Source organism: Gigantopelta aegis, chromosome 4 (genome assembly GCF_016097555.1).
Source record: "Gigantopelta aegis isolate Gae_Host chromosome 4, Gae_host_genome, whole genome shotgun sequence".
Classification (NCBI taxonomy): Eukaryota; Metazoa; Mollusca; class Gastropoda; order Neomphalida; family Peltospiridae; genus Gigantopelta; species Gigantopelta aegis.
In genome coordinates this window covers 24,906,779-24,978,867 of record NC_054702.1, presented here as the reverse complement: position 1 = coordinate 24,978,867, position 72,089 = coordinate 24,906,779, and the positions used below count along the sequence as shown (strand labels likewise).

At 38.6% G+C, this 72,089-nt stretch overlaps 1 protein-coding gene across 1 annotated transcript; it reads left to right on the top strand.

Moving 5' to 3' along the window:
• The first annotated feature begins 20,171 nt into the window (after window positions 1-20,171).
• Window positions 20,172-37,681, top strand: LOC121371980 (DNA-directed RNA polymerase II subunit RPB7). The gene is made up of 8 exons (XM_041498214.1): window positions 20,172-20,230; window positions 29,931-30,040; window positions 32,122-32,281; window positions 33,247-33,297; window positions 33,616-33,681; window positions 35,559-35,630; window positions 36,613-36,646; window positions 36,958-37,681. The coding sequence occupies exons 1-8, from the start codon at window positions 20,219-20,221 to the stop codon at window positions 36,969-36,971; spliced, it is 519 nt and encodes a 172-aa protein (XP_041354148.1). The 5' UTR covers window positions 20,172-20,218; the 3' UTR covers window positions 36,972-37,681.
• Window positions 37,682-72,089: the final 34,408 nt, after the last annotated feature.

Sequence of the window (72,089 nt, the reverse complement as noted above, 5' to 3'; positions counted from 1 at the left end):
GCACGAAAAATACATCGGCTATTGGGTGTCAAACTATGGTAATGCAAACAAATAAAGTGATGATCAACATCAATATAAGAATTCAAGATTTAAATAAAAACAGTGTAAAGAACTGTGCAAAAATACAAATATCACAGACAGATACTGACTTTTACTCATAATTTCAATTTGTTTTTGCTGTATTGGCCATTCTCATAGAGAATGTTACACCCCTGCACCACGGTGAGGTTACAGAGATTTGTAGGGTGGTTCGGCAACATTTTGAAATAAAGATGCTCATAGATGTTTTCAGGGCAATTTAGTTTTGTGTATTGTGGATGATGGATTTTTTTTCATCATTAAAAAGAGCACTTCAAACAGACGGAGGGGGTGGGGGTGGGGGGTGGTTGGGGGGGGGGGGTTGGTCATGGAACCCATGTGACTCCCCTCTGGACCGCCAGACGTTTTAGAAGAATAAAACCACCCCTCCACTAAAATTACATAATATTATTTTCACATATACCCTCCATTTAAAGGGACATTCCTGAGTTTGCTGCAATTTTTAAGATGTTATCGACTAACTAATGTTATCGACTTTTTAACGATTGCAATTGCATATCAAATATATTTTTCTGCGTTAAATATTAGTGGCTGCATATTATACGTATCCAGTTTGGTCTTTTTACAAATATTAAGACGATCAGAAACACATTAAATATACAGACACTGATGTATTTAAATATATTTAATATGTAAGTTTAATAGTATAAATATTTTATTAGTCGAAAACATCTTAAAATGCCGCAAACTCAGGACTGTCCCTTTAACTCTCACTATGATGTAATTTGATCAACTTTGTTTTTCTTTGGTAATGAATAAATATACTGACACACAATGAAAACGCAAAACAGATATTTTTCAATATTTTGTTGTGATTAATGAAAAATATATTTATTGGACTTAAAATAACAATTTATGAGAGAAAGCCATTGATTGGTACTTTTGTCTGGGTTTTAATCCCGGTTTTGTTCTCGTTACACATTGTGATGGTACATGCTCTTAATTTCTTTTCGCCTGTGGCGATATTAATTGTTTTAGAGGACCGTGTGCAGTTCCAAATGAACTTAGCCCAGATGGGCAACTTGTTACGTGATACCTTTGCGCGACGGTCGTCGAGCTTTTCTATTACACACCTAGCGCAGATGTGGAGGCCATGTGGCCAGTAGTTACGTAATAACTCCGCTAGTGCTGTTTATGACCAGGGGATTGCTCGCGGAATGGCGACAGCCAGTCTGACGATCAGAGAAAAATATGCCGGCATGGTGGCTGTGGAAAATCCACATGATACGTGAGGTACCGCCTTGTACCCCCAGGCGATATTCGGGATTTTGAATAAATAGCTAGGATTTAGAGATATCGGGGAGAAACATAGGAAGGCAAATATCATTTCTGCTCTGTTGTATAACCTTGATGTGATTGATGTGACTTTAAATATTTTAATACTGTATTATACCAATATTATTTAGACGGTGCTGCCGGTCATCTGACGTAGTAATCTGTAGGCTCACTGTCCTAAATAATTATAAAAAGCTTAACCAGTCATCCTAGAGGACCTAGGTAACCTGTAGGTTATTGTCTTTATTGTGATAGGTACCAGTATTAATTCTGTGTTACAAGGTTACTGAATGAGTAGTTAAGGGTTAATTAAAAATTAACCAGTTAGGAATAGAGTTGTATTCCTTTATTAATTAAGTTCCCCTGGAAGCGTTTCTCAATTATCACACGTGTGGGTGTTGTGTCACGGTGAAGTGATTAGCATATTGTGTAAACTAGACACCTAGAGATTAACTAATTAAGTGATCAGTTCTGGGTTGTTATTATTTGTTGTTGTTAATTAACTACTGCGGCAGTACATTTGTCAGCGTAGGTTAATACAGATTCCAAAGTGTATTGTGTTTTTGTTGTGTTTTCTAGTGAACTAAACGTGCTATAATAATATATACTTTATATAAGATCTTATCTCTGATCATACCTAGACGAGCCACATTAGGGTATAACCGCCCGTTACAGAGAAATCTAATAGATATACAGTTAAGAGAGATATTTGGACAATCGTGTTTCATTCAGTTACGGGTACTATAGAATCCCCGTGACAGGAGTAGAAAATTGGGGCGCTCGTCCCGGATCTGAAACGGGACATGCATATTTAAAAAAGTATTGTTTGTAAATGGGGGCTTTATAAATTATTTTTACAAATTAACTAGAAGTAGCAACGTTGTTCACTAGAAAATTAATTAATAATAAGTGCGTCATATCTAAACATGGATAAGAATTTGCTGGATAGGCCTACGCTCAGTGTAGTGGAGATTAAGCGAGCACGTAAGGCCGAGTTAGTTGAAATCGCGGGTGAGCGAGAAATTGATTTAACATCAGCTAAAACCTTAGGAGATATAAGGACAATTATTATCCAGGAAGTTTTTGGTGATAGTCCTGTTATGGAAGACAGTGAGATTGTTCCAGAGATAGAGATAAATGAGTTAAGTGTGGAACAACAATTAGCTTTTAAAAAGCTTGAGTACGAAAGAGAAGAACGTGCATTAGATAGAGAGAGAGAGAGAGAGAGAGAGAGAGAGAGAGAGAGAGAGAGAGAGAGAGAGAGAGAGAGAGAGAGAGAGAGAGAGAGAGAGAGAGAGAGAGAGAGAGAGAGAGAGAGAAGATAGAGAGAGAGAGAGAGAGAGAGAGAAAGAGAGAGAGAAGAGAGAGAGAGAGATAGAGAGAGAGAGAAAGAGAAGAAAGAGATAGAGAAGATAGAGAGAGAGAGAGAGAGAGAGAGAGAGAGAGAGAGAGAGAGAGAGAGAGAGAGAGAGAGAGAGAGAGAGAGAGAGAGAGAGAGAGAAGAGAGGGGTAGAGAGAAAGAAGAGAGGGATAGAGAATTCCAGTTAGAAAAATTAAAAGTGGAACATGAGTTAAAGTTGAATACTGAAGAAGTCAGACGAGAAGTAGAAAATGGGTTAACATGTCGGAGGCTTATAGATCAGTGCCTGTATTTGATGACCAGGAGGTAGATATGTTCTTCCAACTTTTTGAACGGGCCGCTAAGCAGCTAAATTGGCCGCAGTCTAAGTGGACATTGTTAGCCGTGTCTAAGTTTAAGGGGAAGGCTAGTGTAGCTTATAATTCAATGAGTGATGAGCGAGCAAGTCAGTACGACCTAGTTAAGGCGGCAGTGTTGAGGGCTTATGAATTACGACCTGAGGATTATCGTTTACGGTATAGCGAGTTGAGAAAAACGCAGGGTCAGTCTTATAGTGAGTTTGTGGCTAAGAAGGCAGGGATGTTTGATAAATGGGTGGTGTCTCATCAGGTAGAGTCATATACCGAGTTACGGGAGTTGTTGATCTTACAGGACATTAAAAATGGATTACCAGTTAGCTTACGTATTCATTTAGAGGATCGTGATGTCAAAAAGATAGAGGAGGCAGGCATAGTGGCAGATGATTACGTGTTAATACACAAATCTCAGGCAGTACAGGGTAGCTCTATACAACAGGGTGATAAGAAGAAATTTCAGCCAGGTTTTTCCCGGGAAAGTCACTATCGGGGAGAGTCATCTAGTTGGTCAGCTAGTCAGGCAAGGAATGCACCTGGTGGGCAAAGTAAGGATAAACCTGCATTATCAGCCAATGCACGAACTTTTCGTCCACATTGCAGTTACTGTAAAAAGGATAACCATCTTGTCGGGGACTGTGTTAAAAGGAAACGCGATAATGCGCAAGTGGTCGGTTTAGTGAGGTCAGCCCCGTTAACGAGAGAGTTAATGGTTAGTCCCATGGCAGAGAAAGTAAACCCGTATGTGTCCACTGGTATGGTTTGTGATGTGAAACAAGAATTGAGTCCTAAGGCAATATCAGTCTATAGAGATACCGGATGTAGTCTGTCGCTTATAACGTCAAAGTGTTTAGCTGGTATTGAAAATTCAGATACAGGACGCTTTAACCTCAGTTACTGGAGAAAAAATGGTTGTCCGGTTACATAACGTTTTCTTGTGTTCGAAGTTTGTGACGGGACCAGTCATTATGGGTGTTGTAAAGGACTTGCCTGTTGAAAACATAGGAGTTTTGTTGGGTAATGATTTGACTAGTCAGTGTTGTCACCCGAAATGTGACCAATTGTTAATTAAAGACAGCCCTTTACCAATAGAAGAGATTGAGGTTGATGAGATTAGATATCCTGCGTGTGTAATGACTAGGGCTATGGCCAGTAGGGTAACACGATACCCAGAGGATATTTGTGATTTGTCTGATACGTGTGTGAGCCATGAAATTGGAGTGGATGAGGTTATCAGTAAAATGGTAGATAAGTCAACTGAGGAATTAAATGTGGTGGAACCTGTTGATCTCCCGCAGAGGGGAATTGAATCAGTTGTGTTTGATAGAGGGGATTTACCTTGTAATAGACAAGAGTTAATTCTAGAGCAGGGGGCAGATCCAAAATTGTTGGCAGCTCGCACTACATTGTTAACAGAGGGTGAGATGGAGCATCAGATGTCAGGTTATGATATGGACAAGGGAGTATTAATGAATAAGAGAGTTAGAGATAGGAAGGCTAGGAAGCAACTGAGCCATGCTCAGAGCAAAATAAAATCAGTGTTTGATAGGAAGGCTAGGAAGCAACTGAGCCATGCTCAGAGCAAAATAAAATCAGTGTTTGATAGGAAGACTAGGAGTCGGGAATTTAAACCAGGGGATAAAGTGCTGCTGTACCTTCCCATTAAACGGGGTTCATTGCAGAACAGGTATTTCGGGCCCTATGTTGTGCACAAACGGGTTAATGAGACAGGGTATGTGATAAACACTCCTGATAGGGTTAGGAAAAGTAGGTATTGTCACATCAATTTGCTAAAAGGTTATTTTGACAGACTGCCGATAGTTCCAGTACTACCTGTCCAAATTGAGAGACACTCAATTTCCTGTGATGACGTCAAGACTGCAGAGATCAAATTAACCAACAGCCAGATTCTAGCAGACTTGAACCCCCAGCGAGAAAAGTTGACTACGCTGATACAAGACAATGCTTCCAGTTGTCAGGACCTTCCAACGGTTACCAATACCTTAAGCCAAGATGTGCGCTTGGAACCCAACGCTACACCGATTCGACAGCATGCCTATCGGAGAAAACCTAGAAAACGTGCGACACTGAAAAAGAAAGAAACGAAGTTCCAGTGGTCAGGTGAATGCGAGAAGTCATTCAACCGTCTCAAGCAGATGCGCTACTCGTCTCCCGTGATGGCAGCGCCAGACTACCGAATGCCTTTCAAGCTAGCTGTGGATGCCAGTGACGTGGGTGCTGGAGCTGTGCTATTCCAAGAAGACGAAGACGGACTGGACCATCCTAATGAAAGCCTCCAACCAAAGAGTTTTGAGATGGAGTCTTCTTCTGCAGGAATACCCAATTACCATTGAACATATCAAGGGCACTTCTAATGTAATCGCTGATGCCCTGTCCCGAAGTTGAACGTTATGATAATGTGTTGACATTCTTGATTTCTGTTTTGTTTTTATATATATTATATTGTATACCAGGGACTCAGAGACTCAGTGTGATTACTGGTAGTCACCTTATTATTACATGTGTTATAAATGCCCGGATGCGTCGGTTAACGCACCTTTTTGTTTTAATGCAGTATATTTCCCTATTCCTAGACTAGAGGAAATATCCTTTTTGAGGTGGGGGTGTGTGACGGTACATGCTCTTAATTTCTTTTCGCCTGTGGCGATATTAATTGTTTTAGAGGACCGTGTGCAGTTCCAAATGCACTTATCCCAGATGGGCAACTTGTTACGTGATACCTTTGCGCGACGGTCGTCGAGCTTTTCTAATACAGACCTAGTGCAGATGTGGAGGCCATGTGGCCAGTAGTTACGTAATAACTCCGCTAGTGCTGTTTATGACCAGGGGATTGCTCGCGGAATGGCGACAGCCAGTCTGACGATCAGAGAAAAATATGCCGGCATGGTGGCTGTGGAAAATCCACATGATACGTGAGGTACCGCCTTGTACCCCCAGGCGATATTCGGGGTTTTGAATAAATAGCTAGGATTTAGAAATATCGGGGAGAAACATAGGAAGGCTACCAGGGAACGTTAGTCCGTTAGGACTTGGTAAATATCATTTCTGCTCTGTTGTATAACCTTGATGTGAATGTGACTTTAAATATTTTAATACTGTATTATACCAATATTATTTAGACGGTGCTGCCGGTCATCTGACGTAGTAATCTGTAGGCTCACTGTCCTAAATAATTATAAAAAGCTTAACCAGTCATCCTAGAGGACCTAGGTAAACTGTAGGTTATTGTCTTTATTGTGATAGGTACCAGTATTAATTCTGTGTTACAAGGTTACTGAATGAGTAGTTAAGGGTTAATTAAAAAGTAACCAGTTAGGAATAGAGTTGTATTCCTTTATTAATTAAGTTCCCCTGGAAGCGTTTCTCAATTATCACACGTGTGGGTGTTGTGTCACGGTGAAGTGATTAGCATATTGTGTAAACTAGACACCTAGAGATTAACTAATTAAGTGATCAGTTCTGGGTTGTTATTATTATTTGTTGTTGTTAATTAACTACTGCGGCAGTACATTTGTCAGCGTAAGTTAATACAGATTCCAAAGTGTATTGTGTTTTTGTTGTGTTTTCTAGTGAACTAAACGTGCTATAATAATATATACTTTATATAAGATCTTATCTCTGATCATACCTAGACGAGCCACATTAGGGTATAACCGTCCGTTACAGAGAGATCTAATAGATATACAGTTAGGAGAGATATTTGGACAATCGTATTTTATTCAGTTACGGGTATTATAGAATCCCCGTGACACACATACAATAGCAGAAACACACAAAATGGTGTGAAATGCGTTCACTACATGCTCAATCATGCTGCATGCAATGCACGTGAAATGCCAGTATATGGACACATAAAAGTCACGTAACGGTGTCATATTACTCGTAACATTAAAAATGCCAAGACTCGGAGAAGAACAAAGGGAGCGAGCGTTGGGCATGGTTCAAGGGGGGACTTTGCAAAGCCAAGTTGCTAGGACCTTCAGAGTCCATCCATCAACTATTGGACGACTTGTTGAACGTCATCAACAGACCGGGAGTGTCCATGATCGACCTCGACCTGGCCAAGATCGGCAGATTCGACGACACCACCTCCGTGACCGGTTCAGAACTGCGATGATGACAGCAAGCAACATGATAGGACGTCATGGAAGGCCTATCCATCCAATGACGGTCATCCGTCGACTCAGAATGGCTGGACTCAGATGCAGACGCCCGTACAACGGTAACATCATGACACCGCGACATCGTGCTGCGAGACTACAATTTGCTCTCCAGAATGGTAATCATCAACCAGCCTTTTACCGGAGCATTGTTTTCTCAGATGAGTCCCGTTTCTCTGTCTCCTTTGCCGGTGGAAGAGCACGGGTGTACAGGAGACTCCATGGACGGATGTGTGAGGGAACGTGATCGGTTTGGCGGCGGTTGTCTGATGGTAGGGGGGGGGGGGGGGGGGGGGGGGGAATCAACTGTGATTTCAGGAGTGATCTCATCATTGTCCACGATGCCCTTACAGCCCAGCGTTATGTTGACGTTATTCTAAGATCAGTTCTCCAGCCACTTTTGCGCCGTCAACGAAGACCAGGAGGTTCCCTTCTGTTTCAACAAGACAATGTCCGTCCACATACTGCAAGAATTATCCAGGCATTCCTGCAACAAGCCGGTATCACCGTTATGAACTGGCCCGCCGTTTCGCCGGATTTGAACTCAATTGAACACATGTGGGATGAGTTAGGACGTCGTGTACGTCACCGCCAGCCACCACCGCGTAACGTCGCTGAGCTTACACAGGCGTTGCAGGAGGAGTGGAGGAGTGGAGGAACATGTTTGTGCCAATCCTTTCCCCGCCGTCTTCACGCATGCTCACGGACCAAAATGGTGGAAAAACCAGATACTGACCACTGTTCTGATGGCGCTCTGTCACGGATGGTTGACCTAATTAATGACCTAACAAAGTATTATCTTAAAATATATACATTTGATTTGTCGCTAAAATTACTTTATTTAACCATCTACATAAATACCATAACCCACTAATTACTGATATTTTGTCAAAATAATCGAATTATGTCAACGGTCCATAATTCAGGAAAAAATATAACGGCTATTTGGAGCGAAGAGGTGTGACGTATTATTTGTGTAGTCACGTGATGGGCAATCCCCGAATAACTGCAATGTCAAAACGATTTGCCAAGCTCGTGTAACCAGAACGCTTGACCGTCCTATGCGACGTAGGCTAAATCGAAAGAAAAACAATGAAAATAAGTTATGAATGATAATAACTTATGTAGGTATGACAAAGTTTGACGTCACTTTGCGCTGCATATCTGCCACCAGCTTAAATGACTCACTTTTCAACACACATATTACAGCTTCCTAATAAAATACAGTGATATTAAATAGATGTACATACACAGCGTTTTATCGTCTTTCCAACAGATATAATTATTTAATTTGTAATTCGGTTAAAACTACACCAATAACGATTTTCAAGAGAGCTCTGTCAATGACGTCGCGTAACAAGTATGACGTCGCGGCCATTTTTACAGCTGATAGGGTCACATAATAATTTTGTCTTAACGCGGCGTCTGACGTCAGTGGCTTCTTTTAGAAGTGTTTTGAGGCATTTAAGACGTGGCTCATTATAGAGAAAGGTCGATTTTGTCACTGATAACGAAATGTGATATTTTAAATGTATTTTGAAAAACACTGAACTTCAAATGGATTTTGAATATATTTCTATACTTCGGCACATCGAGTTCACATATTCAGTTGTTAAATTGAACCTATTTCTATGTTTTCTTTGAAGTTTCAAGTCATTTCACCCTAGCGCATTTGAGCGCAAGGCGTCCTAACTGGGGTTGTCTTAGCAGTCATGGCGGCAGCCATTTTATCAATCCCATAATGCATCGCTTCAAGGTGGCACTGCCTAGTGTGTTACATGTGTTTTAGTTTTTAAAAATAAATATTAGGGCCTACGTTGCTGAAATTGCGTTTTGTTATAACTGACCATGTGTCAAATATCGGAGGTGAATCTAGCCCAAATACATTATGGCTAGCGAGCTCTCACCCACAATTACATTGTTTTGGTTGTTTCTTGCATGGAAATTGTCTTCCTTTTTAAAAGCTGCAATCTCGCCTCACATTAATTAGCATAACTTCATAGAAACACACCTACAGTTTTTATAAAGAATTGTGTGTGACAGAAACACAATTTTAATAGTTAAATAATTTTTTTAAAGATATTTTAGGTAATATTCCGATCAGCACACAGTACCCTCCCCCACGTGCTATATTGCATGTTCTTTTTTAATGTATTTTCCAGGGAAACATGACCCCACCCCCACTCCCACCCCAAAACACACACAAAAACCTTTGCTAGCCACAGTCTTGACCTCTACACAATTTCTTGCACAGGTGCCTGTTTTACAAATTATTTCCTTTCAATGCTTCAAATTAATTTTATATGTACATTAAATTGTATTATAAACATGCTAAATTTCAAATTTTGCTGTAATAACAGCAAAAATAATTTATCCTAAAAACATCGACCTAGTAACTGTAACATTAGTATTTGTATAAACATGTTTATAATGTTGGTCTTGCATGTCGATTTTTCAAGATAGGTAGGGCCTAGATGTCCAACATGTTAGAATGAAGACATTGTTGTACACATGATTGTAAGCATAACTGGCAGGCAGATCAAAATAAATAACCATAAATAAAACAAAAACAAATAGCCCAATCCACCACCACCCCCAAACCACCCCAGTAACAACACCAATCCCACCCCAAAATAAAATACAAAATACCCCTCCCCATCGGCAAACACACACACACGACCTCCCCCACCAAACCACCACCCTCAAAAAAGAAGACACGTCACCCACCCCCTAACATTTTTTTTTCGAAATATTTTCACTATCATTAATCACATTTGTATTATTATCATTTAAAAATATATATTTTTTAGCCTTTTATATATTTTTTTCCAAATGTATTTTTTGTTACTGACCTTAAATCAAGAACTCCCCCACCAAAAAAACCCCACCACCACCACCCCCAAAAGACCCGTCACCCCCTCCCCCCACCACCAACTTTATTTTTCTTCAAAATATTTTCACTATCATTAAATAGACTATTTTACCCTATTGTATTACAATGGACTAGTCCCTGCCACTAGCTTTCGTCACGTGCTCATTCAATCGCCCATGTGCACTGCCTTTATTTTTTATGTAACATTGTTTCACTATTTATGCATAATAGAAGTTAATAATGAATGGGGTATCGTTGCATTGTCCTGATAGGTTAACTAAATATATTAAGTTGTGAAAACAACAACGTCGCTTTGTATTGCTTATTTTCCGATTTTACGTTTATAACGACGTTAGGGTTCATGGTTACATTGTAACATTATAATGGTATATGTTACCATTTTCCAGTGGCTTCAAGAACGCTATTACATATTCCAGAATAATATTTGGCGTGTTTCAGATCGATTTTAAAGTGAAATATACACATGGTGATTAGTAGTTGAGTTTAACCGGCAAGTTTAGAAAAACGATTCAAATTTGGCAGACATATTTCACAGCACGCCAAACTTCAAAGGGCTATAACTTTCTAATCACTAAATATTTTTCGGTCCGGTTTTCATTAATTTACATTTTTTGGTACATATTTTTGCTTGGAAAAAAAAAGTTTGATCACATATTTATTTTTTCATTTTTCGTTGTTGTTCCGCGATATGTGCTAAAAATAGCAATATTACCCACACCTCTGTGCGGCCGGCCATGGTGGAAGGCAAACAATAGCGTTTCATTGTTGTATACAAATACGAGCTTCGCAGTTTAAGATTTATAACTTAAGTCCTTTTAAATATTATTTTTTTTACTGTTGGTAGACACTGCATTATTTTGATAACATGCAGGATTATTTTGATACACTGGATAAGACGGCAAAAAGCAGATATGGAAAAAACTGGATATATTGGGAAGCAGGATTCGTACACCAGCACCACAAAATCGCCGGTGGAAAATGGCTTCAGGACCCCCATTTCTATCCATCATTTATGTATGCAGATCTGATAAATTACCTGATTTTTAGCCAAGCCCTTTTTATACGCTGAAGGACTTCCAGAATTATAAAAGTTTGGATGCATATGACCGTTTTGTGTGTGGTTGGGTGAGGAATGTTGGTGTTTACATCCATGATTCAGTCCATGTAATACGTGCAAGGGTGATGCATTCACAACGGCTTAATAACACATCGCTTTATTCGTGGATTATCAGATGAAGATCCAGCACTATATTGTATTTGCGATGATTCAATGATCGCATGCGATTCGGGAGACTGTCCCCACGAGCCATTTGAATGGTTTCATTTTTCTTGTATGAAATTAAAGAAAGCACCCACTGGAAAGTGGTATTATATTGGCTATAGGAAGGGAGTGGCAGTGAAGAAAGTGAAATGTTTTAATAAAACTAAAAGAAAAAAAACTTTTCAAATACAAACTACTGTACGCATTTACAGGTATTTAGTATCACTGGTGGTGGATTTATGAACATTGAATTTAATTATAAAACTATGTGAACTATACATGTACTTATTATAAATTATGACAAACTCACCAAAGAACTCACCAAAAAAACACGTCTGCAGTTTTCTTATCAATACTAATTGATATGAAACCCAAGCTGCACTGATGAGCCCTGGGAGGGCGAAACGTGTACAGAGTCACAAAATGGGGGAAAAAATTACAGGCCACAATATTGCAAGTTAAATTCAGTTATGATGATTATAATTTAACAACACTTTTTTAGTGATTAGTTATTTTGTCAGCACCTATATAGGTGTCATTACTTTGTTACATAGAGTCTGGGACGTAGTCCAGTTGTAAACTGCTTGTCTAGTGTGGGATCGATCCCTGTCTGGGCACATTGGGCTATTCCGTGTTCCAGCCAGTGCACCACGGCTGGTATATCAAAGGATGTGGTATGTGCTACCCTGTCTCTGGGATGGTGCATATAAAATATTCCTTGCCAGTGATAGAAATAAGCACAATGTTTCACTAGTCCACAGGACAAGTACATCTAGAACTATACTTGTCCACCAATATTGTCACCTGTCCAAATAACTGGTTTGTTTTATTCAAGTACATGGACATTGGTTGTGATTGTTCGAAATGAAGATGCATTGAATACACAGAGGTACATTTTATCCCCCGCCCCCGAGTTGATTTACACTTGTCAGGATAAACGAATAAGTGTTGATTTTGTACGTTTCTTGCTACATGTACTTGGAAACAAGTAGTGGGTTTCCTTTCTAAGACTATTTGTAAAAATTAACAAATGTTTGACATCCAATAGCCGGTGATTAATAAACAATATGCTCTAGAGGTGTATTTTGAATGGTGTTTATTAAATGACTATAATTAAATTTTTACTTTTTGGTGGAGGACATAGTCATTTTTTTTTTTTTTTTTAAACTGTTCCAAAACTGGGCAGCACATACCACTCATATGGTAATCAATTTGTTTTAATTTTGTTTGTGCACAAGTACTAGGTAGAACACAGGCGACCAATATTTCTTACACCATTACCTAGTTCATTAACATGTTTCGCCCCTCCCAGGGCTCACCAGTGCAGCTAGGGTTATTCACTAATCAATGCCTGAAAATTACCAATATTTTCAACAGTGACTAGTAATAAACTGCAAACATGTTTGGAGGATTATTTTTGTTAATGTTATAAGATAATCAATAGGACATGTCCTAGGTCCGATCGGTTTATAGCCGATTGGGCCAAAGCCTCCTTCGTCTTTCACTTTTTTCTTTAGTTTCTTCACCCTGGTGCGTGATAATGCTAGGACCCCCCCCCCCCCCCCCCCCCCCCCCCCCCCCCCCCCAAAAAAAAAAAAAAAAAATCCTTTATTGTTTCTCCCGTAGCGGGCATTACAACTGACAATGCCACAAGTAGTCGGCATTATATTGGTTCAGGACGAATGAAATCTAACAAAAAGATTCGACAAGTAGGCCTAGCTATTATTAGGTGTTGATGCCTTCCAACATGGCCGACCGCTATGGATCGTGGGTAATCTAGAATGACGCGTAACCCTCTATACATTAATTTATTTTAGCAACAGAAACATTTTAAACGGCGACGAACCGACTAGTTAGGCCTTTGCATGTACAGATAAATTTATCGTTCGCAGAAAAATCTAAACACCTAAACACCGCATTCATTTATCAGTTTGTCAATTTATTATTATATAAAATATGCCATAACCCCATGGGTAATTACAACTGGCTTGGGATAGGAATTACTACATTTTTAAAGAATACTGTGAACTAGACGGTGTTTATATTCGAAGTGGCTATATATACGACGGCCGTGTGTATGGCCTCCGCTAACGAGGGCTGCCTATAAACACAGCAAAAATGTATATAGGCGGTAAATAAGTATTTGATTGATCCATATTGCCGAACCACTTGGAACAAGAGGAATACATACTAAGTACAAACACGGGAATGGGGGGGGGGGGGGGGGGGGGGGTTGAATATGAATCTAGCGGGCCCTTTTGTGTACGTTTTCCATAGACACCTACCCAGTGTTTCTGCCAGAAATAATTTTTTGGGTATGGCGCTATGAAATTAAATATTTACAATGTGTGTGCTCAATGCAACAGCAGTCAATAGGGGGTAGGGGGGGGGGGGGGGGGCTCCCCCAGAAATAATATGGGTTAGGTGTAGGGTTAGGGTTATGAAACTCACACAGTAATAATAAAGAGTCATTCATTTTGTCAAAAGGTTAACTTAAATTTTTTTAAATCTGCAATAAAATTTGGGTATGGCGCCATACCCATTTCACCCTGCTACCGTATATGAATAGCGTAATATTGCCCCTGGAGTATAATAATAATAATAATAATAATAATAATAATAATAATAATAATAATAATAATAATAATAATAATAATTATTATTATTATTATTATTTTATTTTTTAATAATATATGAATGAATGAATACATACATATAAATAAATAAAATTATCTACTTTTGAGATTATCTGAAAAAGAAAATAAATGCACACCAACTACGGACAGTACACAAACTAACAGCGGGGGCTTGTAACTGGAAACAGTCGGATGGAAACGTGTTATCTGTTTTCGAACCGTCAATGTGTCATTATTGTTACAGACAAGCATAATTAATAACTATGATTCGGTAACAGTACTAACAGTTTAGCTAGTTTCGCAGATCGTTACGGTTAGTGACTTAAATATGGCGGCATTCTCATAAGTATTATTATTATTATTTTAAATTATATATTAGCCACGAAATGTATTACATATAGCTGGCCATTTAATCGTAAACAACTGGAAGCAAATTGCTAGTGCGTCACCTAACTACATTCGGAATGGTGACCAATCACTCTCCGTATAGTAACGGTATAGTTGAGAAACCTCTCTATAATATTTTCAAATACCTGCAGATAATATATATATATATACTAGCGGAAAAAAGTAACTGTGTATGGTTATCATGTTGATAAAAACATAATTTCAAGACATAAAACGATGAAACGATCAGATAGCATGGTTAATAGGCAAATCTGCAAAACTTCAATTCATTTAAAATGTCACAGCATCCGTCATTTCATTGGTATTGGGGATGAAAGACACGGGGGTAAAAAACCAGTTCACAAAGTTAATAGCGCGTATGGCCACGGTTTGCGTCGATGCAGGCCTGGTACCGTCGCCTCATAGAGCCTACCAAATTGTTGAAGAATGCCTGGGGAATGCCGTTCCAGATCTGGACTAACGTCTGACCCAGCGCTGCCAACGTCACCGGCTGGTTAGGCAGCGCACGTACACGACGTTGCATCTCATCCCAGACGTTCTCGATTGGTGCAAGATCGGGTGAGACTGCAGGCCACTGCAACACATCGGTATTCTGCTGAGCTAGAAATCCCTTACCACCCGGGCGACGTGAGGTCTAGCGTTGTCTTGCTGAAGCGTGATGTGGCGTTGCTGTCCTTGCACAAATGGGATGACGTGAGCCTGGATAATGTCGTCACGGTAGCCTACGGCGTTCAAATTGCCATCGGTGACCACAATAGGTGTTCGTCCAGTTGACGTGATACCACCCCAAACCATGACACTGCCTCCGCCAAAAGCACGTCGCTCCACAATACAGGCGTCACTAAAACGTTCTCCAACACGACGATAGACTCTTTGAAAGGCCGTCGCTGCCGTCTAAGTGAAACCTGGACTCGTCCGTAAACAGAATACCCGCCCAGTCTCGGTGATTAAAGCGCAAGTGTCTTCTACACCAAGCCAGACGCGCTACACGATGGCGTCTTAGCAAAACTGAACGGACAGCCGGACGTCGCGGACAAATACGCCGTTCACGTAATCGATTCCGTACAGTTCTGGGGCTGATGGCACGCAATCCAGGAATGGTCCGCGCTGTCAGACTTTCCGTTTGGAAGTGATTCCTGAGGTGCACGAGTCGGATATGATTGTCCTGCTGTCGTGACGTCACGCGTGGACGACCTGCACGTGGTCGGTCTCTGACATTACCAAATTGTTGAAAACGTCTCGACAAAGCCTGAATAGTGTTTATGTTGACACCAAATTGCGTAGCAACAGCGCAATGGAGCATTTCAGCCTGGATCATACCAATTGCGCGAAGGCGGTCATTTACATTTAGCCTGGGCATTGCTCTACGACCACTTTCAACCGAAAAAACCTGCTTTTCTGTTCCACCGTTTGCCAAACAATGACCCGACAGTAGCAATGTCGACAAAAGCTGGAGCAGTAAAATGTTGGGCGGAAAAAGCTTGAAAAACAGACCCATGTCCAAGAAGCGAAACGGCACGTGCCAATACGGAATTGACCCCGCGATTGTGTGGCGGTGCGTTCACTGGTCAACTGTGCAAAACATCAGGCTAAAATATTGAGCCGTGTTAATTTTATATGATGTTTCAAGTTACACTGTTACTTTTTTCCGCTAGTATATATATATATGTACTGGAGGGGACACAAGCCATATTTTTACGTTCGAAGTTTGATAACTGCAAATTAGATGTACATAATGAGGTCAGTGAGGTACATTTTATTGACACGACATTGTAATCAACGTACCAGTAAACAAATAGACAAGGCTTAATTTTCTAATAACGCAGGACATTATGTTGTGTATTAAGCAAAAATGATTGTGCCACAATGTTTTTTGTCTGTGCAGGCACATACCCATCTCTTTTACAAGCAATTTTGTTTCGTGATACATTTTTTGGGAGACATGAACCCCTTACCGTAAACTTCGCTCGCCTCCGTGTAGACCCCTCCCCATGCTAAAATCCCTGCACACGCGTCTGCAGTGGTACTGTGTACGGAGCTCCGTAAAAAAACAAAACAAAACAAAAACAAACAAACACAAACCAACAACAAACAAATTAAACAACAAAATAACCCTCGCTACCCCCTCATCCCCCAAAATAAATAAAATTAAAATAAATAATAATAATAATCGCTTGCTGAATCCCCTGCTGAAGCAAATTTTGTTTTCTGAGGGGTTTTTTTCCCGATAATTGCACGGCGGAGCGTGTCAACCCCTATAAACATTGCTCACCTCAGTCTAGACCCCCCTTACTAAAATTCCTGCACACGCGCCTGCAGTGGTTCTGTGTACGATAGCTCCGTAAAAAAGAAAGACCCCCCCAAAAAAACAAAAAAAAACAAAACAAAAACAAAACCCAACAACATAAAACCCCAATAATAAAAACAATAAATAATAAAAATAAACCCAAATAATAATAATAAAACAAATAATAATAATAAACAAAAATCGTGAGTTTATGTTCCAACTATTATATTATTTCAGCGTATTCGCGGTTTTTTTTGGGAGGGGGGTTTTATGGGGGGGGGGGGTGTCATGAAATAATATATTTTAAATTATTTTAAAGTCTCTACGGCGGCCGTACACTGTATATACAATTCAAAGGTACGTTACACGGCTGTCGTATATATAGCCTCACCAGTACTTGGTTGTGTCGTACGTTTCAGACTCCTAGTAAAAGAGTTACAATTTTTAAAAATGAAGCTGCTCACAGGTTGTCATGGGATTCCCTCAATCATGGTTCAATTAAAATGTTTTGGGTGATACAATAGCGAGGTTTCGTATTCCAAATTAATGTAATTGTCATTTATAATCCATATTTAGAGAAATAAGGCCCACTACATCTGTGATTGAGCGCCTTTAATAGTTTGTCGTTATTTGCAATGAAAACTTGTTTTTGCGTTTTCATTGTGTGTCGTAGAATAGAATGACAAGATAAAATAAAATAAATATACTTCATAATAAAACAAATACCTCTTCCCCATAAATTTATAACAAATTCTATGAAATCCACTCCCCCATTCTTAACCAAAGTTTAACCAATTTGTTTTGTTTAACGACACCACTAGAGCACATTGATTTATTAATCATCGGCTATTGAATGTCAAACATTTGGTAACTTTTACCTGTAATTTTTTAAAGAGGAAACTCGCTAAAAAAATGTCAATAGTAGCAAGCAATCTTTTATATGCATCATCCCACAGACAGGATAGCACATACCACGACCTTTGATATACCAGTTGTGGTGCACTGGCTGGAATGAGTGATAGCCCAATGGGCCCACCGACGGGGATCGATCCCAGACCGACTGCGCATCAAGCGAGCGCTTTACCACTGGGCTATGTCCCGCCACCCCCATCCTTAACCAAGTATGATATTCCGTGACGTCATCCCGATTCAGAGGGAGTGGACATGTAGATTAGAACACTTGGCTTGTGAAGATGCCCCTCCCTTAGAGCCGTACGTAATCACAGGACAACCTTCATGGTGAATCGAACCATGCCCAGTTGTTGCGGTAATCACCGTATCGAAATACATGTATTATCCGATATCAACCCATGTAGTACGCAATCTGGGATTTATAATATTTATGTGATGTGATGATGGAGAGACATTTCCCCCATCTCTGGAAATTATACATTGCCTGCCCTCACCTAAAGACGGGGGTGGGGGGGGGGGTGGGGTGGTGGTGGTGGAATTAGCTCAATCGTTTGAGTGCTCGCCCGGGGTGCTTGCGTCGCAGGATCGAACCACCTCAGTGGATCCGTTCAGCAGGTTTTTTTTTTTTTTTTTATCGTTCCAACCAGTGCACCACAACTGGTCAAAGACCGTGGTATCGGCTTTCCTGTCTGTTGGAAAGTGCACATTAAAGATCCATTGCTACTAATGGAAAAAATGTAACGGGTTTCCTTTGATAACTACCTGTCAGAATTAACAAATGTTTGACATCCAATAGCCGATGATTAATTAACCAATGACTCAGTGGGTAGGTGTAAGACCACTACACCCACTCCTCTCTCACTAACCACTAACAACTAACCCACTGTTCTGGACAGACAACCCGGATAGCTAAGGTTTGTGCCCAAGACAGCGTGCTTGAATCTTAATTGGATATAAACACGAACATAAGTTGAAATGAAATGAAAATTAATCAATATGCTCTAGTGATGTAGCTAAACAAAAACTTTCACCTCAAAGGAAAATTAATAACTGCGTCCCACCCATTTTCAACCGCCATATTTAAAGGCAGTGTACCTACAATCCTTTCCGACAGGGTAAGATTTCAATATATGATAAATAGCATGGTGATTAAAATAAATGTGTCTGTATGTCTATTATCTACATATATATAACATATCGACTAATGGTATAACCAGTGACCTATGGCAGGCATATCAAAAGCCGTCCTATGTATTGTTTTGTAGAGGGAAAGTCCAAGAGAAAAACCCCCCACAAAAACCAACCAACCAAACAAACAAACAAACAAAAACAAATGCATGTAGCAATAGTTTTTTGCTTTTTTTCAATGGACTAAGTTAAAGCTAAAGTTTGTTTCATTTAAAAACACCACTGAATCACATTCATTTATTAATCATCGCGATCGGCTATTGAACGTCACACATTTGTTGATTCTGGCATATAATGGAGGAGGAAAACCGCTACATTTGTTTTTCATTTACAACAAAGAAGCTTTTATGTGCACTTTACATAGACAGAACAGCACTTACCACAGTCTTTGATATATCAGTTGCGAGGAGCTAGTTGGGACACACACACACACACACACACACACACACACACACACACACAATCATGCATATATACATGTACCTCATTGTAGCTGAAAAACGAATAGATCTAATAAATTCAGCTATTTATGGGTAGGCGACATTAAATGTGAAATTTGCAAATCAAAATTGACTTTGCTCTGAAACCGTAATACGATTTGAGCTGCATACTTAATTTACAACAGCCTAAAGCGAGAGGGGTAGGCATCTGTGCAGGAAAATTTCCAAGAGGGGAGGGTGGCAAGACATGTCATATAGTAAAGTATATTTAGGATCAGGCAGAATATGTAGGTACATCGAAAGTAAATGAAAATTAGAGGGGTGGTTGACTGAATGAAATATTTGTACTGCTCTTAAGAAACATTTGAAAAGTAGATATCTTGAAATGCATTTTCTTGCATGCTACATACATGTTAAATTCATCATTATAAATGCTGATAAATGTAACACTGTTTAAATGCATGTGTCACCATTTATAACATGTGTATGCAAGTGTATACGCTAAATATATAGATATCATAGTTAATGTACCTGTCACAGTCCGAACGGACGTAGAACGTGTAACAAAAGTATTGACTTAATGTACACCTAGCACCTCTCTCTATTTCTGTCTCCCTCTCTCTCCCTCCGTCCCTCTCTCTCCCTCCCTCTCTCTCTCTCTCTCTCTCTCTCTCTCTCTCTCTCTCTCTCTCTCTCCTCCCTCCTCTCTCTCTCTCTCTCTCCCTCCCCTTCCCTCCCTCCCTCCCTCCCCTCCCTCTCTCTCTCTCTCTCTCTCTCTCTCTCTCTCTCTCTCTCTCTCTCTCTCTCTCTCTCTCTCTCTCTCTCTCTCTCTCTCTCTCTCAATTGTGGGTGCGCCAACAAAGAATGTGGAAATAAATCACAGAAGATACGACAACTTCCGGTAGCATGAGATTTGGAAAACAAGATGTTTTTTCACGTAAGGATCCACATTATCATAAATAGAGTTGGGGTTAGGGTTATTGACAGTGCCAATAGAAAGTCCTTCAAACTCATGCCACAGTGACAGTGTTTTATTCATCTAATTAAATCAGTTTAAAAATTTCCGATAAATTGGTTAAAATTCATCATAAAATATCGATTTGTCACATTTTCAGAATTGTCTACCCTTTTTAAAGGTTTCTTTTTGTCATGACACAATAAATATGTTGCATATTATTATTTCTTTAAACGGCGTCATGGTTAAGCCATCGAACATAAGGCCATATACACTTTAGATTTTTTTTTTTTCACTGCCCAATGGCAATCGGGCCACTCACAGCAACACTCGTGACTTTGACTCGCCCGTACAACTTTTGAATGGCCCGCGAACAAATTTCGTTAAAAAAAAGAACTTACTTAAATTGCACTGTAAAAACATGTTATCATATCATACACACTATCATACAATCTATATTCTCGGAACCGAACATACGGGTACTTCGACCCCTGGCCGCCATTGTTTATCACGTGACGCGGTGAAGCTTCTCCTTAGTTACGTATGGTTTGATAGTGAAATGAGGCAACTTTGGTTGATCATTTACAACATTTAACGGTCACGATGCCTAACACATCTTGTGCAGTTGGCTGCATAAACCATAACATGATGTTAAAAAAAAAATCGTTTTACAAATGTCCAAAAGAAGAGACTAGGCGGCTTGTGGGTAGGGTCATTAAAACGACAAACCTGATGGAATTCCATGGCTTCCCTCACAGAATGTGACTACGTTGACTTTAATGATGTTGCTTGTTGACACCAACAGAGATTAATTTAGCAAACAAAATGGTTAAAGCATGTGCAGTGATAAAAATCCCACATTATACTGTAAATAAAATACACAATTCCATCGTCTTCCATGAAAACCCCCCCAACAAAACGATGTATCCAGTTCTTGAATAAAGAGTATATTCCTTTATTATTAAATTTGTGTGGTCTTTATTTTTCATTTAATCTTAGTTGCTTGGATATTATCTATACTTGTACTTATTTTGCCATACCACAGCTACTAGTAGTACTACATCTTATTATTATTTTTTTTAATTTTAAAATAAAAGTTTATACTGCTAAATTACACACATATAATAATTGTAATATAGGCCTAAATTCTTGTTTAAACTTTTTTTTTGTTGCAAATGTGTGTGTAGCAGGCCTGCAGTAAGAAAATATAGGTCGTCCCCCCCCCACACCCCACCCCACCCCCTCTCTGTGTTTAGTATTTACTTTGGTGCTGAGGGTAAATAATGTGTGTGTGCCTTTGTTTCAGTATATATATATATATATATGCCAAATTTCTAGGTTACTCACCAATGTGTGTGTGTGTGTATATATATATATATATATATATGTGTATATGTATACATATACATACATACAATATATATATATACATATATACATACATACATATGTGTGTGTATATATATATATATCTATATATGTATATGTATACATATACATACATACAATATATATATACATATATACATACATACATATATATATTATATATATATATATACTCTTCAAAAAAAGAAACGCAAAAGGGTACAAATGGGTTATAACTCCGATTTTATGTTTCCTACCGGTTCATGCTTTGTGAATATAAGGTCATTGCATGTCCCAAACACATTCCCACGGTTACATTCGATAAAATGCAGCTACTGTACAATAAAGTTCCAAAATGTGAATATTCGCAAAAACGCAGCCACGTGCAAACCATGTCACCACTGCACGTGCGTTGTCTGCACGTGTAACATGAACACCGACAGTATAAAAGTGCAGGGTGTTCGCTTGCCTGGCCTCTGTATCTGGCCGACAGTTGACAATCTAGGACATGCCACGTCTCAGTGAACCGCAGAGAAACAATGCCATCGGTCGACTAGACGCAGGCGAATCCAGAACGGCCGTTGCCAGGGCATTCCATGTGTCCCCAAGCACCATCTCCAGACTGTGGGACCGTTACCAGCAACATGGATCAACACGTGACCTCCCTAGATCCGGTCAACCACGGGTCACTACCCCCGGGCAGGACCGCTACATCCGGGTACGCCACCTTCGGGAACGATTGACTACTGCCACCTCCACAGCCGCAGCAATACCAGGTTTGCGCAGGATATCCGACCAGACCGTACAGAACCGCCTACGTGAGGTAGGAATTCGTGCCAGACGTCCAGTTCGAGGTGTCATCTTAACACCACAACACCGTCGACTCCGACTGCAATGGTGCCAGATTCATCGACAATGGCCTCAACTGCGATGGAGACAGGTGTGGTTCAGTGACGAGTCCCGATTTCTGCTCCGACGTCATGATGGAAGATGTCGCGTGTATAGGCGTCGTGGTGAACGTTATGCGGCAAACTGCGTGCAGGAAGTGGACAGATTTGGCAGGGGTAGTGTCATGGTGTGGGCAGCCATCTCACACACTGGCAGAACTGACCTGGTCCACGTGCAGGGCAACCTGAATGCACAGGGCTACATTGACCAGATCCTCCGGCCACACATCGTTCCAGTTATGGCCAACGCCAACGCAGTGTTCCAACATGACAACGCCAGGCCTCACACAGCACGTCTCACAACGGCTTTCCTACAGAACAACAACATTAATGTCCTTCCTTGGCCATCGACATCACCGGATTTGAACCCAATTGAGCATCTATGGGACGAGTTGGACCGACAGCGACAACCACAGTCCCCAGACCCTGCCCGAGCTGGCAGCAGCCTTGCAGGCCGAGTGGGCCACCATCCCCCGGGACGTCATCCGTACTCTGGTTGCTTCAATGGGCAGGCGGTGCCAGGCAGTTGTCAACACACGCGGAGGCCACACCCGGTATTGACTCCAGATGACCTTGACCTTGGTGGTGTGTCCTATCACTTACTCACAATGGACTAGAGTGAATTGTGAACAATCCTGCAACATTTGGTAATTATCGGACTCACCATTCAATAATTAAATCAATTCTCCAAATGTTACGACAATGTGGTTTTGCGTTTCTTCTTTTGAAGAGTATATATACATACACACACACACACACACACACTTTAGTGATTTCCCTAGAAATTTGTCAAGGCATGGTAGACCAAACACTTTTGGGGCATTTTCACCATTTTTGGGGCACTTTTTTCATTAAAAATACACAAAAATTAATTAAAATAAACATTAATGTAATTTATGTGCTTGCTTTAATAAATGAATGGCAAAAGATGTAAAAGGTATATTTTATTAATTAATAATACTTTTTTGGGTGTTTTTTAAAGGCAATTTTAGAATTAATTAGTGAAAAAGGCTTATTTAATCTCAGGGCAGCATGGTGCTGATTAAGGCAAGATGGTGCTAGACTATTAAGGCCGGGTGCTGCACCGTGCTAAAACAAGCTAGGGAAAACACTACACATACATATACATAAATCTAAAAATACATAAAAATCTATTCTATTGTGGATCAGTGTAATTTGGTGGTGGTGGTACATTTGTAAATTTTACTTGTTCAAGTTAGAGGACTTACCTTTTTACATATATATGTAGTTTCATGGTATTCTACAGTTCAGTGTGTGTGTGTGTAATCTGCTTTAGAAATTACCTGCAATAAAATGAATGGTCAACTGCCATATCTGATATTTGTTTTCCATTTTGAAAACACTGTTTGACATGGAGAATATAGCATTTAACTATCTCATTCATATATTTTCTTGAATATGCTACATAAGTGCATCTACATGAGGTTAAAAGCAACTTAGGTTAAATATGTGTAGTCTAGTAGAAGGCATACCGATATAGATCGGTTTATTAACAACCATATTTGTCTCCTTTCTCCAGCTGTATACTATTAAAAATTAGTTTTGTAGATATTACTTAAATTGAACTGCAGTAACAATTACAATACAGCACAAGACCGAACAAGAAAATATCTGCAATATCCATTGTGACTAGATATAAAACAACACCAATATTATACATATATATATTAACCATTATTTACTCAAGTATGTTTTTGTGTTTTATTTCTAAATATACCAGGTTAAACCCTATTATTAAAACATTTGCATGTTTGTTCGATGAGGTAACACTTATGTTTTATTAGGTTGTAGACCTCGACATGAAAATAACTGAGGGAACTGATTATTTGCTCCCTAATGTAGTTTATGGGGGGCAATTTAAAATATTACCATATTGATACTGCCAAAGGAAACTATATATTATTCTCCTTGAAACTAATCTCAGGTGTGATGGGTAAGTAGAGAGAGATATTGCTCCCCCTAGATGTCAAGGTCTGAGGATGGCTATATTTTATTATTGCTATTTTTTGTTGCCTGCATTCAACCGGTAAGGAAGGGCAACATCATGTGGTAATTTTGCAATCTGTAAAAACAAAAGCATTTCATTATTTCAAGAAACTGTATTTTGTTTTAAGAATAAAAGAATGTATTCAGTGGAACATTATACTGTTGCCAATACATCTATATAATAAGATATGACAATAATACTATTGTAATTTTGAACTTGTAAAGTAACAACTTTGCCATTGTTTAATTATTACATATTATATGGAAATAAAATAATTATTAAATCATAAAAATAATCACCTTAATCATGCATACAAATTTTATTATAAATACAAATTATATATTTTGTAGCCCACATCATAATTATTATATTAATAATTATCTTATCATTTCAAAATTGTTAAAATTTATAATTAACATTACCTGAAAATTGCATCAACAAAAATTATATTCTGCCCAACCTGCCCTGTCCTCTCGACATTCAAAGTACACGGAAACACATCGGTACTAAATATAGATTATACTAATTCAGATTCCCGTTGTTCGTTTCTCTTATATGGCAACCCAAGCTGTTATAATACACATAAGACGTATTGCAACTATGTGTTAGCAACAGAAAATAAATGACAATATGTAGGGCATGTAAAAAGTTAATATGATAAGTTTATTCTATGTAAACCAGTAATCACTAAGGCTTTGCTTCACCCCCAAAGACCCGGATGATCGGTAACTAGGCCGTGTGACGTCACGCCGGTTCCGAGAATTGACATCGTTCACAGTGACAATTGGGTGTTTGGTATAGTAGACTTGGTATACCGTATAACCGGAAATTTTCGAGGATTTTTATTTTCGTGGGTTTTGAGGGTAAGTAGTCGGCATCGAAAATATAAATCCTTGAAAATATTACAAAAAATCATCAAATTCTAACTAAAATATTTATTGTGAAAACCATAACACACTGACAATTTACCGGAACATTTTATTTCCTGTCATGCGCAGTCCACCGGATACGACAAGAGAATAGTATAGTCAAAACAACAAGTAAGAATTTTTTTAAAGTTATTGCGTGAATCTCACTGTTTGTAGAATATAATGAAATATTTTTAAATTTAGTATATTGTTTTTGTCAATGTCCGCCCGCACTGCATCAGAGATTCTGGGGTGGATGAATGCAGATTTCAATATTTTCTGGCGTATTTTTAATTCTGCCATAACTTTCATAATCCACCTTGTATGAATTTGTTTTATCGCCGAAGTATGCATTTCAATCTTGATGTCCGTTACAACTTCGCCGTGTTTCATTGCCAGGGAAACCCGCTTTGAATACCATGTGGTAAAATTAGACTTCATGGCGTCCTTAAGTGCTTTGTTCGCACATACATCGTAATTGGCTTTACACAAAATCAAAGACTGATCAGTTGTCTGTCGAATAGCATACCGGGTATCACAGTGGCCAATTAGGCTACAGGTGACTGTTCTATTGTTTAACTTTACACGTTGGTAGTATCGAAGAACTGGCAGCCGAAGTGAAACTTTAATCAACAATAGCAAGTATTATTGCAACTAGACTTGCTAAAACTCGAAAATAAAATCACTTTCAATTTAGATTTTTTAAACAACGAAAATAAGAAACCTTGAAATGTTTTTATACCCCAAACCACGAAAAATTAAGACCACGAAAATTTCCGGTTATACAGTATTCCAAAAGAAACGAAAACGTTCCAACACTATATAGTATAGTAGACTTGGTATATTTCAAAAGAAACGAAAATGTTCCAACACTATATTATATAGTGTTGGAACGTTTTCGTTTCTTTTGGAATATACCAAGTCTACTATACCAAACACCCAATCGTCACTGCGAACGATGTCAATATAGATTGTATGATAGTTTGTATATAGTGTTGGAACGTTTTCATTTCTTTTGGAATATACCAAACACCCAATCGTCACTGCAAACGATGTCAATATAGATTGTATGATAGTTTGTATGATATGATAACATGTTTTTACAGTGCAATTTAAGTAAGTTCTTTTTTTTAATGAAATTCGGTCGCGGGCCATTCAAAAGTTGTACAGGCGAGTCAAAGTGTTGCTGTGAGTGGCCCGATTTGGCAGTAATAAAAAAAAATATATATAACTTTGGAAAACCTTGGTCTCGTAAACAAAATCTTTCTGTGATACATAGTGTAGTGGAATGTGAGTTGTTCCGATTGTAACGAAATGGAAAGTAAAGACGGACATGGCCAAGGTGTTCTGATTGGACCTACAAATACATTTACGTGGTCGAGGTTTTCCGAATAAATTTGCAGAATTTGCACCATCGTGCAGAATAGTTGTTTGTCCGCAGAAAATAAACTTTTCGTGCAGAATTCATAATTTTAGGCCGTAGAATTTGTCTTAAACACCGCAAAATGTTCGATGTTTCTGAATTGTAACATTAAACATGGAATTTTAATAGTGTTTACTTTCCATGCAGTAATAAATAGAAACATAAATCATTTGTTTCTTTTCTTTTAAGTTATTACAGGCTGGACTAGTAACCGCCTCACAGTTACTAGTCTGCGTAACCTGTGTTTGGAACCAGCCTTTAGTTTCTGTCATTGAATCGAAAATTCTCGCAAGATAGAGTGCAATGGATTGTGGCGAGATGTTCCGATCGTTGCTCGGTGCGTAGGTTATGGAAACTGACGAAGACGGGTTGTAATTACATTTTGACAGATTCCACAAATATGAAATAGGATTCAGCAATTCCATTCTATTTAATATAAAATAATTATATTAAGTATTGATTGTTGGAATCATGATGTTAAGCAACAATATTTAAGTATTAATTAATCACAAATCACATTTGACAAAGAATCCATAAGCGTAAAAACAGAAGGGTTTTTTTCCATTTCAAGTTTTAATGATTCAATCTTCTGGAAGCACCCGTCTGCTTAAAACATAAACCGTCTGCTTTTTTGCGATTTTTAAATAAATCTGTAACATTTTGAACATCTAGTTTTAATTTTAAGTGTTATTTTTCAGTTTTATATGTTGCAGAATTCATCAAATTTTACCGTCGAATTTTAAAATGTTTTCCGCGGAATTCAGGGGGGAGTGATATGTCTGATGCCATATAACCGTAAATAAAATGTGTTGAGTGTGTCGTTAAATAAATTATTTCCTTGTTACATACCCTTTACTAGGCTCATGCCAGCTGATCACCAATTCGCCATGGGCTAATAAAAGTATCATTTGGCGAACAAAATATTTCTCGTATCGCCAAACTGGCGAAAACAGAATCTGATGATAAAGATGCTCAAGTCAGTGTTTCTACAAACCCGACCGACTTTCGATTTAATTTTTCACGAACACGGTCATGTTTACAATTAGTTCTGGTCCAACTTCAGCCACACGTTCGCTATCTGGGCTGTCTGTTAGGGTTAGTTGGTTAGTGGTTACTGAGAGAGAAGAGAGAGTAGTGTGCTTACACTTCACTATTGAGCCCTTAAGAACTCACTCTGGGTTGGAGCTGGTACCAGACTGCGAACCCCGTACCTACCAGCCTGTAATCTAGTGGGTTAACCACTGCGCCACCATAGCCAGTCCTGGAAATTGAACTTCACTGTTTAAGAGGAGCAGTCACTCTGGTTCACCATTGCTCCCCCAATGGTACTTTTTAACTCCCCTTGGCATGTGAATTAAAAAAAAAAATACTACAAAGGAATACATGTCTGTGCTCAGTATGGTAACCAGGGCTCGCGCTGTCGGTAGCCAAATTAGCCATTGGCTAATTTTTACAAAAAATGGCTAATAAAATTTACAAGTGGCTAAAATTTTGGCCAAGCCATTTTTTGTCTTCTGATGTGAACAAACAGTTACATAATCTATCCGACACCTCAAACATAATTAATAATACTACCAAATATTAGTGATCTCGCGACCGGTAATGAGAATGTAGAATACAGCGTAGGCCTTATAATGTTTGCTTATTTTAATAATCACGGTTATTAATTTTAACGGCATGCATTCAACATGTATGACAGCAATGTCTGGAAGATCTGTTTGTTGTTGTTGTTTGTTTTTGGGGGGGGGGGGGGTGTGTGTGTTAATAAATGGAGTATACTGTGAAGTCGGAATTCTTAGCCCAGGTATTTAGTAAGCAGAAATCACAACAATCATTCAACATGACGCTGAAATCAACAGCAACAACGTGGCACAAATTATGAAATTGTTTGGGTGGGGAATTGATAGGTCACTTAAAAAAAACAGAAAAGAAAAAAAAGAATTCAGACTAACAAAGATTGCTATTTAAAGAAATAATGAGCTCTATATAAAAAAAAAGCTCTCAAATTTTTATTTGGGAAAAAAGGAAGAAAGAAAAAAACAACTATCCATAAACATCCACCCACCCTCATATTTCTGTATGTTTGTTAATTTAATGTCATATGCCTTAGAAGTGGGGGTGGGTGTATGGGGTACTGGCTTCAAACTCTGAAGATATTGCATAACCCCATCCCCGCTGAAAAATCGAAGTAATATATTAACTGCCCCTACCCCCATTGAGGTTTTGTTATTCCTATTTATTCCAGCTTGTACACAATTAGCTGAAAAAGAAACATTTTCATATTCATATATAAATACTCTATACAGTACTGTGTAAAACAAATTTGGCTAAAGCATTTTCAATATGGCTAATAAAAATTCCATTTGGCTAATATTTTGGCTACAGTTATTTTGCATCCAGGGTGAGCCCTGGGTAACATCTTACAAGGCTTCTCATAATCCTAATTTAGGGCAGCAATTAATCACTCCCCTCAATTTTATTTTCACGGTGAGATCTGAGGTGTAGTTAAAAAAATAAATTTCAGATTATTTCCTGTAAAATGCACAGAAGCATCTTCATCAAGCTACTGAACAACCAGTTCATTTGATGAATATGGGTGTAGTAGACTAATGAACAGAGACTGGGGATTTGAATCCCAGTCAGCATTGCAAAATGTGACAAAAATATGCTGTACACTAAAAACATTAGCACCATTAACATATAAATTTCACGTACTATTTGATATTTTGTTGAAAAATAACGGTGGATTTTGCATATTTAAATTAAGTTAATTTTGCGAATGGTTTTGCTTACCCAGAGCTAGCTCTGAACAGTCAACAGAAAGAAAATGGGTTAAGTCTAGGGTTACGGTTTTAAGAAAGTCATACATTAATGATAAGAGTGATTAATTTTGTCAGAAAGTTAACTTACAAAAATAAAAAATCTGCCAAAACATTTGGGTATGGCGCCATACCTGTTTTACCCTCTGGCAGAAAGCCTATATTATTAGGTAGTTTGTGGAAATAATAAAATCTGTTTGTTCTTTCAGGTATCTCTTGAGCATGATATATTGCTTCATCCAAGATACTTTGGGCCAAACCTGTTAAATATAGTGAAACAGAAGCTTTTCACTGAAGTTGAAGGAACATGTACAGGAAAGTATGTAATCTGTTTTTCTATTCAAATGTTGTATCTATTTACATGTTGTTATTTAAAAAAAGAGAAGTTTTTACTGTTTAAATTGAACTTCATTAAAAGTACACTTGTGTCTTTTAGGAATGGGTCGCAAATTACTGGTAATAGTGAAGCTCAGAAACCTTTGTTTTGGGGTTTTTCAAGCACTAGCCAGACTTGGAAAAAACACTAGCATCAGGTTAAAAGATTGTCAAACTTTGAGTCTGTATACAATTGTACATTAAGCATACATGTATGTATTTGCTGCATAAAAAATGTATTTTGCTACATGTTGAAATTTAATGTAAAAAACCCCTAATAAACCCAATAACATATTTGTATGTAACTTTGCAAATGTGGCAGTGTATACATGTATATGGACATGTATTTACAGCAATATACATGTATGTAAATATCAGATAATCTTTTGCCCATGTGGATATGAAATGTATGCATGTATATATCCAGGATTGTCATCGGAATCTCATGGAAAGAATAGCGCGATTAATTGTGATTAGGATTTGTTTTAGGCTGGCAATGGATCTTGGCAATGCACTATTAACAGGGGACAATATTTCAAAATCTGAGGTAACCGGAAGTCGGTTCACGTTGTTTTTACCTAGGTAACCAATTGTTCGGTTACGTGAATTATATTTGCGTAACCCGTGGGTTATCTGATTGGTTACGTTGAAATTATATTTTAAATACATAGTTTTTAGCTCAAATATAAAGTTAAAACAAATACAAAAGGAAACATTTTACCAAAAAAATATGTCTTTAATGCTTGCTAAAGTTAACAATATTATAAAAGAACTGAATATCAGCCCCAGTACTGAAACAAAATACAGGGGCGTAACCAGATTTTTTTTTAGCATTACGCACGCCAAAGGCATGCCCGAGCCGGGGGATTCGGGAGGCCTCCCCCTGTGAAAAATTTGAAACTCAGAACCGCTGTAGATGCATTCTGAACCTTTTCGAACGCATTTTTTTTCTATCTTTTTTCGAGTCAATTTTAAGAGGATATTTTATAGAACAATTACATACAGCCTTGACCTATTCCCGGATTATGTTTTTGCATTACGCACATGCGTACTGTGCGTAATGGGCACTACGCCTTTGAAATAGATACATAATTATTTGAAGGGATTCCTTTTTGTTGTTTTGCACTGGTTACGCTACTTTCACTTTATCGATAGTACTTCTATACTACAGTGACGTTCCAAATGTTTGTTTTTTAAAGCTCATTATGCGATGTTAGTATTTTAAAAAATTTGTGACACTTTTGGATTCCTGTTTATGTTAAAACTGTTTTTAACATGTGTAAAATTATAGGCAATCCAATATTATGTCTACATATATTCCTTTAGAGGTAAAATATTAGCAGATAAATTAGCCGTCCCCAGCGGTCTGAGCACATTTCTTTAAAACTTTTGGCTCGACTCTATACTGAACATTTACTTTAGACTGGTTGCAAATTACAACTGTTGAAATATAACGTTGTTTACTGATTTGCTGCTTATCAAGTATCTAAAATTCAGCCTAAAACATTTGTCGAAATACTAGTAGTATGTCTGCATGAATAAATGTCCTGTGATCGTGAAGTTTTTAAGTTTTAATTTCTGAACGTTTACAGGTCATGACGTAACCAGTTTGCGGTTCGTAACCGACACGTGAACAGAATGGTGGTTCATGTTAAATATTGTGCCCTGTATTAATTTAATTTATCAAAACAGACAATTACAAAATTATTTACTCATCAAATTAGGAATTTGTTGTGCCACTTGCTTTTGGGAAGAAGCCCATGTTTGGTATTTCAGATCGCCAGAATAAATCACTGTTATGTTCTTTTGATTTTTAATTTTTGATATTTACGAAATTAGTATTTAAAAGCCAAATATAAAAATATCAGATTATCACACTACTCCAACACACACTCATTTTAGTTGTTAAAAAAACCCTGTTACTATTATATTTTGTTTTAGTTTTTGCATTGTGTTTTTATTTTGTTAAAATTTTAATTTCACTTTAGGAATATTGACTTAAGTCTGTTGTTTAAAATTGTTTAGGTATGGTTTTGTCATAGCTGTGACCACCATTGACAACATAGGAGCTGGGATGATTCAGGCAGGGCGCGGATTTGTTATTTACCCCGTGAAATACAAGGCCATAGTGTTTCGTCCATTCAAGGGAGAAGTCCTGGATGCCGTGGTCACCCAAGTAAACAAGGTGATGAATTATGTGATCAACATTACATTGAAAATAAGCCACTGGCCAGCAGAATTCATCTGCTGTTGTATCCTGTGCACTGGCTACATTTTACAGATTAATTACCTTGTTTATAAAAGGTGTTTAACATACAAATATAATACAGTGAAACCCTCTAAAGCAGACACCCTTGGGACTAAGTAAACAGGTCCAGTTTTAAAAGATATCCAGTTTAGAGAGGTTGTTTTCTGCATTGATTTTTAAAAAAGAACCGTGAAAAATGTCCGGTTTTGGAGGAATTCCGGTTTACAGAAGGTCCGGGTTTGAGAGGTTTCACTGTAGTATCCTATTTTAAAACATAATGAAGATTCTGTTTATTAACGTAATTTTGACTACCCATCTGTCTTCAGCATTGTTTAATTCTTAAATCTATGTTAAAAGGTTAAATGTGTTATTTGGTTTTAGTACATTTTTGACTTGAGTACCATGTTAAATTCTGTTTACTCTCAATTTAAAATGATTTTTTTTGTTGGCTGTTTGTTATTTACTAAGTAAATATTTGTCATAATTTTCTAAGTACTTAGTACAGTGAAACCTCTCAAAACTGGACCCTCTGTAAACTGGAATTCCCTCAAAACTGGATGTTTTTCATGCCCCCTTTCTGAATATATGTATGGAAGAGAACCTCTCTAAACTGGATACCTCTTGAAACCATACTTTTTACTTGGTCCGGTTTAGAGGAGTTTCACTGTACATACATATTCATAGTTAACTATATCAGACTTGTCAGTTATTGTAACTTCTGGGCTGGCTACATTGTAAATTTAATATAGCTGCCTAATTTGAATAAACAATCATGTACCCTGAAATATAAGGAACAACCTGCTGTAGCGATGTACTTGTTAAATCTTTATTGTAAACAATCACAGTTGGAAGTTAAGAATGTAACTGATAGTAATCGTAATGGGATTGATTGTTAATTACAGGTTGGGCTCTTCACGGAGATTGGCCCTTTGTCCTGCTTCATCTCACGCCATGTAAGTTTACAGTAACCTTTTGTGTTTTGTCTTTATTGTTACTTTTATTATGTGCTCTAGTGGTGTCGTTAAACAAACCAAAACTTTTTTTTGGTGCTCTCGTGGTGTCGTTAACCAAAACAAACTTTGCTTACTCTGATTGTTTGGATGGTTAATTACGAGTCTTTTTGTGATATTTGTAGATCTATGTCCATTTTTGTGTATATTGTTGGTGGTGAATTTTCTGTTTATTAATATTTATTTGTTCCTTATTAAACTCTGTTCTATTTGATTACAAGTATTGTAATTGCTATATCCATATTTTTTCATTTTCTTCAGAGCATTCCTGCAGACATGGAATTTGATCCTAATTCAAACCCACCATGCTACAAGACGAAAGAAGAGGTGAGACAGCTAAAGTGATACACAGACCGAGTCGACTTTATTTTAATTGTGAATTTAATGAAGTTATCCCTTACCTTTGTAACAGATCAGGACTCCACCAAATCTATTTTTGGCTAATAAAATTTTCTTTAGATAAGCCACTTTTGAATATTATTCAAGGAAATACTCATTGTGAAAATTGGCTGTACCAAAATTCTTTCCAATGTGAGCCCTAACAAGTGCCACATTTCAAACTAAAAGTGTAGAATGGTGTGTCCTAGGTATGAAACAGAACTGGATGATCATTTGTAAATGCTTAGATAATAAAAATATTATAGAGGTCGCAGCTTTTATCTCTTTCCCTCCCATTCTTGACTGCAGTCGAAATGTGCAAAACTAACGTAAAAACCCATTCTTGACTGTAGTCTAGACACAACCGGTCTTTGTAAACACAGCTGTCAACATTCACAGGAGTTATCTATGTTGATTCTGTGAATGACAGTCGAACATGTTGAGTGTATTTTGTTGGCTGGTGTTCGTATTTAAGTTGTTATTACAATATTGAAAAGAAAACCAAAAAAACCAGTCTAAATTTGTGTAAATGTTATTGATGATGTAACGCACACATGGTTTCAATTTCTCGCTATTTGTATAATTATTTCTTTTAAAACATGTTCAGGCATCGAAATAAGCATTGTGTCTGGTAACCCATTTACAGGTTACCACAGGTTACCATAACTATATGAAAGTTAGAGTTTCATTCCTGTTACTACTACTTTTAACGTAGAGGTTCTGAAATTGTATCGGCGCGTGCGAACATTGGTATGAGAAACGAAATCCGGAAGTAAATGAAAATGTGGATTGCCGAAGTTGCTTTGCAATTGCACAAGTGTGCACGAACATCGGTGCAATTTTGTATGAGAAAACAAAACGTAAGAAGTAAATTCATCTAGTGGGTGCTGCTTAAACGCTGCTTGCAATTGCACAAGTGCGCGCGAATATTGATGGCATTCCATACTAGAAAATGAAACACTGAAATCTGGAATGCATTGCCTGGTTTACGTTCGGAAACGAAACTACATTTACGTTGAAATTTTTGTCAAGAACGAAACGCCGTTCTCGACTTTTCTTACATGTGGTAACCTCAGGGTAACCTGAACAACCGTTCTCGACTTATTTTGATGCCTGCATGTTGGACATTATTATTTAATGAAGACTAAAGATTTGTAAAGGATGTATTCACCGAAAATAACTGATGATACAGACTTTGAATTAGATGATGGATGGATTACTCATCATCGATTGAAAGTGAAAATAAACTGTCATAAACAATGATGTCATGGATCGTGATCGTAGGGTTTTGAAAAAAACTTATAATTTTTTTTTTAATAAGTTCTTCTGTAAATTTTATTTTGGTAATTAGACTCACTAATATGTCCTCTAAACTATGACACACATCAAAATAGTGTTAAATTAGCTTTTTACAATTTGAGGTTGAATAATGTAGGTTCACAATTACATATTTCAGTTTGGAAACTTGGGTCAGTTTTCAGGTTGTAAAGCTGGGTGGATAAGAGTTAAATATTAAAGGAGCGGAGTGACTGAGGTGTGGTGGGTAGCATGATCAATTGCTCTCAGTTAACTTGGCGTTTTCCTGCCCCAATCAATGCCCCATGACTGGTATATCAAAGGCTGTGGTATGTACTGTTTTGTCTAAGAAAAGGTGCATGTAAAAGATTTCTTTGCTGCTTTTCTGGAGGAGTAGGCTACAGATTTTCTCTTTTAATCAAGTGTTGAAATAGCCGTTTTTGACTTTCAAATTCGTGGGTTAGCTGTAGTTTAAAATGTCCTGATATTTGTTTCCTCTTGTTAAAAAAGTGTGGAATTTCTATTTTCAGGATATTGTTATTCAGCCAGACGATGAAATTAGGATCAAGATAGTTGGAACCCGTGTGGATGCCAAAGACATAGTATGTACTGTTAACATAGGGGTGGGATTTAGCTCAGTGCATCACAACTGGACAAAGGCCGTGGTATGTGCTTTCTTGTCTGTGGGAAAGTGCATATAAAAGATCCCTTTCCAGCATTAGAAAAATGAAGCGGGTTTCCCCTGATTACTATTAGTAAAAATAACCATATGTCCATAAGTTTGACATCCAATTTGATGATTAATTAATCAACATGCTCCAATGATGTCATTGAACAAAACTAACTTTTTAACTGTTAACACACTTCCTTGTCATGGGAGACAATTTTCACGGCTTGTAGCCAAGGCATTAAGATATTTGAGTCTGAATTTATGTGCCTTTAGTTACCTTTCAGGGCTAGCTCTGAGTGATCAGAACATTTCGCCAAATTATCTCAAAAATGCAAAACCTACAGTTTATTTTGCAACAAAATATCAATCGCTACACTAATGTTTTTCGCAGACTGTTCTTAAAATTCTCAATTGGCTCAATTGGCGAGTGGCAGAACTAGCCCTGCTTTTAACTCATTTCAGTATCTTAATATCTGTCTTACATATATATATTTTTTGTTGCATTCTTTTTGTTTGTAAGTTGTATTGAAAAACAAATGCAGAATAGATATTTTTCAGTCTTTTTTTTTTTTTTTTTCAATTCAAATTTTTTCCAGGGTAAATTGATTCTAGTGGGTCGTGAATATCCTAAAAGTCATGGGATTTCAAAAATAATTTTTTTGGCCACTAAAATCGTGGAATTTTGAGTTTGATCATAGAAAGTCATGGAAAATTAAAATAATCTGATTCCCATTTAGAGTAGCAATTTACATAATAACATAATATTATGTCTATTGATAATCATAGAAACATCCTTGAAACTCTTTTTAAATGTCATAGAAAAATGTCTTTAAAAAGTAATGAATTTTGGTTAATGACAATCTGTATGCCCATCATAATGACTTCTTTTAAGTATTGACCTTTTTTCCTTTCAGTTTGCAATTGGAACTCTCATGGATGATTATTTGGGTAAGTAGTTTACTTGTGAATTCATTAAATAAATCAAGTTATTTACAATTGTTACCTTTTATTACCTGTCAACGGTGTAATTTGTAAATACAGCTTTGAATTTGTCTTGGATTGAACATGCAATGGTTATATTTTCTGTTTGTCCTGAGTCTGTAATATGCAACAGTGTTTTATTGGTGGTACTGGTAACAACATATAACAAATTATTCTTGATATTAGATCGTTAAATGATCATTTACTCTTAACGTCAAGTGCTTGTGACATTAATTCCACCAACATATAAACCTCTAATAAGTTGTTTTTCTTTATAGGCTTGGTGAGCTGATGGATGCTGTCTTTATATATAAGATGGCCGACCACATGTTCAGACTTCTTTTGTGAGTGTCACTTGGAGATACCACAACATTTTTATGTTGTGAGGCATCAAAAACAACAGATCCTGAAAGAGTTACCAGACAATTGTATATTCCATCATGGAGATGTATTTTTGTGCAGATCATGACACAGACTTTGACCAATTAACTTGAAGTACTTGAGTTTGTGTTTCCCATCACTGGTTATTATGTTTGCTGTAGTGCAATTCTGACAGTTCCACAAGGACTGTTCTAGACATACAGGAAGGAAGGAAATTATGTGGGATGGAGGGGGGGGGGGGGGGGTTTAGACTGGAAAGTGAAATTTTTGACGGGGGTTTGAGTAGTGTTCTGGAAAATATATTTTTAAAAACAAAAACAAAAAACCTAATTGCTTTGAACAGGGGGGTTCTACCCCCCAAACAAAACCCCATCCCTTGTACACATGACTGCAGAATTGATCATGTGAGAGGGAGGGCTGCAGGGATAACATTTTATTTAAGCAAGAAAAAATGTAGCAGACCCACTGGGCATACAATAATAATTGCAGTGTTTTCTGCCAAATTTATGTTAACATTTTTTTATGGAACAGCATTAAATTAAAGATTTCTTTGTAAAAACTCAGAAGATTTTAATGTGCTGGATGACAACAGTTTTTTTAATAAAAATCTTGGAAGAATAATAAAGAATTGATATTTTATTACCAGTTTTTAAATGGAGCATCTATATATTGCTGGACCACTTTGCTGTGATTCAAACATGAATTACTATGGCAGATTGAAAAAAGACCAGCAATTAAAGTTAAAAATTTAGATTTTTATTAATCATCGTCTATTGGATGTCAAACATTTGTTAATTCTGACATATAGTCTGAGAGAAAACTCGCTACATTTTTCCATTAGTAGCAAGGGATCTTTTAAGCTGTATCCCAACTGGACGCGAGCGATTATTTTAAAAATCATTCATTTCAATTGCCGTATCCTAACTGTATGCGTGCAATGCGACAGATTTATTTATACCGCAATTGAAATCAATGATTTCTAAAATGATCGCTCGCATCTGGTTATGGTATATAGCTTTATATGCACCATCCCACAGACAGGATAGTACATACTGTGATATACCAGTCAATGTGCACTGGCTGGAACCAGAAATAGCTCAATGGGTGTACCGATCCTAGACCATGCATCAGGTAAGTACTTTACCACTGGGCTACATCCCAAACAAGAAGTTGTGACTTCTTTTTCCTGGGGCTGGGTGGAGGTCGTTACAAAAGAGGTGGTTAGATTGGACGTAGCATTGTAAACTACTCGGTGTTCTCCATAATTATATTAAAATGCAGTTTTATCCTATGTCAAGATTATTCTTGACATAGGATGGCAGGCCAGTATTTTGTATGCCCATTACTCCGAATTGATCGTAAGGAATTGAATAGAGGGACATCCCAAACCTTTTAGAGTAATGAGCATTTGGAATAAAGGAATGTTCCCAAACTAATTATATACAATCAAACATCGTTATCTTGATGTTGAAGTGATCAAACCAAAAACTCTTGACATGGTGATGATTGGAGATGAAGATAATACTAGTGCTGTTTTATAGGACCAGAGCTTCAATATATCTGGGTTGTCATGGTAACAATGTTTAACTGTACGGTTGAGTTCATTAAAAGTTTGTTTTTGTTTAACAACATCGCTAGAGCACATTCAGAGCTAGTTGCGGGTCAGCAGAAAATACTAAATTTTCTCTTAAACTTACAAATTTTATATATACCCAGTTATTTTGTAACAAAATATCAATTAATACATGAAATTATTTCACCAAATGAAAATAAAATTCGCCAGTTTTTAAAATTTGCAATTGGCGAATTTGGCAAGTGCCAGAGCTAGCCTTGAAATTGATTATTTAATCATCAGCTTTTGGATGTCAAACATATGGCAGTTCTGACGGTCTGAGGAAACTAGCTACATTTTCAACTGGCATCAAGCGATATTTTATATTCACTTCCCATAGACAGGACAGCACATACCACGGTCTTAGTAACAATCAACCTCTGTTATATTGTTAGTGCAGGACATCTCAAGGTCGAGACAATATGCCTCAGCATGATTTTCACCAAAAACGACCGATTATTTCGGTCCACCATTCACTTGATTTTAGTTAGCCCTTTTAAACATCAAGATAATTTAGTTTAACTATTCTGAAGGTACCAGAAATTTAAAAAAGTGGCTGTTCAAACGAAATATCCTCTGGCCAATTTCACGGCCCAAATGCCTGCCATGCATCTCATGTTGGTTTATTTTTTATTATTATGGTTTTTTTTTTAAAGCAAATTAATTATATAATAACTATCGAAACATTGATGAAAGTGAACGTCTAGGTAATAATAAAGACATATTTTCTTTACCCTCACCTATAAGAGCCATAAAAAATGGTAAAATTAAAAACAGTTAAAGCCTATATTTTTATAATAAAAGGATTGTTAAATATAGTTGAAGATGCTTTATGTACATTTTATTAAAACTAATAAAATGGGCAAAAAAATTAATTGCTGAGATTGTCTAGACTGACAGAATTAAAAGAAAAAGAAATGTTTTATTTAACGACGCACTCAACACATTTTATTTACGGTTATATGGCGTCAGACATATGGTTAAGGACCACACAGACTGACAGAATTGGATGAAAATCTAAATAGAAAATCGTAAATAGCCATTAGCTATGTAGGCCAAAGACTCATTTATTTCTTCAACTGTTGTGAGTCTGCGCCGACTACATTTTACAACAAAGTATAATTAATAAAATAAATTATTATTCACACGGTTACAGTGAACAGTTTCTTAGATAACCTATTATGTGAAGCTGTATAGCTATACAATATAGTTATGGCATTATTATGTAACTAATTTATAAAAAACGCCATCGTTGTTTATAAACAGGTCATTATTATATGATGTTATACATGTAGTATATCACCATTAAACAATATGATGAGCACTTCCATGTACCAACAGTGAATATTATATTAGACTTTAGTTTCATTCATGTCACACCCATGAATATCTTTAATTCTTAAACCGATAACCACAAAAAATATAATTTGTAACCTGTTCAGCCTTCAATCCATCAATAATGTAGCCTGTTCAAGAGTGCGGACGCTCACTTTTAATCGATCCATAATGTAGGGTGTTCAGGAGAACAGACGTTCAACTTCAATCCATCCATAATGTAGCGTGTTCAGGAGGGCGAATGCTCGCCACCAATTCATAAAGTGTATTCAGGAGGACGGACGCTCTCCATCAATTCATAAAGTAGTGTATTCAGGAGGGCGGACACTCGCCATCAGTTTATAAAGTAGTGTATTCAGGAGGGTGGACGCTCGCCATCAGTTTATAAAGTAGTGTATTCAGGAGGGCGGACGCTCCATCAATTCATAAAGTAGTGTATTCAGGAAGGCGGACACTCGCCATCAGTTTATAAAGTAGTGTATTCAGGAGGGCGGACGCTTGCCATCAATTCATAAAGTAGTGTATTCAGGAGGGTGGATGCTCTCCATCAATCCATAAAGTAGTGTATTCAGGAGGGCGGATGCTTGCCATCAATCCATAAAGTAGTGTATTCAGGAGGGCGGACACTCTCCATCATTTCATAAAGTAGTGTATTCAGGAGGATGGACACTGTCCATTAGTCCATAAAGTGTATTCAGGAGTGCGGACACTCATCAATTCATAAAGTAGTGTATTCAGGAGGACGGACGCTCGCCATCAGTCCATAAAGTAGTGTATTCAGGAGGGCGGACACTCTCCATCAATTCATAAAGTAGTGTATTCAGGAGGACGGACGCTCGCCATCAATTCATAAAGTAGTGTATTCAGGAGGGCGGACGCTCGCCATCAATTCATAAAGGAGGGTGGATGCTCTCCATCAATCCATAAAGTAGTGTATTCAGGAGGGCGGACGCTCTCCATCAATTCATAAAGTAGTGTATTCAGGAGGGTGGATGCTGTCCATCAATCCATAAAGTAGTGTATTCAGGAGGGCAGACGCTCTCCATCAGTCCTTAAAGTAGTGTATTCAGAAGGGTGGATGCTCGCCATCAGTCCATAAAGTAGTGTATTCAGGAGGGCGGACGCTCGCCATCAGTCCATAAAGTAGTGTATTCAGGAGGGCGGATGCTTGCCATCAATCCATAAAGTAGTGTATTCAGGAGGGCGGACGCTCTCCATCATTTCATAAAGTAGTGTATTCAGGAGGATGGACACTGTCCATTAGTCCATAAAGTGTATTCAGGAGTGCGGACACTCATCAATTCATAAAGTAGTGTATTCAGGAGGACGGACGCTCGCCATCAGTCCATAAAGTAGTGTATTCAGGAGGGCGGACACTCTCCATCAATTCATAAAGTAGTGTATTCAGGAGGACGGACGCTCGCCATCAATTCATAAAGTAGTGTATTCAGGAGGACGGACGCTCGCCATCAGTCCATAAAGTAGTGTATTCAGGAGGGCGGACACTCCATCAATTCATAAAGTAGTGTATTCAGGAGGGCAGACGCTCTCCATCAATTCATAAAGTGTATTCAGGAGGGCGGATGCTGTCCATCAATTGATAAAAATTGTGTATTCAGGAGAGCGGACACTTGCTATCAATTCATGAAGTTATAACATGTTCAGTAGGGCGGACGTTCGGGTATGAAAAGAAGAAATCGCCTGAGCGATTGATCTTATTGGGTGTGCGTATTTTAGGACAAGAGTACGAACATCGACTTGACTTACTGTATACACGTACACATAAGAATGATTATTTATCATTATTTATCCAGAAAGCGGATGTTTTTGAATGAAACGTCGATTTGGAAATCCTCCAGTCACCCCTTGACACGTGGAGATTGTCGTCTCGCCTCAACACCGCTAAATAGGAAGACGAGGTAATAATACCTGTCACTTTTCCGGCGACGTCAGTTTGTGACTAGCGATATATTGAATTCTCACAAATCCATCTCATCTCGCACCGTCATAACTACCTGTAATGTATGATATTTATATCCAAGGTCTTAGTTAGCTGTTGTCCATTTAGTAAAATACAAAAAAGTGCCCTTTTTAATTTAAAAGTGTTTTTTTACAGACCCCGCCTCGGTTATTTCAGGCTGAAAAGAAAAGATAGCACAAGTAAGATATGGTATTAACATTTAATTATCATCATCATCATCATCATCATCATTATATTGACCGTAACTGTAACATTCATGATTGTCTGAAAATTATAACACTAGCCTACGTAATGTAAATATAGAATACTAAACGAGATTGGCTGTCATACCATTTTTATGAAATGAGTGAAAAGGTTTGGTATCTGACGAGCGAAAGCGAATCAGATACCAACACTGTTCACGAGTTTCATAAACATGGTATGACAGGCAAGCTAGTTTAGTATTTTATTTATTACAAACCAAGTGCAAACAAGCCGCAACGCAGAAGTAAGCAAATGTCGAGACCTACTACACGTCATTTTTTTACGAATTGGGTCAGCAAGTGATCTACGTCACGCTCACGTCACGCCAATATTACACTAATTAGATATTGAGTGATTGTTATGACATGAGCAATATCTTACACTGGTGTGTAATAAAGTGTTGTAAGAATTAAATACGTCTGATACACAAATAGTGTCAAATAGGTCTATATGCAACGCAATATTAATCTAGATATACACAAAGAAACAAGTTAAGCACCCCCTGTATTTTTCACAATGACTTGTCTTGCGGGGTTTAACGTTGAAAACCTGATAACATAACCTCGGAAAAACAAATGTGTTTTGCAAGAATACATCTTTGACAGTAAGAAAACATAACAAGTGTATCCAGTTTTGAAATTTTAATCATAATTCTGAGAAGAATTCCAATATGCTGTATTTGAGCCAAAAACCGAGGCACAATAAGTATGGAGGTGCAGAGTCAGAAACACAAGTCAGCATCATGATTGATGATGAAAAATGTTATTTGAAGTCCACAGATGACATTCATGACACAAATCATCAATAGCGGGTAAACCCGCCACGTGCCCAGGTTACAGCTTTCACCCTTCGTCTCATCCCTCCAGTAAGTCGCCTGATCTGCTGCATGGGCAACTGCTGCCATTCTCGATGAAGAACTGCCTCTAATTGTGCCAGAGTCTGTACAAGTGGGGTCATTGCCCCAAGATGTCCCAAACATGCACTAGCAAGTTTAGATCAGCCCTCATGGCCGGCCAGGGCAGGGTCGTCACAGCTTCAGTTTGGAGTAAAGCTGTTACTGCTCGGGAACGATGTGGCCTAGCGTTGTCATCAATGTACAGAGGTCTGGTGGCGAGTGGATGGTGTCAAAATGGCACGGCAGCTGGTTGCAGGACGTTACGGATGTACCGATCACCATTGAGGTTGCCTTGAATGGTGACAAGACCCAGCTTACAATCATGTGACAGGCAAACCCAAACCATTACTGAACCTCCAATATACGGGGTCGTAGGACGTATGTTCCTGGGTGTGTAGGCAGCATCGTTATGCCTTCAAACTCTCAAATGGCCATCTGTGACATGGAGCAGGAACCGGCTTTCATCGGACCAATGGACTCTTCGCAAAGACCTCAGATTCCAACCTCTCCGAGCCAAACACCACGCTAAACGGCGTCTCATGATGATCAGCAAGAAAGGGACGCTTGATGACCCTTCTGGCCTTCAATCCCGCAAATTTCAGACGATTCCTCACTGTTCAGGCTGACATCCGTCTATTGGGTAACCATTGGCTCTTCAGAACAGGAGATGTAGCAAAGAGTTGACGACGTACGAGCTGACGGAGGGCCATGTCCTCGCGCTGTGACGTTATGCGCTATCTCCCTGACCGTGGAAGATCCTTTACAGCATTGGTATGCCCGTGTTTTTGTATCAGTCTCCTGATTACCGTGTAATGATACCCCAGTTGACGTCTTATACTTTTGAATGTCATGACGGTTGCATGCATACCAATAATATGCCATCTTTGGGCCTCTGATAAACGTCCACTTGCCATATTCAACGATTAAACTTCAACAATACAAGACAGTGATGTTAAATGTCAACAATTACAGTGTGTTGATACTGCATTTTGAGCAAAGCATGGGTGGCATGATGCACGTGCATGTCGTTCTGTTGTGGGACGTCACAGTTGTCATTGTACTCTCCTATTATTTCGAAGGAACACCATTCTTGACATATTCCTCACATAATTTGCAGTTTATACGAATGGGACTATTTTAGTACTAATTATATCTAGGGGTGCTTAACCTTTTTCTTTGTGTATATATACCAATATTACGTAGGATGGCCGTTGGATAACCATGTCTCTTTCAAAACGTATTTTATGAAATATGTTTACATTGTATTTCAATTAACTACATGTAACATTTAGTTCTTGTATTTTGATGTTAACATATTTACAAGTATTGAACAATAATGACAATATTTTAAACACAACGAAAAAAAATTGGCCTTGGGGAAAATAATCTAGCAGAATTATATTTTTGTTGAAAAGAGAATGAGAAATTGCTGAACTATGACTACTTTTGTATATTTTGGTCATATTTTAAAGCCATGGAATATACACTGAAGATACATCTTGTATACTTGTAATAGTTATATTATTATTATTTTACTTTTTTAAAGAAAGAAATATTGCTTCTTTAGAATGAAACCTAGGCTGAGTAGAAAAAAAACGTTCACTAGACCGGTTTATGCACTTCACGGTAAACCAAATGACCATGACCATAGTTCGCGAACGTTAGCGAAAAGTTTGCTGGCTGTACTTAGGGCAGGGCTAAGTACAGCGACCGTTTTATGCGCTCCACGGTAAACCAGATGACCACGTCGGGAACCAATCAAATAGTTCGCGAACGTTAGCGAAACGTTTGCTGGCTGTACTTGGGGCAGGGTTCAAGTCCAGCGACCGTTTTATGCGCTCCACGGTAAACCAAATGACTGCGTCGGTAACCAATCAAATAAAATAGTTCACGAACGTTAGCGAAACTTTTGCTGGCTGTACTTGGGGCAGGGCTAATCCAGCCAGACTAAGAAAAGCGTTTGCTAGACCGGTTTATGCGCTTAACGTTAAACCAAATGACCACACGAAAGACCAGTCAAACAGTTCGCGAACGTTAACGTCGCCCACTGTCGCTGAACACGGGGGAAGAAGGGCACGCCAAAATGTTGATGGAGAGCTTAACAAGGATATAAATAATGTTCTTCGAAATACTTTTTTTTTTTAAATCCATTAAAAGGGGCTTAATAATTTAGCTGTTGAATTCCAGAGGACGTGGAGAGCTATCGAGAAAGCGATAGGCTTGGATCGATTTCGAATTCGAGCACCCTCGTCTGGGTTTTGCCCGCGATTCTTTGTATTTGATTATTTTTCAAATCACTAGCATCTTGACAGGCGAGTGCAAACACTGACAACTTATATCGCCCCGAGTTTAACGGCCCACCGGGTTTCTTTTCACATATTGCGTGGTCTTAACACGCCGCATACTGTCCGACGGGTGTCCGCCACTGCGCCTTCTCTCCGCCATTATTAACTTCTTTGCGACACTCTCTAAAGTATTTACACGCTACAAAAGAAAACTTTTCAAAAGCAGAATTGATTTTCACTTTGCTACTGAAAGGAGTTTAATTAGCTAGCACACGCTGCGTCTTGATGTTAGTCGAACAGATTTACACCCAGGGAATTGGGGCCTACGTCTTTTACGACGTTATTATTTTTTTTTTTTAAGACTAAAGGCGGTAGTTTTCACACCGTCATTTGATTTGCTGTGAAATATCATTATTTTTCATCAAGACTATATTCTCGGCTCTGAAACGTGTGAAAGACTTTCTTGTGTCAAGGTCTTACGCAGTCAATAATTCATACTGCAATTGAACGGTGATAGGGGAACATAGGCCTACGTTTGTCTTGAACAAGTGTCCAGGGGCGGGACGTAGCCCAGTGGTACAGCGCTCGCTCGATCTGGGATCGATCCCCGTCGGTGGACCCATTGGGCTATTTCTCGTTCCAGCCAGTGCACCACGACTGGTATAACAAAGGCCGTGGTATGTACTACCCTGTCTGTAAAATGTTTGCCGCGGAATTCAGGGGGGAGTGATATGTCTGACGCCATATATCCGTAAATAAAATGTGTTGAGTGCGTCGTTAAATAAAACATTTCTTTCTTTGAATAAGTGTCCATGTCTTTTGAAATACGAGCGCTTTTATCTACTGGTAGATTGCTTGCGTCGGTTAGTATTGGTTTGCATGGGCATCTTTTTACAGGGTAAGCTGATTTTTGCCTTGTTAAACGAACATGCCCAAATTAGGATGACAATGTTTATTAATAAAATTTACATTACTATCAAACAGCTATAATAGGGTTCCAAACGAATCGCTACACGTTTCCGTAGATTACAACTAATAGGACGAGTAGAATGGTGAAAATATACATGGTGATCAGTTTTCACGCCAGCTCATTTTCCACTAAATGCAAAGATTTGCTCCAACACTGAAGGTGAGGGGAGGGATTGTTGACACCACCGATCCCCCATCTCATACGCTTATAAATCTAACACAGTCAATAATAAATATTAAAATTGTACGTAGATGAGCTAAAGTACGTTTGTGTTTAATAGAGCCCTTGTCGTTTGAAACACGAAAGCTCTTAATGGTAGTACTAAACCAAATAACTTCCGGCAGGGTCAAAGTTCGAGGTGCAGCGAAGTTTTGATAGAGCAATTAACACCACAAGTCCTGTGACTGGTGATAAATGTGTGTTGGTTGTAAAAATATTTTAGTTTCATCTGTGCAAAAAAATGTATGCAATTTTATTTCATCAAGTACCACTGTGTCAAGTAGCCTTGTGCTTGAAACATGTATGGGGCACATGTAAAAAAAAAAGGAAAAGAAAAAAGTATTCAAATTTTGTTCCGAACTAGAATAGTCATAAACGCTACCGCAGTGGTGGATCCACAAAATCCATTAAGGGGCCCCGATGACATCAGGCGGAATGCCAAGGGAACGTTGGGGGAGTTTTGGAGGGGTGAAAATTCGGGCCCCCCTAGATCCGCCTCTGTACCCGATATCTCTGAAATGAGCAACTTGACCCCCATTTTTTTCTGATTCACTTTGAGGTCAGGGGTAGTAGTATTTGTATCCGTGGTGTTTATGTCGATTGATACGCTGTACAGGTAGGAGTTTTAGCTACATATGTTACTATTGTCGTCTATGGGATTTGATTTGGTAGACTTCTACTACTAGTATACACCCTTAGTGGTAAACTGTTTTTCTGAGGTGGTCGTGGTATTTGTTTATCCTGTTTGTAGACGATGTGCACATACAAATTTCATACTAGGCCCTACTAATCGGTAATATATTGGTATATGAGATATAAAAGTTATATTCCTACTTTTAACTGCTATATGCAGTATTGCTCACAGAACACACCATAGGCGTCCAGAGATACCAGCAAATGGTGGAGAGTGGGTGTTAATATATTAATTCGGCTTTTAAATGGGGAAGCCGATGCATAATCTTCAGGTATGTTAGCATTACAGTTTTTACATTGCCAAACATAAAAACATTAGCCATGTCGCAATTACACCGGAATTAGATTTTATCTTTCTGCCTTAGACGAAGAGAGTACCCCTGTGATATCATTCTACTACTTAAACAAAAATTATAATAATAAAAAAGTCGCCACTTATATTTAAAATATTACCACTCTTTACTGCGAGGGGTCCAACAAGGGAAGCAACTCACTACATGTTACGGCATTCAGTTCGAGATTCTGGAATCAACCCTGTTTTTTTACACCACACTTATTATGTCAGTTGGACCTCTTTTCTAAATTGCATAACTTAACATTAAAATCAGTTCCGATTCCAATAAAATAAAATATAGTAAAGGGGCACTATTTTCAATGGAGCCTGATGCATGGTCGGTCTGGGATCGAACCCCGTTGTTGGGCCCATTGGGCTATTCCAGCCAGTGCACAACGATTGGTATATCAAAGGCGCTGATTAGTGCTATCCTGTCTGCATATAAAATATCCCTTGCTACTGACGGGAAAATGTAGCAGGTTTCCTCTCTAAGACTAAGGTTTCCTCTATATGTCAAAATTACCAAATGTGTGACATCCAACTGCCGATGATTAATAAATCAATGTGCTTCAACTTTCTTTTCAGGGTAATTTTAATACTGGTATGATCCCTTGAGAGTTGGGAGTACCTTCTCACCCACCGCTACATATTATTCATGAAAATATAACCCAAGGAAAGGAAATCCGCTGGACTCGTTCGAATTCAGAAAAAGAATCGATCGTTTTAATTGACTTCTACTTAAAACAAGCAAAGCCGAATTTACGAAGTCTTTTCCTCTCCAAAACACAGGCATCTTTAAAGCATTGTAGATGTATGTAGTTACATGTGTAAACAGAAAGAAAAGGCTGTGTAAATTTGTTCCATAATTATTATTAACTTCATTCAGTCAAACAACGCCCATGGTGAAGAATAACATCCCCAAAGGTTCTTTCCCACCAGCCAAGGTAACCACTGACTGCGTCCAAAGAATTCTCTCTCCCTCCGTCTCTGTCTCTCTCCCTGTATGTCCGTCTCTCTCCCCCTCGGTCTGTCCGTCTCTCGCCCTATCTCTGTCCGTCTCTCTACACGTACGTGTGTGTGTGTGTGTGTGTGTTCTTGTTTATGTCTCTATCGACGAAATGCCGCGATTTTCTGTTAGCTTTAATTTAAAATGTGATGGGGTATCGTTAAACTCATAACGAAGTTGAATAAATTTGACCACAAAGAACATGTTTCAATAGCGTGTATGTCCACCATGTGCAAGTATGCAAGCATGGACCCGACGTCGGACAGAATTTGTTAAGCGCCTAATGACATCGGGTATTGCCATCCACTCCGGCCTCAGTGCCTGTACCAACTGATCCCCGTTCATTGGAGGGTTAGGACGACATCGAATTCGCTGGCTAAAATGATCCCACAAATCTTCTATCGGTGACAGGTCAGGTGAACGGGCTGGCCATGGCAAAACATTGACGTTGTTTGCGGCGAAGAACTGTTGCACCACACGAGCTGTGTGAGGTCTGGCATTGTCCTGTTGAAACAGTCTAGGATGGTGTTGCAAGAACGGTAACAGAACAGGACGTAAAATCTGGTTGATGTAACGGTGTGCGTTAAGATTTCCGTCAATGACAATAAGGTCTGTCCGCTGTTGGCCACAGATACCGCCCCAAACCATCACAGATCCACCACCAAACGGTTCAGTCTCCTGAACACAGCACGGAGCTGTTCTCTCTCCTGCACGTCGGTATATCCGAGTCCTGCCATCAGCTCTGAATAAATGGAACCTGCTCTCATCAGAAAAGAGTACACGTTGCCAGTTCCGATGTTCCCAATGTTGAAACCGACGTGCCCAACGTAAACGTCGAAGTCAATGTTGCCTCGTCAATGTCATCCCTCCGAATGGTCGATAGGCCCCGATACCATGCTGTCGTAGTCGACGTACAGTGTGACGACCAATGACATGTCTAAGGCCAGTCGCTGCAGATGACGTCACAGTGAGGAATCAGTTACGTAAGTGTAAGATGCGGAGATGGCTGTCCTCGTTGGCCGTTGTGACGCGGGGTCTTCCACTTCGTGGTCCGTCTGCAGTCCTGCTAGTCACCCTGTAACGCTGTATTAACCTGGTGATCATCAATTTTGTGCAATTCAGGATTCTTGCTACATGGGCATAACTCGCACCCACCTGCACCATACCAATAGCTCTCTCTCTCTCTCTCTCTTTCTTCAGCAGTTACCCATGCCATATTCTCTGGTGTTTTACTGTTGACTGAGGCACGTTCTAAGCAATGGCACCCTTTTTTATACCCCTATGTGCAAGAGTATCATGTTTCTCGTGCAGTATAAATTTGATGAATAAACTCACTTTGCACGTGCGGCATCGCCTAAACGCAGCAATGTGCGACTATTCGTCATCGATTGCATTGTAACGAACAATACTGGAACCTATCTAACCTTCCATGAACGTGTATTGTATTTATTTATAATAAAAATAATTGGTATACTTTCTTTTGATCGTCAGTTTATTAGACAATTATCATGATAGGTTTATTAGACAATTATCTTGATGGATATACTAGACAATTATCTGGATGGATATATTAGACAATTATCTGGATGGATATATTAGACAATTATTTGGTTGGAAAATATTAGACAATTATCTGGTTGGAACATATTAGACAATTATCTGGATGACAATATTAGACAATTATCTGGATGGAATATATTAGACAATGATCTGGTTGAAATAAATTAGACAATTATCTGGATGGATATATTAGATAATTATCTGGTTGAAATATATTAGACAATTATCTGGATGGATATATTAAACAATTATCTTGATGGATATATTAGACAATTATCTGGATGGATATATAAGACAATTATCTGGATAGATATATTAGACAATTATCTGGATGAATATATTAGACAATGATCTGGATGGAATATATTAGACAACTATCTTGGTGGATATATTAGACAATTATCTGGATGGATATATTAGACAATGATCTGGATGGAATATATTAGACAATGATCTGGTTAAAATAAATTAGACAATTATCTTGATGAATATATTAGACAATTATCGTGATGAATATATTAGTCAATTATCTTGATGGATATATTAAACAATTATATGGATGGATATATTAGACAGTTATCTGGATGGATATATTAGACAATTATCTTGATGGAGATATTAGACAATTATCTGGTATTGTACCGAGCGTGAATGATGGACGGCGGGAGGCGCCAGGGTGTGATAATTTGGCAGTACTTGCCACACAGAACTCGTCTGCCCCATGACAAACGCACGGGGGTTCACTTGGTACAGACGAACATTATTCACACATCGAGAGCTGACAAGCAGAAATGGTTATGTCCGAAACCATGGTCTTTAGAGTGAAAACCCCCCAAACGTTTTAACACTTTATAGAAAAAAAACAAAAAACAACAAAACAAAAAAATCTGAGAAGAAAGCAGTTATTTACTCTTATTACATGCATATCCTTCTAAAAAACAAAACAAAAATACAACAAAAAATCCCAACACCAAACAAAAACAAACAAAACAACCAATAATACAAAACACACACACACACACACACACACACACACACACACACACACACACAACAGACAAAAAACCCTTGGATCATTCGAGACAGGCAGTGAAGTGACGCAACCGCTAAACCATCGGGTTTGTTGTTGGTAGATAACGGGCTCCTATTCCTGTACCGGCACTGGCTCCAACCCACAATAAGAGTACACTAGACCAAATTCTCTCTCACTGACTATCCTTATAGAGGACAGGTAGCTCAGCAAGAGCAAGCTGAGATGTGTGCCCAGAATAGCATGCTTGCACCTTGCTTATATATATATATCCTTTATTTAGGAGCGTACCCCCGGAACCCCTTAGAAACTGCTTTGCGCCCTCGACCTAGTCAGCCCCTTCAATGCCTACTCGCTTCCTGATACAACCTTGGTTTTTTTTTAACTTTTTAGTCCATCACATATCAGCTTTTTGTATAAAATAAAATCAGAAGTACTGAAAAGTTCCCTTTATTCAAGTACATGTATCTTATGGATAATAGAGTTTCCATCATTTCAAAGACCATTTCATCTTCATTTTAAAATCAATATCACATCCCTGTAACTACGGAAATAAACTGAAATTATAATTTATTATTTTTTACAACAGTAAGACGGCCTCATAAGTATGCTAGGCATTGCTAGCACCACGACAGACTGGCCGATTGATACGATTTTAAATCCCTCTTCCCCTCCACGTCAGCATTACAAAAATCACAAGACAGATTAGCGAATTCCTGCACATGCACGACACTGGGCACGGCATCCTCTCTCTATCATCTTGACATCCAATTTGTACAAGACCATGCACGGGAAGCTGCATATGTCTCAAACATCCACTGGTACAGATTTTATCTTCAGCCACTGGTGGAATAAAAATTGACAAATGAGGTGTTATGAATCAATAAATATCGCTCACAAGCAAAGATTCTTAATAATTACCTCAAGCGAGGCATAACAAATAGTATAACTAATATATCGAATTACCTCTGATCAGTATCTCCTCTGCGAATCACGTCCTTCTAGCAGCTGCAGATTCAAGTGCCCTGGCTTGCCTTTCACGACTTCAGCTGTAGGGTAGCTCTACTCGTTAGATGTACGGCGTGTAAATTGTATGCAAAGCTGGATTATGTGACCTTTTATGAAGCTATCTTGATCATTGATCAAAGGCAACGAGAAGTACTTGAGGTATTTAATCACACTTGTACTCCTGTAATGGAATTGAGGCTCGCTGGAATATTGGTGTCAAAAAAATATAAACAAATGCATATTGAAAATATTTAACTAGTTTAATGCATTGCAAGATATTACCTGTGGAACCAAGACTATGTTTAAAAATAAATAAATAAACATAAAACAAAGGAAGAAATATAAAAACATTAAAAAAAAAAGGACAAATGACAATATATCTTTAAAAACGCCCATAAACAATAGACGTGTAAACTATTTCATTTCAACTTATTTTCGTGCTTATATCCAATTAAGGTTCAAACACATTGTCCTGGGCACACACCTCAGCTATCTGAGCTGTCCAGGACAGTGGGTTAGTGGTTAGTGAGAAAGAAGAAAGTGTAGTGGTCTTACACCTACCCATTGAGTCGTTAACTCTCGCTCTGGGTGGGAGCCGGTACCGGGCTTCGAACACAGTACCTACCAGCCTTATGTCCGTGGCTTAACCACGATACCTACGATGATGGTGTAAACTATAAAAACGCAGAACAGTGAGTTTTTTGTACTACTATATACATGAAGTTATAATTACTTTGAATCATAAAAACAAACAAACAAAACAACAACAAATATAGACGCATGATCGTAATGGAGATAGGAATCGAATGGAGTTAAATACAGGAGCAACTACATCGAGCAGAAATGAGAAGTGGAAGCGGCTTCGAGATTTGGTTTTGGTATGAAAACCTACCAAACTTCTCCACAGACCATATTGCATGTATTAATTTATCTGGTGAAGTCGTATTAAATTAAAACCCACCAAACTTCTCCACAGACCATATTGTATGTATTAATTTATCTGGTGAAGTCGTATTAAATTAAAACCTCAGACTTCTGTTCACTGGACACTGGGAACATAGTAAACTGCATAGCAAATCACATTTCCTCTTTAACCCCCCACCACCACCAGAATACGAAACCCGTCCTTTAAAAACGCCAATTACTGTCCCCTCCAGCAACAAGCGTTTTGTTGTTAATTTAGGGACATAAGACAAAATACAAAGAATGTGACAATGAAAGTAAGAGTCATAGCATAAGAAGTAACTATATATGTATATATAATCGCTTATAAGAAGTAACTATACGTGTATATATAATCGCTTATAAGAAGTATCTATACATGTATATATAATCGCTTATAAGAAGTAACTATACATGTATATATAATCGCTTATAAGAAGTAACTATACATGTATATATAATCGCTTATAAGAAGTAACTATACGTGTATATATAATCGCTTATAAGAAGTAACTATACGTGTATATATAATCGCTTATAAGAAGTAACTATACATGTATATATAATCGCTTATAAGAAGTAACTATACGTGTATATATAATCGCTTATAAGAAGTAACTATACGTGTATATATAATCGCTTATAAGAAGTAACTATACATGTATATATAATCGCTTATAAGAAGTAACTATACATGTATATATAATCGCTTATAAAAAGCTTTATTACTGCAAGGGCGGGACGTACCCCAGTGGTAAAGCGTTCGCTTGAGGCGCGGTTGATCTGGGATCGATCCCCGTCGGTGGACACACTGGGCTATTTCTCGCTCCAGCCAGTGCACTACGACTAGTATATCAAAGGCCGTGGTATGTGTTATCCTGTTTGTGGGATGGTGCATATAAAAGATCCCTTGCTGCTAATCGAAAAAGAGTATCCCATGAAGTGGCGACAGCGGGTTTTCTCTATCAATATTTGTGTGGTCCTTAACCATATGTCCGACGTCATATAACCGTAAATGAAATGTGTTAAGTGCGTCGTTAAATAAAACATTTCCTTCCTTCCTTTATTACTGCAGACTTGTTTTTCAGACCAAGCTAATTTCTAGCTACTCGCAAGTAATAGTATATGTATAAGTTATTACAGACGTTTACAAAAAAAGCAAGAAAGAAAAAAAAAAAAGCAATCTGTTTATTGTGTTCATTCCATCGGTCAGTGAGGCTTTGGTTCGATTCAGCAACCAATAGGACGTTTTTAAATCGATCTCACATACGTGTGATATCGCTTTGTGATACCAAAAATATAGTTTTCTCCGACGGGTGGGAAAAAATAATGTTGTAATATGATGTGCCAGCTCTCGAAATAACGATCATCTTGCGACAGCAATTAATAATAAATAATAACACATTACATACCAGATAATGATTGCCGTCTCAAATGTCGAGGGCGAGCATTCTGCTATTAAAACAGCTTTAAAAAGTTTTAAATACAAATATTAAAAGAGAAAACGGAATTCATCAATGTACTACTTTACAGACTCATCGATGCATTTAAACGATTTTCTTTACGATTAGAATGACAATAGTATATTCTGAGCACATCACTGACAGCACGGCTCACATTTAACATGGCGGGGCTTCTGTAACGTGACCCTTCTTCTACTCTACTGGGAATTGTATTTTCCTCCCGTGCACGTCATCTCAGGCACCAGCACGACTCGCCTCCTCTAAGCCTTTGATCCTGCCTGACCCAGCCAGCAATTTTATCGCCCGCCTTAGCTCCCGTGGTCGCATCCATCATAGTTCGTCAATATTTCTCGCAGAGGAAATCTTCAAGGTGAAAGACTATCGCCATCTACGGATTTGATATAAATTGGTTGATTGATTTTTTGCTCGAATCAGAGAAAAAAGTATGCATTTTTAATTCTATTTCCTGCCCGTTTTCGCCAGAGAAGATGGTTTTCTGGAAAATGATCTCCATCCGAATCCAGGGTGTTGCTAAGAGGTGAAACCAATGCTGCCACGTTCATGGTTTTCACTTATTGTAGGGGAAGAAAAGAAACGCTAGAAAAAACCCTCCACTTTTCGAAGTATGCAATTTCAGTTAAATGTATTATCCTTCTCCGCGCTCCTATCCATTCAAGGTTAAATTAGGTATATGCTGTTTTGAGAATTCACTCCAACCTTCCTATCCCTGACATTACCCAATCCGTTTCTCTGAGTAATACAGTGCGAAGAAAAATAAAAGATTCAACAAAATACTACCTAAATATATATGCATTTAAAGCGACAGACCCTAGTTTTTAAACACCACTGCGTATTGTCCACTATTAAGAACTGTGTTTGATCATTAAAATCAAATATTACTTAAATGTTATTGCTTAGATTATCCATTTCCGTACATCCTAAGTGTTTGTGATCATTCCAGTGTTTCTTTCACCAACTGCTACTACCAAACCACGAACCCACTGTCCTGGACAGACAGCGCAGATAGCTGAGGTGTGTGCCCAGGACAGCGTTCTTACACTGTAGCTCCAAATAAACAAGTAAACAAATTAACGCTGATAACACCCAATAACCGTAAACGGTGGGCCCATTGGGCTATTTCTCGTTCCAGCCAGTGCTCAACAACTGATGTAACAAAGGCCGTGGTAAAGCCTATCCTATCTGAGGAATGCTGCATAAAAAAGATATCTTGCTGTGTGGCGACAGCTCCTGTCCTGGACAGAGAAACCGGCCAAGTCCGGCACCTAAAGTTTGTTTTTAATTAACGACGCCACCAGAGCACATTGATTTTTCATCTTATCATCGGGTATTGGACGTCAAGCACATGGTCATTCTGACACTGTTTTTTTTAGAGAAAACCCGCTGTCACCACATAGGCTACTCTTTTACGACAGGCAGCGAGGGATCCTTTATTTGCGCTTCCCACAGGCAGAATAGCACAAACCATGGCCTTTGTTGAACCAGTTATGGATCACTGATCGCTGCAAGTGGTTTACACCTACCTACTGAGCCTTGCGGAGCACTCACTCAGGGTTTGGAGTCGGTATCTGGATTAAAAATCCCATGCCTAGATTAGGATCCGAACCCAGTACCTAACAGCCTGTAGACCGATGGACTAACCGCGACGCCACCGAGGCCGGTAGGCCGGCACCTGTGCCCATGAAAAGCGTGCGCTACAACAGCTTGCTCTGAATGTGCACGTAAAACTCTTTAACCTGACCTGACCTGACCTGTTGCGAATGTGGGTTTCTCCTCTCTCTCTCTCTCTCTCTCTCTCTCTCTCTCTCTCTCTCTCTCTCTCTCTCTCTCTCTCTCTCTCTGACTCCGTAAACCTTTGTCACTATCTCTCTCAATCTCTCTCTCGCTCTCTCTCTCTCTCTCTCTCTCTCTCTCTCTCTCTCTCTCTCTCTCTCTCTATCTCTATATATATATATATATATATATATCGTTCTCTCTATTACTCTCTGTAGTTTAAAACAATTAGCTGAATTGTTATTAGAAAAACTCTCCTTTCCTTTCCTTTAATAATATATATGTATGTAGTTTTAAAGCAAACATGTATTATAAATCTACATGTACAACACACGGGCGTAGCCAGGGTTTTATATATGGGGGGAGGGGGTCAATATGGGGGAGGGGTCAATTCATATGGGTGGGGCAACCTACACTGTATGTATGTATTGATGTATGAATATCTATATATTGTATGTTTGTCGAGGTTCACTGTTACATACATAGATATTAACGCACTGGCGCAGGGGATAAATAAATCCTTTCTGGCCTCACAAATTGTCCCATGCCGTTGCTGGGACTCGATCCTGCGTATGTATGTATGTATGTATGTATGTATGTATGTATGCTTTTATAAACAAATTAACACAATTTTAAAAATAAAGTTTGATTGTGGGGGGGGGGGGGGGGGGCATAGCTCCTGTGCCTCCCACTCCCTACACCACTGGTACTAGACTATTTTTTCCCCCAAAACTACGTTGCTGATATGCTAATTGGATATTTTCTACTCGAATGATGTAATTTTTAATTTGACAGGCAAGTTGAAAGGAGAAGTATAACAGGCAACTGCGCTGCAAGATACAGAATTATTTTTTTTTCGTGGAATTTGTACATTGATTTTAGATGCAACGGAAACTTATCGCTATTGGAAATTAATACGCTTATAGCAAATCTCGAATCTGTAAACACTCAGAATTTCCTCTAATATTGGGGACGGGACATAGCCCAGTGGTACAGCGCTCACTCTATGCACGGTCGGTGTGGGATCGTGTGGGATCGATCCCCGTTGGTGGGCCCATTGGGCTATTTCTCGTTCCAGCCAGTGCACCACGACTGGTATATCAAAAGCTGTGGTATATTCTACCCTGTCTGTGGGATGGTGCATATAAAAGATCCTTTGCTGCTAATCGAAAAGAATAGGCCATGAAGTGGCGACAGCGGGTTTCCTCTCTCAATATCTGTGTGGTCCTTAACCATATGTCTGACGCCATATAACCGTAACTAAAGTGTGTTGAGTGCGTCGTTAAATAAAACATTTCTTTCTTTTCTTTTTTCCTCTAATATTGTGATGCAGCTATTCGCGTATGAAAAACACATTTTTAAAAATCACAAGAAAACAAAACATAAATATTTATCACCATCAAGAATAAAATAAAAAAATCTTAGGAAGAAACGAAAATAAGAAAGACGATATTAAATATCAAGCTGTGAAAGGTTGACTGCATTCTATAAATAACGAAAGAAAACTAAAACTAAAGCAGAACAACCACATATTACTCCATTGTGCCATTTTAATTAATTAAAACATTTTCGCTTGCTACATGCAAGTTTTATGACACTCGTTACATACGAAACAAACACATATTACGTCATTGTGCCATTTTAATTAATCAAAACAGTTTCGCTTGTTACATGCAAGTTTTATAACAAGTGACATAAGATAAACGTATCTAACGATCAATCGTGTATTAGTATGTCTGTCTGTCTCTGTCTCTGTCTCTCTCTCTCTCTCTCTCTCTCTCTCTCTCTCTCTCTCTCTCTCTCTCTCTCTCTCTTTTAAATTATTATTTAGCGACGTATTCAACACATTTTAATTTTAATTACTACTATATGGCGTCGACGGACATGTGGATAAGGACCACACACATAATGAGAGAGAAATCCCTCACCCACCACGCAATGGGCTACCCTTTCCTGTTAGCAGCAAGGGATATTTTATATGCAGTATTTCTCAGACAGGACAGTACATACCACGGTCTTTGTTACACCAGTTATAGAGCGCTGACTGGAACGAGAAATAGCCCAATGGGTCCACTGACTGGAATCGAGCCTAGACCGACAGCGCATCAGCAAGCGCCCCAGATGAAAAGTTAAAGTTTGTTTTGTTTAACGACACCACTAGAGTACATTGATTAATTAATCATTGTCTATTGGATGTCAAACATTTGATAATTATGACTCGTAGTCATCAGAGGAAACCCGCTACATTTTTATATTAGCAGCAAGGAATCCTACAGAGAGGAAAGCACATACCACAGCCTTTGTCCAGTTGTGGTGCACTGGTTGAAACGAAAAAAAAACCCAATCAATTGAATGGATCCACCGAGGTGGTTCGATCCTGCGACACAAGCACCTCAAGCGAGCACTCAACCGACTGAGCTAAATTCTGCCCCCGACCCAGACGATCAATCGTTTAAACAGTCGCCCACAGAAATATTTCTTTATATTTGTTGTTGTTCGATGTTGTTTTGTTACTGCTATACAAAGCTATCAGTATCTACAAATCTAACATAACATACACGGTTTTACGGGACAATAATATACCGAAGTAGTGTAAACACGAGAAGGAAATGCCAGAGGGACATTTTGTTGCAGTTTTAGTTCACTGTTTGTTAGTCATTATCCACAAAATGATGAACACATTCGATCGACGTGTATTTTTAAACAGCGGTAAATCAATAGATTGCTATTACAGCCTTTAGTTAAAACGGAGATGGATTATTCAAAGTTTTAAAACAGCATTATATAATATATAAGGAATATCGACCAGGTATGATAATTAAAATAGCCACTCGTAGCAATAATTTAGATAAAAAGTTGATGAGTCGGTGTAATTTGAATTATTAAAGACCTTCACATATCGTCATATTTAGATGAATAGATTCTACATCGATCCGCATCGGTGGGCCCATTGGGCTATTTCTAGTTCCAACCAGTGCACCACGACTGGTAAGGACTATCCTGTCTGTGGGACAGTGCATATAAAAGATCCCTTGCTACTAATGGAAATATTTAGCGGGTTTCCTCTCTAATACTATATGTGAAAATTACCAAATGTTTGACATCCTATAGCCGATTATTAATAAATCAATGTGCTCTAGTGGTGTTGTTAAACAAAACAAACGTTAGATCCTACATTTCGCTAATTTTACCTTTAATACCTTTTCTTTTCGCACACATAAAACCAAAACCAAACCCCAGCACATTTACCTCAATTCCATCATCTAAACTGTAGCACCAATTACAATTAACATTGTCAGTGATAATCGATTACGAACTTTGATAATCGATCAAAACATCGGTAGAGCTCAGTCAATCAATTTCCGATTATAATTCACAATGTAACAGACATTTTTTTAAGTTCTTAGTTATGTCAATTTTTGTGTTGATTATGTTTAGTTAAAGTGTACTGATTACAAAAGTCTCACTACCTCTTCTAGAGTGTTAGTTTTAGTCACAGAATCTCACTTTCACTGTTTTTAGGAAATGTTTTACGAATTTATGAGATTTTGTGCTCCAAAGTCATATACAGAACACTATATTCATGGATTTTAAATGTAATTTATTAACACCAATTTTACATAGATATTCTGCATGTTCTACTATACAGGTATAAATCAACAACAAATATTCAAATTCTTGTGACTGAAGCATCTTGTGAACATCTCGTCCGGTCAAAATACCACCTTGGATTTTTGTTTTTGACACATGTGGAAACATGTTGGAAATGTATTTGAAAGCTTCGCCTTCTTTGTTCAGTGCTTTCACAAACTGTTCGACAAACCTAAGTTTGATATGCAGTGGAGGCATAAGGACGTTCTCTGATTCTATTAAAGGATGGTACTTCACATTCTGTGTGCTTTGAATAAAGTTCTCTTTGAGGCCAGTGTCTTTTGCGGTAGTGCTGAGATGTAGCACAACTGTCCCACAGGCAAAGAAACCAAGCATGTTTAGTATAGTCCACATTGGAGTCCTTTTAAGAAGCTAATCATTTTGAAATCGCCCCAGACCTGCCATTTGTACTTGTTGTAGTCTAAATTTAACATTTTCGTAGTTTTCCTTTATATGCACAGAGTGCCCAATTGGTATTGATGAATACTGATTTCCATTGTGCAGAAGAACACATTTGAGACTTCGGGAGGAACTGTCTATGAAGAGACGCCAATCATTTGGTTCATGACGAATACCCAGTTCTTGAAACAAGTTCTCAATGTCATTACAGAAACATAAATCATCTTTCACCGAAACATATTTTGAGAACCTTTCATGTCTTTTCGTAGCAGCTGTAGTTCGACAACTGTTGTCCAAAAGGTTCCACTCCATCAGTCTTGATGTTAGAAGCTCTGCATTGGACTTCGTCAGCCTGAGATCTCGAATCAAATCATCCAGTTCCTGCTGGTTTGGAAAGTGTGGTTGCTTCTTTTCTTCGTCAGTATGATCAACATAAGATTCTTCAGATTCACATTGAAAATGTTCATCTTCACTCTCCAAATCTTTAGCCGGTAGTCTCAGGACAGACAGTTCTTCAGAGTGTGGAACTGAAGCAACAGATGATGGAATATCTGGATATGTGATATCACGTCGTTTTCTTGAATCTTGAAATATCCACCATACAGAAGTAGCAGTCATTCACATGGTTCTGTGGTTCTCTCCATATTTGGGGTATGGCAAAGAGCACTGAGGAGCGGTCACCTCGCATCAATCCCTCCAAATGCTATCGACATGTACCACAAACTATGTGTGGAGCCCATGCTTTGTCTTAATCTCCAATCTTCATGCCAACGTATAATTTATAAGCTTTTGCAAATTTCGTAGATATTTTGATTTCATGTTTTACCTGTTTTGAGCCAATGTAGAATCCACAAACGTAACAAAATGAATCGCCAGAATGTACGCAGCTTCGCGATTGCACATATTGGCCTATATATACACCATCTGGGGGCAGCACTGGAACATTCTAGACAGCACTGGAACATTCTAGAGAATACTGGAACATTCTAGAAAGAACTAAAACATAGCAGCCATTGAAAGATTCTAGAAAGTGCCCAAAAAACATTCAAGAAAGCATCAGCTCCTAAAAGGTATTGGAATATTCGGTGCTTGGAATTTCAAGAATGTGGAATGTTTTTTTTTTAAACCTGACATATAGTACAAATTAATACCAAATGTATGCTTAATCTAACAAAACTGAATGGAAAATGCAAAAATATCAACATAATAAAATTTGTATTACATTATAATCGATCATTGGAACATCACTATTAATCGAAAACGTGATGATGGCAGCAAATTCATGACTGTCGTTTTAACGGTTATAAAATGTGAGAATTAATTTACTCTATTAAACTGTCAAAAGATTCTTGTTAAGGGAAATGATGATCGTCCATTAAATTGTATGGGCTATAAATCTGTTAATGGTCAGATTGTGTTTCATCGCAGTCCTTCTGTTATGCCCTATTTACTGATAATGAGATAGCAGAATTGGTTTTTTGTTTTTGTTTTCGTTTTTGTTTTTCGTTTGTTTGTTTTTATTTATTTTCTTTTTATTTGTTTGTTTTGTGGGTTTTTTGGCTAGTTTTGGTTTTTGGTTTGTGTATTTGCTTTGTTTGTGTTGTTGTTAGTTTGTTTGTTAGTTTGTTTGACTTTTTGTTAATAATAATATGAATACATGTTTAACACTGTTTTACAATTTGTCTATTTGATGTCCAACATGCATGTATGGTCATTTCAACACGTAGTCGAGACGAAGAACGAGGACACTGTGCTTTTAAAGGGACCATCCTGAATTTGCTGTCATTGTAACATGTTTAACGACGCAATCAACACATTTTATTTACGGTTATATGACGTCGGACTTACGGTTAAGGACCACACAGATATTGAGAGAGGAGACCCGCTGTCGCCACTTCATGGGCTACTCTTTTCGATTAGCAGCAAGGGATCTTTTATATGCACCATCCCACAAGCAGGATAACACATACCACAGCCTTTGGTTTACCAGTCGTGGTGCACTGGCTGGAGCGAGAAATAGCCCAATGGGCCCACCGACGGGGATCGATCCTAGACCGACCGCGCATCAAGCGAACGCTGTACCACTAGACTACGTCCCGCCCCGCTACGATTACAGAGTCAATTTGATGACTAAACTTACATTTTAAATATATTTTCTTGTTTAATATATCAGTGTCTGTATAAACAAGGTATAATCGTCGTAATATTTACAGTAACCCAAACCGGATTTTAAGTTCCAGAATAATGCCCCGTGCTTATACGAAGTCTAGACTTTATAAAGTGAGAGTCTTACGCCATTTAGCATGTTAAATCTGGACTTTATTAAAGTCTAGACTTTAAGTTTTATAAGCACGGGCCCTCGCAGAACTTTATTACGCGCAAGGCAATCGTTCGGTAGCATTTGAGGAATACATATTGGGCTATTTCTCGCTCCAAACCAGTGCACTACGACTGGTACATCAAAGACCGTGGTATGTGCTATCCTGTCTATGGGATGGTGTATATAAAGATCCCGTGCTGCTAATCGAGGAGAGTAGCCCATGAAGTGTCGACAGCTGGTTTCTTCCTTCAATATCTGTGTGGTCCTTAACCATATGTCCGACGACATATAACCGTAAATAAAATGTGTTGAGTGCGTCGTTATATAAAACATTTCTTTCCTTCTTCCTTGAGGAATACATAATTTATATACATATACAGCAGAACAGCATCAAGATGACAGGGTGTGAAAAACAATTCATAAACTGTAAACAATGGAAGTCTTAGGACAAACAGAATGTTTGTTGATAATAGTTATCAATCTACACAACTTTCTATAGGTGCCTATATTTTAACAATTAAACAGCTGCTTAAATGTGCACACGGCAGCAAACACATTGGATACAGAGACACTGGTATTCTAAATAAGAAAATTTATTTAATATATAATTTTAGTCACAAAAAGACTATGCTTGTCGGAAACTGTTTTACGCAAACTCAGGACAGTCCCTTTAAGGTTTGTGTTATGCGCAGCATGACCTTTAAAAGAAAAAAAAATAACAACAAAAAAACCCGCTTCATGGTCTTTAATCGGTAACGACAAAACGGCATGTTATAGATTGTTAAAGTACTAAAACTCAATTAATGATGTGACGCGATGCGAATAAATACATTTATCACAGACGAAGACAGACATGTTCATGTCCGCAAACTAGAAAAACTGAATTTAATTTCACGCTTGTGTTTTGCTTTCTCAAAACGTCTTCACTGTGCATTTCGTCCTTAAAGGTGCACGTCACCGCTTTATGAAGCGAGAGACACAGAGAGCAAAAAAACCTCTCTGTTTTAATCAATGAGTCTACACGCATTAATGCTATCGCACACTAGAGACACATTTTACTCTGTAATCCTTTCATCTATCACAAGCTTTATTCCCCACAATTTGATGGACATCAATAAAGTTTGTCCCCATTTAGAGATTATAGCCACGTATCCAGGAAATAAGCGTTACTGCGCAGGAACACAACGCAGAGTCGGCGTAATGACGTCCGGAACGGAGTAATAAAAACGAACCAATCGCTTAAAAAGGCCCCTTCTCGATTAACACCATAAAAGGTGTACATTATCAATAAAAATTCCTTATGATATAATCATAAGGCTGTCATTACTCTTGGCCATATTGTCCACGTTTAGAAGCCGTGAGTTGTTGCGACAAGGTTTATATGGGTTCTTAACGTTATTCTCACGATTGCTAAATATCAAAAGGCCATGGCGTATGCTGTGGGAAAGTGTGTACAGTAAAAAATGCCTTACTGCTAATCAAAAAAGGTTCCTTATTGTTTCATTCTCTTAAATCAGTTATCGCAATCGTCATACGAGACTATGTCAATAAATCATTTATTATTTAAAAACTGAAGAAATCAAAGATTATCTCCTTCAAAATAATCCCCATTGGCTGTTATGCACTTTTCCATTCTTTTCTTCCATGCAGCAAAACATTTTTGGAAATCCTCTTCAGGGATGCCCTTTAACTGTTTTGTCGTACGTCTCTTTATGGCTTCCACATTGTCAAAATGGGTTCCTTTCATGACACATTTCATTTTTGGGAACAGAAAATATTCACATGGGGCAAGATCTGGCGAATAGGGTGGGTGTTCCATTGTTGTGATTTGCTTCTGTGCCAAAAACTGTTTCACCGATAGCGCCGAATGAGAAGGAGCATTGTCGTGATGAAGAATCCACTTGCTGGACGACAGATTTGGTCTTTTTCGACGAACCTTTTTCCTTAAACGCCCTAGAACATCTCTGTAAAAGTACTGGTTGACCATTTGCCCTGGTGGAAGATATTCATGGTGCACAATACCTTTAATGTCAAAAAACACAATTAACATCGTCTTCACTTTGGAACGGGACATTCTTGCCTTTTTCGGTCGAGGAGATGTTATCGTTGTCCACTGGAGGCTTTATCTTTTAGTTTCCGGGTCACACTGGAACACCCATGACTCATCCCCTGTGATAACACTGTCTAGAAGGTTTGCCTCTTGTTCAATTCGCTCAAGAAGATCAGTGCAAATACCCACTCTTTTCTGTTTTTGTTCATTCGTCAAACGTTTTGGCACTCTCTTTGCACACACCTTTCTCATGGACAAATCTTCAATTAAAATCTTCCAAATCGATTCCTTGTTCATGCTAAGCATTTCAGCCATCATTCTAATTGTTAAACGGCGATCACTACGAACTAGCTTTTGAACTTTTAAAAATGTTTTCATCAGTTTTGGTGGTTTTTGGTCGACCTCATTTTTGGTCATCGTGCACATCTTCTCGACCATCCAAAAATCTTTTATGCCACTGAAATACCCGAGCACGAGACATTGTCTGATCACCATATTTTGTTTTAAACATACTGTATGCTTCAGTCGCAGTTTTGTTAGATTTAGCTAAAAATTTAATGTTAATGCGCTGTTCCAAATTTCTTTCACTCATTTTCTGACAAGGGCGATGACACACGTCTTATCAAAATGAACGTAACACAATTAATATTTACCCGAAACAAGCACTTGAGCACTTCTTGGAACCAGGAAAGACCGTAATAAAACAACATAAAAGCAGTTTGATCATATAGTGGGTAGTTCCTAAGCTAAACGATTAGTCTCATTTCTTTTTTGCCACACCTCGTATAAATTATCACCGGTTTGACACCCAATAGCCAGTCGCTACTAACAAGGCGTTCAAAGAGCCATTATTAGACACACACACGTATGTAAGAGCTATTCAACAAATACACGATGCAAAATCTGGCTTTCTAATTATATCTTCCCAAAACAATGTTTTCTAACGATAAGGTCAACTCTCTAAAACGATTTATCGCCCCCACCCCCGAATTATTTTAATATCACGGTGACCTAATTTGGATTTTCTATTTTAATTTTTTCTTTGCTTTTAATAAATACATAATAAATTTTAAAAATCTCTAACAGAAAGAAATATGGCCAATATGAAATAAAAAATGACTGAAGTATATTGTTTTAAAAACGTCAAGTAATTATTGATAAGCCACCATCTCGTTTCCTTAATGCTTTGCTTTGTTCATATTTAGCCCCCCCTCCCCCCCCCCCCCCATCCTTCCACCATACAGCGTTAAACTCAGAACCTCTCATGTTTCTTAAAGGTGGTTCTGCGGACAAGACATATATTAGGGGAAATGTCTGCAACATTCAACCACGTTCAGCGACAATGAGTGATGCTAACGTTCCCGGACCATTTAACTGGTACCCGATGTGGCCATTTGGTTTAACACGAAACGCATAAACAAGTTTAGCGAACGTTTTTCTGTTCCGTCGGGCTAAACTCTGCCCTGTAATACTTAAACTGTGATCATCCAAGATCATTATTCTATGTGAGATTTATAGTATGTAGAATGATTCCGACTCATATTAAACTATGGCGTGTTTGCTTTAATATCAGGGGCGAATCCAAAGGGGTGAGAGGGTGTCAGAGAGAATTCCGTCACACCATAAAACAATGCAAGTGCTACCGTTATTTGTTTGCAATTTTCATTTCACGAAAGTTTGCTTTGTTTAACGACATCACTAGAGCACATTGATTGATTAATTACCGGCTCTTGGATGTCAAACATTTCATAATTCTGACACGTAGTCATGAGAGGAAACCCGCTACATTTCTCCTAATGCAGAAAGGGACCTTTTATATGCACTTTCCCACAGACAGGAAGCACATACAACAGCTTTTGACCAGTTGTGGTGCACTGGTCTGAACGAGAACAAACCCAATCAGTTGAATGGAGGTGGTTCGATCCTGCGACGCAAGCACCTCAAGCAAGTACTCAACCGACTGAGCTATACACCCCCCCCCCAATAAAACCTTTTCAAAATTTATTTCAAAATTTTCATTTCACGAATACCCTTTTATTATTGGGGTTCTCTTTTCAGGAGTTGGTCAATATTTCCCTTTTATATTTCCCATTGGTCTACTGCCTAAACTATACCCTGTTTACGACCCACACACACTGTATATACATAGTCACTGACTAACAATACATGTATCTCAATATTTCACGCAAACTTCGTACGAGAACCGATAGCACATAGCACAATCTTTCATATATCAGTCGTGGAGCACTTTTCAGCGCTGATTGTATTTAGAGGGGAAGACGGCAGGTAAAAGACAAATATCAACTGATACATCACGTGAGACACGTAGCACATCCTTGTTAAAAAAGGAGAATTCATTTCTTATACTTGTATATACACTGAACACCAAAACGTTATGATCGTTCAAGTTATTAAGGTGGTTTTATGTACATGTGTTCTAATTTCTTGCTTTTAAAGTCCACAGAAGTGACAATCACAATAAATTACAATACATTGTTCATTTGCTATCAAACCAACATAAATAACCTATTTGAACTGAAAACAAATATTGCGTTTAGTTTGCTGTTCAGTATATTATCGACATACAATGGGTTTTCTAATCTGGACTGTACGTCTCCAATGGGACTATTTCGTGTCTGCGGAAGAAGCCTTCGGGTTAATTGTTCCTCGAGTGTCACTGGTGTTGAGTTTGGCCCTATTCCATTTCTTTGTCATGAGGAGTAAACATCGTAATCGGAATTACTTTATCAACTGCCAATTCCTTTGTACTGATCTGCAGCCGATCGCGACATGTAATCGATTCGTAAAATATTTGCAGAAAATGCCATTGGCATGCACACGGCGGATTAGGGCATGGGTTTGGAAATCATACCTCGTTAAACAAAGAGAAAAGCCAAATTCCCATCTAAAACTAATTTCTAGCAGACTGTCGCTAATTCCGAAGTAAAGCAAAGTAATGCAAACAGCAAACAAACACAACGAAAGATTGAAGATGTTTCCAATTGGGTTTTTTCACAACTTCTATTGTGTTTGGAGCCAGTCGGAACTCAAACGTAGCAATCCGACTTTCAGGAGATTAGACCGAAAGATGTTGAAGAGCATCTTCGCAAGTCAAAGTACCTTTCCGTAATGGTACCTTTGCTTGTGAAGATATACTCTTGACATTGGTAAAAATAATGCTATCGGATCGAATTAAAGGCATCGTAAAGACAATCAAGTAAGTGAGCAAATAGTCATGTAAAACCACTAAAAACACATTCGATTCGCATAAACGTAGCCATATTCAAAGTTTGTACTGAAAAGCTAAAGCGCAACCCCCAGAGAAGCACGTGCATCATGAAGTTCTGTAAATTTGCATGCCTAACCCTCCGTTGGTGTGGCATAAAAGGCCACATCAGCAGTGATTCAAACAGACCACATAACGACACTGTAGATAACGCAATAATGCCAAGACTGACGTCAGCTCAAAGCAATAATGCCATTGGGAGATTGCAAGCAGGGGAAACTTGACAAGCTGAGGCAAGGCACCTTGGCGTGTACAGACATACCATCTCTGCTTTATGGGCACGGTACAACACCACTCAAAGTGTTAATGACAGGTCAAGTTCAGGTCGCCCCAGATGATACATCCGGGTGTGTCATCTTCGAAATCGAACCACAACAGTAACAACCACAGCGACACAAATCCCTGGACTACTCAAAATTTCTGATCAGACAGTTCATAATCGGCTGAGGGAGACAGAAATTTTCCTTAGAAGACCAGTGCGGCGTAACGTGTTGACCCCACGTCACTTAGCGGAGCGTCTGTAGTGGTGCCAGCAGAGGGTGAGATGGACACGTGCCAGGTGGATGACTGTTTTGTTCTCAGACGAGTCTCGTTTTCTCCTCTCACGTGCTGATGGACGCACACGTGTCTATAGACGTCGAGGTGAACGTTATGCTCCAAACTGCGTGCAGCAAGTCGACCGTTTTGGTGGCGGCAGTGTCATGGTGTGGGCAGGAATCCATCATGGTGGTAGGGCGGCTCATGTGCATGTGGCAGGTGCACCGACGGGCATCAGATATCGAGACGAGATCCTGCAGCATCACGTCATTCCGCACTTGAACGTCAACGGTGGAATGTTTCAGCATGATAGTGCCAGACCACATGTTGCACGTGTTAGTCAGGAGTTTCTGCAGCGTCACAACGTCCAGACATTACCTTGGCCTGCCCATTCATCGGATTTAAACCCAATCTATGGGATGCACTGGATCAGCGTGTGCGACGGAGGAATCCACCACCTCAGACACTTGTGCAACGTCTTACGGCACTGCAGCATGAGTGGCAGAACATTCCGCAGCCTGTTGTGCAACGTTTGATTGCTTCCATGCGTCGCCGTTGTTAAGCTGTCATCAGGGCTCGTGGTGGTCATAACCGATACTGACATTTTGCCCACCCCTGGATTCCCAGAGATACTGTTTCGGATATGTACAGAGTAATCCCTTGATCTTTGGTTGTTTGTATCATGTCTACCATTTTTTTAAATTATTAAACTTTAAAAATCAAAGTCAAGTTTCTTTTTTGAAGAGTATAGTTCAAGAGGCCGAGCGCTCGCAGACGACGGTTAGACTGTTGTTTTTGCCATTCGGAACATGCTATTCTAGCAAGCGTTTGCTTTCCTGAACGACGTTAAGGTGTTGTTAGTGTGCAATTCAATTATCTAAAACCAATATTGAAATGTATGGATTCATGTTTGGTATACGTTATATATAATAATAACACACACACACACACACACACACACACACACACCTTTTTTTTTTTTTTTTGACATGTATCTGGTATGTTCTTAGGGCGGGACGTAGCCCAGTGGTAGAGCGCTCGCTTGATGCAAGGTCGGTCTAGCATCGGTTTTCGTCAGTGGATACATTTGGGCTATTTCTCGTTCTAGCCAATACCCGACGGCTGGTATATCAAAGACCGTGATGTGTGCTTTCCTGTCTGTGGTATAGTGCATATAAAAGATTCCTTGCTATTTGTCACGGGGATCCTATAATACCCGTAACTGAATGAAACACGATTGTCCAAACATCTCTCCTAACTGTATATCTATTAGATCTCTCTGTAACAGGCAGTTATACCCGCTGTGGCTCGTCTAGGTATGATCAGAGATACGATCTTATATAAAGTATATATTATTATAGCACGTTTAGTTCACTAGAAAACACAACAAAAACACAATACACTTTGGAATCTGTATTAACCTACGCTGACAAATGTACTGCCGCAGTAGTTAATTAACAACAACAAATGATAACAACCCAGAACTGATCACTTAATTAGTTAATTTCTAGGTGTCTAGTTTACACAATATGCTAATCACTTCACCGTACCACAACACCCACACGTGTGATAATTGAGAAACGCTTACACACACACGTGCGATAATGGAGAAACGCTTCCAGGGGAACTTAATTAACAAAGGAATTACAACACTATTCCTAACTGGTTAATTTTTAATTAACCCTAACTACTCATTCAATAACCTTGTAATACAGAATTAATACTGGTACCTATCACAATAAAGACAATAACCTACACTTTACCTAGGTCCTCTAGGATGACTGGCTAAGCTTTATATATATATATATATATATATATATATATATATATATATATATATATATATATATATATATATATATATAATATATATATATATATATATATATATATATATATATATATATATCAGAACGGTAAGCCTACAGAATACTGCGTCAGATGACCGGCAGCACCGTCTAAATAATATTGGTATAATACAGTATTAAAATATTTAAAGTCACATCAATCACATCAAGGTTATACACAGAGCAGAAAAATATATTTTACCAAAGTCCCGTCTGAACTAATATAGATCGTTCAGTGGACGACGACCGTTCCCCTGGATACTTCCAAATGTCTCTCCTCGATATATCTAAAATCCTAGCTATTTATTCAAAACTCTCAGAGACAGCGAATATCGCCTGGGGGTACAAGGCGGTACCTCACGTATCATGTGGATTTTCCACAGCCACCATGCCGGCATATTTTTTTCTGATCGTCAGACTGGCTGTCGCCATACCGCGAGCAATCCCCTGGCCATAAACAGCACTACCGGAGATATTACGTAACTACTAGCCACATGGCCTCCACACCTGCGCTGGGTGTGTATTAGACGACCGTCGCGCAAAGGTATCACGTAACAAGTTGCCCATCTGGGCTTAAGTGCAATTGGAACTGCACACGGCCTTCTAAAACAATTAATATCGCCACAGGCGAAAAGAAATTAAGAGCATGTACCGTCACCCCCCCCCCCCCCCCCCCCCCCCCCCCCCCCCCCCCCCCCCCCCCCCCCCCCCCCCCCCCCCCCCCCCCCCCCCCCACACACACCTCAAAAAGGATATTTCCTCTACTCTAGGAATAGGGAAATATACTACATTAAAACAAAAATGCGTTAACCGACGCATCCAGGCATTTATAACACATGTAATAATAAGGTGACTACCAGTAATCACACTGTGTCTCTGAGTCCCTGGTATACAAATAAAATATATAAAAACAAAACAGAAATCAAGAATGTCAACACATTATCATAACGTTCAACTTCGGGACAGGGCATCAGCGATTACATTGGATGTGCCCTTGATATGTTCAATGGTAATTGGGTATTCTTGCAGAAGAAGACTCTCCATCTCAAAACTCTCTGGTTGGTGGCTTTTCATTCTGTGAATGAAAGTAAGCGGATTATGGATCAGTAAAGACCACCACTTGATGCACTGCCGATTTCACGTAGATCTGAAAATGCTTCAGAGCTTGTACCATGGCCAAAGCTTTCCTTCTATATAGTGGAATAGTTCACCTGGTGTTTGTCAAACTTTTTGGAGAAGAAACTTACAGGATGGTCCAGTCCATTTTCGTCTTCCTGGAACAGCACAGCTCCAGCTCCCACGTCACTGGCATCCACAGCTAGCTTGAACGGCATTCGGTAGTCTGGTGCTGCCATCACGGGAGACGAGTAGCGCATCTGCTTGAGACGGTTGAATGACTTCTCGCATTCACCTGACCACTGGAACTTCGTTTCCTTCTTTTTCAGCGTCGCACGTTTTCCAGGTTTTCTCCGATAGGCATGCTGTCGAATCGGTGTAGCGTTGGGTTCCAAGCGCACATCCTGGCTTAAGGTGTTGGTAACCGTTGGAAGGTCCTGACAAATGGAAACATTG

Excerpts from the sequence above, each read along its gene's own strand:
- LOC121371980 (XM_041498214.1), top strand. Across the intron at positions 30,041-32,121 it reads GAAGGAACATGTACAGGAAA|GTATGGTTTTGTCATAGCTG; the intron begins GTATGTAATCTG and ends AAAATTGTTTAG. Across the intron at positions 35,631-36,612 it reads GTGTGGATGCCAAAGACATA|TTTGCAATTGGAACTCTCAT; the intron begins GTATGTACTGTT and ends TTTTCCTTTCAG.